Source organism: Gymnodraco acuticeps, unplaced genomic scaffold (genome assembly GCF_902827175.1).
Source record: "Gymnodraco acuticeps unplaced genomic scaffold, fGymAcu1.1, whole genome shotgun sequence".
In the NCBI taxonomy this organism is placed as follows: domain Eukaryota; kingdom Metazoa; phylum Chordata; class Actinopteri; order Perciformes; family Bathydraconidae; genus Gymnodraco; species Gymnodraco acuticeps.
The window spans coordinates 445814-517902 of record NW_022990682.1 but is presented as its reverse complement, the minus strand read 5'-3'; the positions used below and the strand labels follow the sequence as shown (position 1 = coordinate 517902).

At 41.2% G+C, this 72089-nt stretch overlaps 2 protein-coding genes across 2 annotated transcripts in view; both read right to left on the bottom strand.

Moving 5' to 3' along the window:
• Nucleotides 1-26159: 26159 nt before the first annotated feature.
• Nucleotides 26160-60437, bottom strand: LOC117555306 (noelin-2-like). Its single transcript, XM_034230156.1, has 8 exons — nucleotides 59934-60437; nucleotides 53998-54147; nucleotides 50788-50943; nucleotides 41298-41517; nucleotides 38222-38328; nucleotides 30903-31079; nucleotides 29454-29627; nucleotides 26160-26956 (listed from the first exon to the last, which is right to left on the bottom strand). The coding sequence occupies exons 1-8, from the start codon at nucleotides 60075-60077 to the stop codon at nucleotides 26636-26638; spliced, it is 1449 nt and encodes a 482-aa protein (XP_034086047.1). The 5' UTR covers nucleotides 60078-60437; the 3' UTR covers nucleotides 26160-26635.
• Nucleotides 60438-70738: 10301 nt separating this feature from the next.
• Nucleotides 70739-72089, bottom strand: part of LOC117555332 — a 2105-nt gene continuing 754 nt past the window's right edge. Inside the window, exons 3-4 of the mRNA XM_034230194.1 lie at nucleotides 71809-71920; nucleotides 70739-70766 (exon numbers count right to left, since the gene is read on the bottom strand). Coding sequence (XP_034086085.1) covers nucleotides 70739-70766; nucleotides 71809-71920 — 140 coding nt within the window. The remainder of the gene's footprint in view (nucleotides 70767-71808; nucleotides 71921-72089) is intronic.

Here is a 72089-nt window from a genome sequence, read left to right as displayed (position 1 = left end):
TGTAGTATAAAACATTTTAAAAACAGCAACAAATCCATTCAAATAAATAAAGTCTTGGCGAGTTTCACTCAGGGTGTGACCTACAGTATAGAGATCATATATTTTCCAGTTATTGTATTAACTGAGTTTATATTTGAAAAATGTGTAACACTGGACAATAAACGTAGCCTAATTTCAACCAACACACTACCGACATCTTCAAAAGGAGCAAAAAAAGATGATCCGTCATCCATAAACTGGAAGAACTGTACGTGTTCCCCCCTCTTCTCCCTCTGTACCAAAGCATTATCAATATGCTCACTGTCACCAACCGGACCAAACTCACATGCATCACCAACACTGCTGCCTAAAAGTAGCATGATAGGAGATCTCTAAATAACGGGCCTCACTGAGTTTAACTGCCATCTGTGTCGCTATCTCTTGTTGTCCGTGTTATTGTTGTTGTTTATATATTGTATAGATATTACATGTACAGTGCTCTGAGAATGAATTTCCCCCTTTGGACAATCAATCTAATCGAAAATCGAAAGCAAAACAAGGACAAATATCCACAAGCATCCGTCCAAATATACCGTCTTTAAACAATCATATTAACAAACAGCAGGAATAGTTTACAACTATCAAGTGCAAAACTGGCAAATGTACTTTAAATCTCCAGTGTCCTGCGGAAATCCCGTAATGACACGATTCAAACACGCATATCAATACTGGAATCATCGTTGTTTTATTTCTTTGGCGAACATTGATGTTTGCACATTGTCCTTGGCCTTAAAGGTGGGCTAGGTCATTCACTTCAGCGCACTCGAGCTGGTTTCTCCATTCTTACCTACCCTACCTTTAATGAACCAAAATGATTCTGAATCTTATAAAAATCATTTAGGAAATAAAGAGGTCATCCCTTTTATGCTGCAGATAACAAAAGTGGAGCTCATTTTAACTATTTTTGTATTTGATAATTATATGTTACCTGTAGTGATTACTGGGCTAATAGTTTTTGTAGGCCCCCTATTTAAACAACATATCAAAGTCATTTATAGCCTCGGCAGGCTCTGGGATCGCACTTCTCCACTCTGCTCTATACGCGCGCCTGGTCCTCTCCTCCAGATGAGTGACGTATCGGGCCTCCCTCATGTATCTGTCCGGTTATCGTTAGCTCCCCTCCACGTAGCAAGTCCTCGTCATCCTCCCATCTCCTCCAACTGATAATGTCCCTCCTGTCTGTTTTTCCTCTCCCGCTACTCCATCGCTATCAGAAACAGACGGCCTACTTGGCTCTGAGGCCCCGCGGCCGGCACCGCTGCCACTCGGTACAGAACTCATCTGTCCTTCCTCCTCATCCTGGCCTACAGGTTTAAAATAACCTGTAAGCTTCGGCATTTTTTGTAATAGCTGCTTGTCTCGAAACTCCTTTTCCCTCAATAGTTTCCTTTTCTGAGCGCCACTCTCAAACTTTTTCTTCTCCGACATTTTCTCCTAAACAACTTTCATCTGTCACTCAATCACTCGCAATTTGAATAAGTCACATGTGAAACATATTCTCATTCTGATTGGCTGTTAAGTGGTGCCCTGACTGTTACTGAGTCATCATTTTTGAGAAAAATCTCTGGAATCCATCGATCTGATTGATTAGCGGAGCAAATGATCAAAATAGTATGGAGGGAAGATATTTTCGTTTGGATTACTGGTCTGGGGGAAGCTCACGAGTGTGTGTGTGTGTGTGTGTGTGTGTGTGTGTGTGTATACGTGTGTGTTTGTGTAATTTTGCGTTTGTGTGTATTGTGTTTGTCTCACGAGAAACACCGGCTGTTGTTGTGCCTGCTGTGACGTCAAGTTACTCCGTTCTCCGCTTGTAATTATGCCGTTACAAGCTTCAAAGTTGTATTTATCATCTGAATTTGCCGAAACAAGTTTAATATTCTGAAAGCCAAGACTTTGTTTATTATTTTTTATTATTTGTTTATTATTATTTGTTTATTATCAGATGAAAACAAACTGTAACGGACCCTGCCGTGTTATCTATGATTACTATACACCTTACATTCATAATTTCAGCCGGAGGGAGGGGGGGCGGCGCTGTGGAAGTGCAGGGTGGTGAGAGCTGTCATCTTCCCTTTACAAGCTTCAAAAATGTATTTATCGCGTGATTTTGGAAATAAAAGGTTCATATTCTGAAAGCCAAGACTTTGTTTATTTAAAAAAAAATTAAAACACCCGGAAAAAAAAAAATATTTGAATTTTTTTTATTGGCTCATGATAGGCCCCCGATCTCCGTAGTCCCCTGGGCTGAATTCAGCCCATGGATGTATAATAAGAACTGGATACAGCGTGGGAGGCAGGGCCTCATTCATTCCTATGAGAGTTGCTCAATGGCGCATGATGACAAAATGGCCCAACTTTTGAGAGAGCGAAACGTCACAGATTACCCGGCATGCCTGAGAAGTACCCGTATGTGCACTCATAGAGCATGCGCAACTTTAACCACGCCGCCCAAAAGGCTCGTTCACATTAAGCACGTAAATTTGCGTACACGTAACAGCACCGCACGTTCATGACAGCATGGTACTGGATTTATATTAACGAGGCGGCAGTTAGCAGCTAGCGGCTAGCTAGTAAATTATGCTAAATTACACATCAATCGTTATGTACTTTTATATTACGCTGACATCAGGATCTAGTGATATCCAAGCAACAGAGCTTCATTTAGCATGATACTTGTGTGGGTTGTACATGAAACCACTTGGTAATATATACAAATGTATATGTTGAAGCCTGTTATGATCAATTGTGAGTTAAAACTTTATCTAAAAAGTAAAGCTGATGATGGATTACTGTGGTGGAGTTAAAATAACAATAGCCTATTTCTTTTTGAAATGTGATGGAGTAAAAGGATAGTAACTGTGATTATTCATGTTAAGTAGCCCACAAGTAACTAAAACAATTGCAAGTGCAATAAGAAGCTACAGGAACGTTAATCTACGTCGGTAATATTAACTTTATTTAATACAACATTTACGGTACAAGATTTACATCATACAGCCCATGTAGTATAATATTTTACAAATGATGAATTACAGCAAACATGTGCAATATATGCAGGGGCGGTGGGTGCTGTAGGCTAGGGAAGGCTAAGCCTTCCCAAATATTTGTGTAACTGCATCCTGGTAAAATAAAAATATAATGTATAATGTGTGTGTCTTTGACATTAGCGCTGCTCTGCAGCCACCTGTGCCCTGTACTACGAAGCCAGTTCAACAGATCCTGGATATGTTTGAGTTATCTTAACTAACCCTAACAAACGAGATCTCGCTAAGCGGTCCTACGACGCTGGTTATCAACTCGGTAAATCAAGCCAGGGTTTCTCTCACCAGCTAACGCGATCACATGAAAGGGGCGGGGTTAGCTACATTTGACCAATCACAAACAGGGACAAGTGTACTGACAGTGCAACATCATACTTCATTAATGAAAAGTAAACTAATATTAGACAAATATGAACTTTAAACATCCATGATGACTATATTATAACATATAATCCAGGATTACCTGCAAGCAGAATACAGAACAACTCGTTAAAAAATAAACTACCGAGTGTTTGAAAGCGTACAACAGTTTTATGATACTGCCCCATCTAAGACACGAGGGGATCTGACTTTATTACATTTGAGTTGAGTGTTTCGTCAACTTAATGTGTTGCTTAAAATAATACGTCTGCATACAGTATATGACAATGTAACTAAGTGTTGCACGGCCAGATACGGCTCGAGAAGCTAACTCAGATAAGGAAATATTGTGATATCGATGATCTGATTGATGATGTGATGTCAGTGTGATATGAATGATAAGTGCGACACGTCGGCGTCTTCTCTGCATACGGCAGTTCAAACTGCATTTCCTTTTTCCTGTAATATGACTAGATTTAAACTCCGCACACTGAGCTCTGATCGGTCAGCAGGCGGTGCTTTCACTGAGTTGATCTCTTTTCTATAGATGCCGGAGGCGGGCAGCGTAAGATTAAAAAAAAGTTATTTAGCCATCCCAAACCTGAGCCTCAAGCGCCGCCTATGAATATATCCATTATTACAGCTCCGTGGGATGGCAGTAAGGCGATATGGTCCGTTGTTATTGTGCATCCATGGGTAAAGAGAAACTCATGTAGTACTGAACATGTAACATGAACGTGCCGGGCAGCGCGGTCCCGTGGGTTAGATGCGCGTTCATAATGCCGAGGGAAATAACTCTCAGAATAACGTTATTAGCACATTTTTACAACTTGAGGAATGAATGTTTTTAATAAGGGCTATACAAGTGTTCATACTGGGTTGTTTATTTAGTTTAAAAAAAATTATCCAAAGAGTTACAGACCACTCTTTCCCCATGTAAGTCAATGGGAAAAAGTGTTTCCGGGCCCAGCAACCTAAAGGAAGTGTAGTACCGCCGTTTGACCAGCACAAATATTCTCATCAGACTCCGGCGCACTTCCTGGGGGCTTGCTTCAGCCCAGGTCAGCCCGTGCATTAAGGCGGCCCTGCATGTGTCCCCCGCGCGCGTGTGCCTGCGAAGATTTTCAGGTTTCTGGCGGATTTAGTTACTTTATTTCGGTTTTAGGGTTAGGTTAGGGTTATGTTATGTCATTCTTTTGGGGGAGCCAGCCCCTAGGGTTCGAAAATGTTTTTGGGGGTCAAACCCCCCAAAACCCTCAAAATGCATAGAAAACAATGCATACCTATAACACAATACAAACACAATGGTCTTACACCTGCGTTAGGCTACTACATCACATTGTACATCAGCATGTTCAAATCGGATAGGTGGGCACTAGAGACATCTGGGCACCTCGATGTACAATTGGCTATTTTGTCCAAAATGTTAAAATATAAAATATTTGAAAAATGGTATTAAGTAATGCAAAGTATACATGATGTGAACATGCACGGTACATCATTATTAGACTTAATGTTATCCTTCAACCAACCATTTTCCCAGCATTTTCCCATCAATCAGCTGACAGCTTGAGGCATCAGGTTGTTGAGCAACTGGCAGAGCAGCACACCATCTCTCAGAGCCAGGTCACACAACACACACAACACACACACACACACACACACACACACACACACACACACACACACACACACACACACACACACACACACACACACACACACACACACACACACACACACACACACACACACACACACACACACACACACACACACACACACACACACACACACACACACACACACACACAGTGGTTGTAGTGGGGATTTTTTTTACTGGGGGTACGCTATTTTAATTAGGTCATCCCAAACAATGCCACACAAGTGCGCAACGCACTCACAAAACGGGCAGACAGATCCACAGAAACTACCGGTATGCTTAGTCCTACTTTAGTTACTGTACTGCAAAAAGCAGACGGCGCTGCGCTCAACACACACAGACTCAAAACCATGGACACACACTGGCACATAAGTTACATAAACAATTTATAGGCCTAAATTGCATAAGCTACAGTATTGCAACTAAGCAGACAGTGCTGCTTCTCTCTCTATCTATCTCTCTCTCCACTTTCAAAATCTATTTAAAACTCATAACAAACAAACAAAATGTCCAAAGTTGTCCTGAAATTAACTTATTAAATAAACAAAATGAAAAATATAGCCATACTTATGCAAACAACATTGAATCTGGACTTGACATTATTCTGATTAGGCCTAGCCTACATTGCAAATAAGCAGACAGTGCTGCTTCACACACACACACACACACACACACACACACACACACACACACACACACACACACACACACACACACACACACCACACACACACACACACACACACACACACACACACACACACACACACACACACACACACACACACACACACACACACACACACACACACACACACACACACACACACACACACACACACACACACACACACACACACACACACACACACACACACACACACACACACACACACACACACACACACACACACACACACACACACACACACACACACACACAGGGTTTTGAAGACTGATAAATCCGACATGGATGAACAAACTTTGCAGCCCAGTTTCCCAGCTTTGCAGTCTGTCCACGGGTATTCCTCTTGTTTCCTCCGCCACATCTCCTCCGTCCATACCTCTGGGAAAGGTGAGCTTGAGCTAGCCAGGGGAACGTTGCTAGCGCAGCTAACGTGCACGTTAGCTAGCATTATCCACGTCTTTAGGCGGCTCTTCTGATGATGTATTACTACTAGCAGCTTCACTTGTAGCTTCGGTGCTGCTAGCCTCTTTCTTCTGGTGAATTATATTCTTTTTATAAAATAAGTCAAGTAAAGCATGTTAGCCTGCCATTATAGAGCTTTTTCGTTAGTGTTCTTGAGGGAAAGAGCTGCCGCAAAATCGGAGGGCGCGGCGAGCTGGCTCGCCGTGGGTGTGTCAGTGACCGCGGGGTCACGAGCGTGATGATGAATCATACTTTTGTAAGGAAATCGTTTTTATTTTTTATTATAATTACTGTGAAATGCATTATGTTTTCGTCATTATTACAACAAATACACACTTGCAACTGATAACACTGGCAATGATTTTATATTTATTAGACTTGAAAAAAAGATCATGCTCCAAATAAGTGGGGGTACGGCGTACCCCCGCGTCCAACGCCCACTACACCACTGCACACACACACACACATCACACAAACAATGATGCAGCGCCTGCGGCCCACCGGAGAAAATCTCACACACACACACGTGCGAGCATTGTGCCTGCCCTGTCAACTGAGCGGTCCTAGCGCCCTTCTCATACAGCACACAAACACACAGGCATGCAGCCAGACACACTGCATTGCGCGCAAACAGAAACATATATATTTTTTTCCTTTACACCGGAGTCCGGGACAAACAAAGTCCCGTATGGGACACGCCCCTTTTGGCTCAAATACGGGGCGTCCCGGCTAATACGGGGCGTACCGGCTAATACGGGGCGTCCCGGCTAATACGGGACGGTTGGCAACCCTAGACAGTAGACACACATGTTGACTGTACCTCCTGTGTCCCCTCCTTTCCTTTCTCTTCCCGGACTGCAACCGGACAACATGTGCTTTTCTGCTGCTCAATAAAGCCAACTTTGCACCTTCGATGCACCGCCTACCCTGACATAAGTCTCGCAGAAGTTTCCGAGACTGGACCGAACATGGCTAGAAATGCAGTTTTTCTCAAACTGCCGGAGATTTTTGGAGACGTCCGTGGCTGCCTCGTGCACACGGACTGAGGCTCGGTGCGCCCTCCGCGGAATGGCCGAGGACGTCGCTCGTCATTCCCACATCGTTTCGGCACTGGGAGACGGCGAGCCTGCCGACCACATGGAGACGATACACGACGTGCTAGGTACGGAAGAACCCGACTTCTTGCACATGGAACTGTTTCACCGGGTCATGCGGCCGCATGTCCAGCCAGCGCTCGCTAACACGGCTAGTGTTGAGCCGCGCGCTTTAGCCGAATAAGCTGACCGGTTCCACCTGGCCGCCCTGCGATTTACCCCTGAGGTGCTGGCCCCGACACGCAACGGCACCTTCCCTGCCTGCTGCTTCCCCTCCTCTCTACTCGGTTCCCCTCCTCAGTCCTCCGCTCGCATCTCCTGTGGGCGGGACTAAGTCTCGAGGATAGGAGTCGAGGAGGGGAAATTTAAGAATTGAGAAGCCTCTAATGACTTCCGTTACAGCAAGAGTCCCCCTCTCACACACATCTACACATGCACATTCCCTACTAAGAACCTTTCAGTAAAATGTTTTCAGTTGTGTGTGTGTGAGGTTAATTTTCAGTAGTGTGTGTGTGTGAGGTGTTCAGTAGTGAATGAGAGAGTATTTCAGTAGTGTGTGTGTGAGGCCAGATGTTTTCAGTAGTGTGTGTGTGTGTGAGGTGTTCAGTAGTGAATGTGAGAGTATTTCAGTAGTGTGTGTGTGAGGTGTTCAGTAGTGAATAAGAGAGTATTTCAGCAGTGTGTGTGTGTGAGGCCAGATGTTTTCAGTAGTGAATGTGAGAAGATTTTAATAGTGTGTGTGTGAGGCTTAATTTTCAGTAGTGAATGAGAGTATTTCAGTAGTGTGTGTGTGAGGCCAGATGTTTTCAGTAGTGTGGGTGAGGTGTTCAGTAGTGAATGTGAGAGTATTTCAGTAGTGTGTGTGCAAGGCCAGATGTTTTCAGTAGTGTGTGAGGTGTTCAGTAGTGAATGTGAGAGTATTTCAGTAGTGTGTGTGCAAGGCCAGATGTTTTCAGTAGTGTGTGTGTGAGGTGTTCAGTAGTGAATGTGAGAGTATTTCAGTAGTGTGTGTGCAAGGCCAGATGTTTTCAGTAGTGTGTGTGTGAAGTGAGTTTGAATTTTGGCCTACACGGCCTCTCATACATCTGAAATGTTGACATCCTTAGATCATGAATGCTCGCCTCATAGATGTGATGAATGCAGTATTGCTACAGATATGTGTGTTTGAATGGTGTCATTACAGGGTTTCCACACAGGAGAGGCTCTGCTGCATAGATAATTAAATTACATTTTTAGTTTCCCCAATTTTGCACTATCGATTGGTCAACTATTTCTGCGGTTTTAAAGAGGCCATATTGTGCTTTTTGGGGGTTTTCCCTTTCCCATAGTATGCTTGTTACGGCTGCTGTTTCTGCCTGCTCGGTAACCTGTCTGGGATTGTCTGCAGCTGTGTGTGTGATTATGTAAATGAGCTGTGTGGTTGCCCCAACGTCATTGGCTGTCATCTCCTGGTCCACTTCCGAGGACACTGATTGGAGCACGCCGGGCCCGACGTTCTCCAATCCCTGTGCAAGCCCAGCCAACCCAGTCTCATAAAAAAACGTGTAATAACTACGTTGGTCCACAACGTAGGACGTAGTATTTCTACAAAAACGCCTCTGAAATTGTAAGATCCCTACGTTTTTTTTCACCATTCATTCTCTGCAAAATCTCGGCAGAATCTGCACCTGGCTCGCCGATAATAAATTATCATTACACCTGGGTAAAACAGAGTCCATTCTCTTCGGTTCGAAACATAATCTCAGCAAATCCGACGACTTCTCAGTTGCAGTGGGCGACATTATTGTCACAAGTAAGAAGGAAATTACATACCTAGGATCTATTCTTGAGGCAAACCTCTCCTGTGACAAAATGGCATCCAATGTAATAAAAAAAGTCAATCAAAGAACTAGATTCCTATACCGGATCTCCTCTGGTAAACAAAAACACCCTGAAAACTCTGGCAGGAGCACTCATTCAAGGGTACTATGACTATGCTTGCACGTCATGGTACCATAGCACCTCCAAGGCGCTAAAAATAAAACTTCAAACATCGCAAAATAAACTGGTCAGACTACTGCTTGACCTTTCATCTAGAACCCACCTCACCTCTGCCCACTTTGACAACCTAGGATGGCTTAGAGTAGACGAGAGTACAGCTACTTGCAATGGGCCTGGTCTACAAGATCCACTACACCTCTATGGTACCCATGTACATGTCAAAATGCTTCCCAAAGGTCAAGGAATACCATGATCATAACACCAGAGGGAGCTCCACAAATCATGTGAAACCCAGATTTGGCACAAAAAAGGGGGAATACACGTTTCGCAATTATGCCACATCAAGGTGGAACGCTCTTCCCACAACTGTAAAGGAAAGTAAAACTATACTTACCTTCAAAACCTCTCTTAAAGAGCACCTTCGGGGGAAAGCATTGCAAAACTGGCCCCGGTAATGGTACAAATCTCAACCTGTCGTTCAATGGACAGCTTCCCCCCCCCCCCCCATCTATGTATTTACTCGCATTTTAGACTCTGTTACTAACTGTATATCTGTAGACTTGGTATGTCTTAAATGTCCGGTTAGGATGTATTAGAACGAAATCTAAAATGAAAATTGTAAACAAGCAATCTGTATGTAAAAAAATCACCTGTATGTAAATTGTAAATAAGCCATCTGTATGTCAAATATGTCTTATATGTCTTAAATGACATGATGAATTGGAAATGGGGGACCCTGATGTAAACAAGACGAAAGTCTTTCTCTGGTCTGCATCCCCTTAACAATTGTATGTTTTGAGCTGTACTGTACTGTACCCAATATACAAGCTGTTAATAAACTTTTCAATCAATCAATCAATTCCCTGTCAATGTATAGTGTTGGTCCACAGCTCAAACGTATTAGTTTAACAAAATCCGCATCTAAAATTGTGGCATATACGTTATTTTCCCGTGCAATTCTCCATTTACTCAACAATAACACATAATTATCCTTGTGTTTATTTATTTGTTTGATTAATAAACACAAGTTGGAGTCCGTCAGGACCGAGGGTCGGAGCAGCTCATTTGCTTTACAGAATATTACACCCGGAAGTAAGTATTCTCTCCGCTTCGCTTGACAAACCCCGTGATAGTCCTCAAGCTCTGTGATTGGAGACTGTGCCGAGCGTCGAACAGCACTTGAAATGGGATGGAACCACGGCAGACTGTCCAAAACTGGATTTGAACGGGTCCGCCCCGTCCCCCCCTCCGTCCCCAGAACTACACATGCTGGCTATTGTGTTTCGCAACATGTTCTATGGCACGTCTCTACTGGGAGTTGTAGTTTTAAAAGACGTTTTCGTACTTCCCATAATAAGAAGTGGCCAGTATTAAACTGTGTACATCCCTGGAGGTTTAGGGGATAGAAAACACTCAAATGTAAAACATATAATTAATAAATGGGTGAAAATTGCTTGTGCCCATAATGGGCAGCATTAATATATACCCACACAACAGCTAAGGTCAGAAGAGCTTTATTTAACAGCTGGTCTTATGTCTGTGACCCCTCCTGTTGTTAATTGATAAGCCTGAAACATGCACTTGTCAAGGTTCAGAGGCACATTTTGCATTTTGGAGGCCTCCTCCAAACAGCATAATAACCAGACTGTATCATTAAAACTAAGTACCAGTTCTAGATCCTTGACTTTAGACAAACAATTCAAAAGACAACATGTATTTAAAGACCAATCTTTATTTGAAGGTGCCTCTTAACCTGAGATATTAGTTATACAGTAATAGTATTGACAATCTAAAAAAACTGAGCAACTCAACAGTCAACTTTATATTTCTTATTGTCTAAAGCATTTATTATTTTCATTTTCCCCCTCTCATATTCAGTGTGGACGGATTGAGACAGCGTGGTGTCCAGAGAGCTGCTGAGACTTGATAGACGTCCTGTCTGTTGGTTTGGAGAGGACTGAGGGTCTTTCCTCAGTGAGGAGGACCAGGCCTGATGGAGGAGCCCATGCTGGGCAAAGCTGATACCAACTGCACAGGCCTAGTCTGTCACTTTATTTGACTAAATGTGTTTACTTATACATTTAATAGGTTTACACTTTCTGTCCATATGTGCTTTTTATTTAAAACATTTGATTAACTTTTGGTTCACATTTTAATAAATTGTATTTGTATTTGCACTCCTTTTGTCCATTATTCTTACTGAAAATGTTAGATTACACATTCACATCTGACTGAAGATTGGCCCCATTTATTTGTGATGTTGCAAAAATATTCGGTGTGCAGATCTTTTTTTTCACAATAAAAGTAGTTTCTTAGTGAATACTGGTCTTAAAATCTCATAACATCAGCTTTTAATGTTCCTCTTGGATGTTCTTCTTGACCCTCAGAGAAGGAGAAGATGTCGTGTCTTTCAGGCATGTCCTTCCCTAACAAAAATTACAGGAAACATAAAACATTATTGCAGAACAAGTGTGTTATTTATGAAAGAGGTGTGTTTGTGTTTAGGGGCTGTTGATATAATTATTTTTTAATTGTAATCAGATTATGAATGAACAGTATGAAATTCATCAACATTGAAATATATGTTATCAAAATAATATTGAACTGTTATCAAAACGTAGTGCAACTGTAGAAGCTTGCTCTGTTGTCTCACTGAAAGAATAACTTTTACCACGTTTTTTACAGACAATATTGAGAGATAAATAGTAGCAGTTCTCACTATGTGTTAAACATCTTTGCCTTCAATAAATTAAATTAGAAAGCTGACAAAATCATATTGCTTGTTAACATCTAAATGTAACCTTTTGCATGGAAAAAAACCTCAACTTCACTGATGTGTAGGTGATCTAGTATTTAGTATTGTTTAATGGAATGTATATCAGTGTATTCAAGTCAATACTTCATTCATTTAAACCAGGGGTGCCCAACCAGTCGATCGCGGGGAGATTCCCAGTCGATCGCGAGATGTGTCTAAAAATAGAACAACAATATTCTGTTTTATCGTTAACGTCCTATAATCTTCCTGTGCCAGAATAATGCACTTGAACGCATCAAAGCTTTGTGATAGGCCGGCGTGACCCCATGTGTCGGGGCGTGGCTGGTGGGCAGTGGGCATAGTTTGTTGACATTATCCGTGTTCTCAAAACAGCAGTTCTCAGCAGTTCTCAAAACATCAGCATCCAACAGTCTCTAATCCTTGTATATTACATGTCACTGCATGCATGCACAGAGCAGCTGTAGCGCGGAGATCATCATCATCATCATCATCATTCTGTCTTGTATTACTTAACAAAAAATGGCTCGTTCGCGGGTGCGAGCCGGCTCCCGTCTTCGAGCCGGCTCGTTCGCGACCGACACATCACTAGTCAACAGGAGTGACAGTCCGCACACACACAAGACCGCACTTATGGCAGAAGCAAAAAAGCCCAAAATATATAATTTTCACTCCGAGTGGGAGGATGATTATTTTGTATCTATTCCAAAATGTCCATCTGTCTCATCTGCAATGCGAGCGTGGCTTTATCGAAGAAGGGTAATTTAGGAGCGGCATTTCAAAACAGTGCACAAACGCTACGAGACGGAATTCCCTCCTAATTCTGCCCTACGCTCCAAAAGGGGAGGGGCCTGAAAGCACAGCTAAATGCACAGCAGTCCATTTCCACCAGGCCCAACAACAAGAGCAAGGCTGCTACCATAGCATCTTATCGTGTCAGTCACGTTCTTGCGAAACACATGAAGTCTTTCAAAGACGGCAAAGTTGTGAAAGAAGCTTTCCTGGAGGCTGCCGACGCGCTTTTTGAGGACAGTAAAAATAACAGTAGCATTTCAACAGGTTTTTGATATAATAAAAACTCAAGTTAGATACCGTTATTAATCAGCTGTAAGTTTTAGTTTGTTTGAACTTATTCATTATAATTATTGTACAAAATGGTATAAGAATGCAAACTTAAATTGATTATAGTCTATTACAGCGACGTGCAGTCAGGGTAGGCAGGGGAGGCAGAGCCTCACCTGTCATACTCCAATGTAACGGAAAACAACTAAAGAAAAACTAAATAGTAATAATAATAAAATGTCTCCACTGATCTGTGTTGTAAGTGTGATTTATGTATGATTCCAATCGCTTTTTATAGTCAAAATCAGCAAATTTGCCAAGCTCCGCTACAACTACGGGTAGCGATGAGAAGTGAGGCAGGGACGAGCTCTGCCTCTCGTAAGCCCACAGTAAATGGCTGGAGTGCGGGCACTAATTTAGCGCGGGCACTTATTTTGTGAGCGCGCTCAAGCCAGTTACTGTGTGGTGAGGTGAGGCACAGATGAGATCTGCCTCACCTCAGAATGCGTCACCCCACAGAAACTGGCTGGAAAGCGGGCCCTAAGCGCATGCCTGCACCATCTCACTGTATGTCACCAATGTAATGTTTGTAGATCCCTCTATTATATTTATCCTCGCCATCCATAGTCTCTAAATAACTTATTTCACGTATATATGATATTTAGGCTCGCTGGTCTCATCCTATGGTCTCATCATACAACGGCAATGAAAAAAGCACCAGGAGACGCAGCCATAACCTCTGCCGCACTGAAGGGGGCGCAAGTGAGCCCACAGGTTCTTGTTGCTACTGTTATTCTACGTAGAGACGGTATACGCGAACAACAAACTAGACTTTTGAAACTAGAGGAAGATAAGGAGGACTTTTACAAAAAAGTAATAGAGATTGTTGTCCAGAAGGATAGCATGGACTTAATCTTCAAGTCAAGGTAAGACCACAATTGTAATGCAAATGGGGCTTTCTAAGAAAGAACAATCCAATATTTAGATTGTGAGTATCCTTTTGTTGAATGGTCTGTTTAAAATGAATTTAAGCATCAGACTAAAAAAGCTTTTGAAAATAACATTTCGATTAAGGTCAAAATATAATATTTGTAAATCTGACTCTGAAAGAGTCAGTGCCTCACCAGCCATGAACCTCACCGCACGTCACTGGTCTATTATCAATTCAGGTTAAGAAACTAGTGTTGCTTGCATCCTATTTTAAAGGCATTTATTTTTATACTCTACTAAAATGCAACAAAAAAGGGTTTGATTCTATTAATTTCGTCTTTTGTATTGCACTTTGGCAGCAGATTCCTGTGTAGCTTCAGATCTGAGTTGTCTTATTAGTAAGCCTAATTTATACTTTTGTAGCAACACTATTTTTATATAATGGCAAAGAAAGGGTTCAGTGTCATATGTGGCAGCACTGTTTAATGTTTCTTGAAAACATTACCCACTGTAGTATGTGACGTGTGAATAAACTCCAACTCTGTATCAACAACACTGTTGTGTAACTTCAGTTAAATACTTGTATGTGTGTAGATTAGAAAGAGGTAAGATAAAGCATCTGCAGTATTTTATGAAGTATTAATCGTACGAAGGTCAGTTTTATACAAGTAGAAGTGTGTATTTACCTGGTAGTAGGCTGTCAGTAATGGCTACGCCTCTCTATTTGGACTGGTAGATCTCGACAGACTGGCAACTTTAAAAGTAGCTCTCGGTTCAAAAAAGGTTGGGCACCCCTGATTTAAACCAATATCTTTCTTGATTCTTTGTACAGTATGAAAAAAGAGTCTTTGTACCTGAGCTGAAGTTCACTGCTGTGAGGAGTCCAGTTCTGTCTCTCACTCTCTGGTCCAGCCTGTCTGCATCACCTGGACACTTTAAACATATATATATATATATATATATATGTATATATATATATATATGTATGTATATATATATATATATGTGTATATATATATATATATGTGTATATATATATGTATATATATATGTATATATATATATGTATGTATATATATGTATATGTATATATATATATGTATATATATGTATATATATATATATGTATGTAAAGAACCATGTGTACAAACAATATAACTGATTATCTTCTGTTGAACATGTTGGATTGTGTATTGTCAGGGTCCTTTTTATTTTACTGTAACTTTGGAAATTGTGTTACCAATGCTTACTGTTTATTTGATATTAATTTGGTAATGCAATTAATAAAAACAACAAGGTTTGGGTTCGTTCTTCAGATGACTGTGACGTTAACGTGTAAGCTCAATAATGAACTCCAGCTCAACCAACCATATTGTAATATCTAAGTAATCATCTTGAAATATGATATTAATAATTGTAATATACACACATCTTATTGTGAGGCTGATTTCACATACACTACTTCGACGTTAGCTCAATAGAAAATAGCATGGATAATTTACAAAGGCTTTAAAAACACAAGACAATTATAAAACTTGTCATTATTTCAGTACAGTTCAATTGGTTTTATTTTCATAAACGGTTATCAACCGTTAGTGCCAAAGCAGTAGGCTATAATATATTAATTACTGCTGTAGATTACAACCACTACTTGTTTAGCTAGCATAAACTCAACAAAGCTAGCGTTAGCTGGCTGACTGACGTTATTTTGCCGCTAAACTGCACGATATAAAACGGTGGTCTTCAAAGCGGATTTAATCCTCAATCACAATAATAATATTCAAAGTAATACTGGGCAAGTAATGGGCAAAATGTACCGTTGATTGATGCGCCATGTCAGCGGACTGGTAGCGACACGAACCGTTAGTCCCGTTAGCCCCGCAGTCTCCAGTCACCCGAGCCTCGTCCTTCTGATAGCTCCGCCCCTTCGCTCCAACCCCCCTCCCTCCCCCCATATCTACAGGTGAAAATTACTTTTGCGACACATTTATCGCAAGAAGTGTAGCAAAAGTCAAGACCGCAGATTCGTCGATTTATACTGCCGCAGAGCAGATTCGTCAAGTTGTAATGACTGATTTGAGAGGTTGTAATAAATAAAGTTGCAGTTGTAATGGAAAATATTTTTTAAAAATATGTATCTTTCTGCAAGTGAACATTTCATCACTAAGTTCATTTTTTTTCTACAAGCTACAAAACTTTTTTTTTTCTTCTGTGACTTCAAATTTGGTTCACAGTTACGTGGATGTTTTTTATAAGTGTAAATTTGGTTCACAGTTACGTGGATATTTTATACAAGTGTACATTTGGTTCACAGTTACGTGGATATTTTATTCAAGTGTAAATGTATGCACACAAACTCAGATTTCTTTCTGCAAGTGCTCACATCAGGTTTTCACGCTCTCGCATTTTGCACCATATCTACCTTCATAAAGCTTGCCTTCTTTTGTTTCACGACTAATAGTTATAATAAAACCACTTATAACTTTTACCAATTCCACTCTGGCTTGTGTTGCTTCCCTTTGGTTCCCCTAGCCCAGTAGGGAACGTAATAATGCTATAAAGTTTTAGTGCATGTAAAACATTGTAAATGGTCTGCAAAGGCTAAAATCCCTGTGTTTTTTCACCCCCCCCCCCCCTGAAACACCTCGATTGGACTCCTTTGTTTACTTCCAGACCATATTGACATCACTACATAACACTCGCGCTTCTATTGGCTAGAGCTCCAACACATTGTACGTTATAGGCTAAGGGGCGGGACATCTCTAATCGGTTGACCAATCACAACAGAGCTGGCCAGACCAATCAGAGCAGACTGGGCTCTGGTTTCAGACAGAGGGTGAAAAGAGGTGCTGCAGCACAGGCAGTATGAGAAAAATAAAGACCTTTTTGAACATTAAAGTATGGAGACATGTCACAGTAGAGACACAAAATACAATTATGAACCGGAAAATTAGCATAACATGTCTCAAAATAGCAAACTCAAGGTCAGAGTGTGTCACAGGGAGCATATGTTCACTGTTTTCAGCTCTGAATCTTCTGCCAAAAAGCCTTAACAGGGCTGAAAGGAGCTGATGGTTGTGCGTTTGGCTCGTGTTTACCAATGAACATTTTGTTAACAAAACCAAAGATGAGCACACGTGAGAACAGATGTTTATCAATGAAACATTCAGAGTGCTGCAGCATTTCTCTACACCACAGGATGGCACTGCTCCTCCTCTCCCGCCTCTCACTCCAACACTCCCTCCCCTTTTTTCTCTTTTTCGCCCTTTTTCCCTGCGTCTCCTCATCTCATGTAGGAGGAAGATTAAAATCGCAAGAGAGCACATTGAGGATTACCAGATCAATATCGGAGACAATCTCTTTCTCCCATCTCTTTTACATGGTGTATCCTTCCATTTGCCTCTCCTCTCTGCCACTCTCTCTCTCTCTCTCTGGTTAATTTCTTTTCACCCTCATGCCCTTCAAGTCATTCATTGCTTCTGGGTATATGAGGGGAAAGCACAGATAGAGAAAAGGGTGGATGGTGGAGTGAACAGATAAGCACATGCTGAAATATTGGTGAGAAAAAGACAGATTCAGCTATGACTCGGAGGCGGAGGTTACAGATTTGGTTTCCTTTCACTCCACAGATACTATTGATTCAGCATGACCTGCTTGCACACAGTCATAATAGGCAATGCTGTTAATTCATTACACAACGGCAAACAGGCTGAGCCGAGGGGGAGAGACGGCGTGACACATTTCATACACGGACACGGATTTATAGCTGAGTGGCTGATGATAAAAACACCTAGAGGTATTTTCAGTCCTCTCAGACAGACTGAGGCCTGAAGGGGAGGAGAGGAGACGAGAAGATGGGAAGGGAGGTCAGGTGAAGAGGTGAAAAGAGAAGATGGGGGGAAAGAGTGGAGGAGAGGAGGGGACATGAAATGAAAGGAGAGGGAGGAAGGGGAAAGGAGGAGAACAAATGTGAGAGGAGAAAGAAAATAAAAAGGAGAGTAAATGAGAACAATTAAAGTAAAAGAGAGGAGAGGAAATGTGTGGGAACAAGAAGAGATGAAAAAGGAAAATGCAAGGGAAAATGAGAGAAGAGGAAAGGAAATGAGGAGGGGAGGAGAGGTGATAAAAGGAGAGGAAATGAAGGGAAATGAGAGGAATTAAAGAAGAACAAGGAGGAGGGAGAGGAGAGGAAATTAAGGAGAGGGAACAAGAGAGGAAGGAAAAGGAGAGGGGAGAAAATGAAATGAAAGTAGAGAAGAGCAGAGATAAGGAAAGGAAACAAGAGGGGAGGGGGAAAAGACAGAAATAAACAAGTGCCCAGATCCATTCAAGCTTAAAATAAGTGGAACCTTGTTTATCCAGCTGGTTGCAGGTACACAGAGAGGTGGTAAAATAAATCCTTCAAAAATAAGATTAGTCAATAAACTCAGATGAACACTTATAGATATAATGGTGTGTGTGTGTGTGTGTGTGTGTGTGTGTGTGTGTGTGTGTGTGTGTGTGTGTGTGTGTGTGTGTGGAGGAACTCATCTTTAATGTATGAGTGTTTGTTTAGCTGCACTTGCAGCTGTGCCCGGGTTACTTCCCATCTCAGTCACACACAGCGGCCAAATAAACCCTCTCACCACATTTGAACACACCTCTACACGCACACCCCCCAGTCGGTCTGAACGCCACTTTGTTCACAATATGTCCATACGATTCAGAATTGTAAAGAAAAACATGAAATAGGTCCGTTGTGCTGAGCTATTCATATGAATTGCAATTTGTCTGTTTGTGTGTGTGTGTGTGTGTGTGTGTGTGTGTGTGTGTGTGTACCGGCCACCTCCTGTTGCAGAGTTCTGCCTGGGACAGCGTTCCTCACAATCATCTGTTCCCGACCAATCATCCCCTTTCCTGTGTCCAACTGAGATCCAAGCTGGCGACACACACACACACACACACACACACACACACACACACACACACACACACACACACACACACACACACACACACACACACACACACACACACACACACACACACTCTTGCATAATCACCCAAAGTAAAGTCTGCCAAAACTCGTGGTTGTAACAGCAAATGCAAATATCAAAAAGACTAATGTGAGGAGCCCAGAATGCAGACACATGCTCAGAATGAAACATGGAATTTCAGATGTATGTGTGTGAAACTCATTGATATGCATGAGCGAAGGCGTGTTATTGGTTCCTACGGGCTCGTTCGGGGCTAATTAGAGAGAGTAATGAGATAAGAGGAGTGGGAGAGGGAGGCGAAGCTCTGATGGATGTTGGGTAAGGGGACGGCATCTGAATGAAGAGAGGGAGATCACATTAAGAGGATGAAAGGGAACAAGGTACTGAAGGTAGCGAGGATGGAGTAATGCAGAGCATCAATAAAGTTTGTTTAAAGGGAACCTCTGCGTCCACGGGTAAATGTTTCCAACAAAGTGGATCATCTGGACTCAGACATGTTCCTGCTCACTTAAACTTCAGTTGCGTGCATAATCACAATCAATTATTCATTTTCATGTCTGTCCCCGGTACTTAACACCAGGATCCATAAAGTGGGCTTTTCTCAGTCTGTCTGTGTTAGGGTTTACTTTAGCAGGTCAATAACAGTAACATTTATGTGAGGACAACATAAAAAGAGTCACTTCAGGAGGAGCAGACGGACATTTTCTGGCATCTTAAAAACCACAGACGAAAATGTAAGGAATGGGATGTTTGAGAAATAACTTCTACTAGTTTTGTTTTCTACCAGAGAGTTGGATGAGATATAATGTCTGACCACTAGGGTTGCAAAGGGGCGGAAAGTCAGGAATGTTGAGTTAAATATTACTCATCTGTGCATGTGATTGAGGAATGCACAGTGCCACAGTGGGGTGTGGTCTCAATAGCCATCAACCCCCCCAAATGACTCCTGTTGGAAGTTGTGCCCCCCCCCCCCCCACAAACTAGATGAATGTGAAGTATGTTGTTAAAGGAGGATGAAAGCGTAATTAAGGAGCACTATTGGAGTGACTTTGATGGTTATTGGACTCAGGATTCATTCATTTGGATTCCCGCTGTATGAAGAAATTAAAAGACGGCGGAAGTGGAAACAATTCACAAAGGGATTAAACTGTTTAAAACACATGCTCTAAGTAAGCCGGATTTTGCCGATGTGTTTATGTGGATTCAAAAGTCGTAAATAATCTACAAAATGGAGGAGACCGATCTGATCGGAGCAACTGTGACAAATAATCCAACTGAAACCGGCATGGACAATGACTATGTTTTTTAAAATGTGCTTATCCAGAAAAGCCCAGTTTGGAAACTTTACGGGCAGAAGAAACATTTCTATTAAAGAAAGAATTATACATTTCTGTCTTTTTATGCCTTTAATATATTAACTTGAATTGTTATTCAAATTAATTAATCAATTATTTTTTATATTTTATTGTAATGTAGAGACAAGGCTTTTAGTGACAATCATGTATTGCTTTACAATTATACGTAAAAATAAATAAAATAAAAAGTCTAAATATGATATTTGGCCTCAAATCATCTGAGGCCTGGCGCCCCCCCTGCGATCTTTGGCGCCCCCCAGGTTGGGAACCACTGTATTATGGCATGGATATTCAAGTGTACTTGAATGGCATCTGTTTGTTTTAGTCAAGATTATGATAAAATATACTTTCCTCAACTATATTTAAGTTCCCTATGAAGAGCCAACCTTCAATTTAGAAAATTCCCAGTTTATTCCCATGGAAAGTTTCCATCTTTGAAAATTCCTGGAATTTTGCAACCCTGCTGACCACTAAACACAAAGCTACATTTAGCAGCTTAGCTTAGCATTAAGACTAAAATGGTGCCAAACTAAGAGACAGTCTTCTTCATGACTTCGCTCCTGTGTTGAGAACAAGGCAACTTTATGTTAAATGTATGCGAATCAAATGGCTTGGAGTCAGCTTCAGAGAAAAGAGGGGAAAAGGAAATTGATAGGAGGCAAATAACAGAGTAGAAGTAGATCATTTTCAATAACACAGGCACTCTGACTCATAACTGGGTGACTGTCGATGTCTGTACAGGTGGTCCACTTATTGTCAAGGACAAATACTTTACATTTACAGCACATATGGTGCAACCGTCAAAAATGTGCATGAATGAAGCCGAGCAGAACTAAGTGTTGGTCTTGACACATATTAAATAAGTACGATACAACATGTTAAATGCAAAATGAATTATGTCGCTTTATGCCGCTGGGATTTCTCAACCATTGCAATAAAATGAGTTTGGTGGCGCGGTGAAGTATCAGGATCATGGTAGTGGTTTTCTTCACCACCGTCGCATTAAAGGGGCCCTATTATGCTTTAATGTGTGGGGTCTGCAGGCTGTTTGTATGTGAGACACAATTACAACACGTCGTCATTGTCATCAGTCATCTGAGCGGAGAACAACGCTGTCCACTTTAAGTTATATGTTCCCCAATCTGCAGTGCCATCTGGGAGTAGGTTTTATTTGTGTATTCAAGCATTTAGATCGTCATTTAGGTTTTACTGCTTCTGAATTTCCAACTTTGCTGAAGCTGTTAGCTTTCATCCCAGGAAAACCACTTATTAAAGACGGTTTTTATTTTTCCTTTTCTGTAATTGGGTTGATTATTGCAACAAAAGAAAGACACAAATTACATAAACTGGAGAAAACCATGCCAAACTAAAATAACGTTTTTTTCTTTTTATGTATTGTGATATTTTATGTAGCCCAGGCAGCTTTTAACTTCACTTAGGCTCCATTTTGTTCACGTCTAGTACCGTCTCTATGGAGAGAATATAAACAAAAAATTGAAAAATAAAAACTTCAACCTCTTTGTAAATGTCAATAAAAAGGTTCCATGGGCAGATGTCGGATTTTAGCAGGAGGTCCAGATATCGAATCAATTCCGTTTATCTTGAGGCATGAAGTATGTCTGGACCTATTGGCAGAAAAAAGCGAAATTCTGCAACTTTTATCCAATGCCAAGTTTTTGCTTGCTGATTAAAGAACCCTGTCCCTTCTCTGCAACAGCGGTAACCCACAAAACCCTTTTGTTACTTAACTGCTGCAACACTGCTGATTCACATCAGAGCTACCACACAAACTTCCCCAAATGCATCACAGCCCGTCAGGCCCTGATGAGAGAGTTTCCACCTCTGCACACAACATGGCCGACCGAACAAACAAACATCGGCGAGGGTCTCCATTATCAGTCTGGGTGATTTAACAACACCCATCCCGACCCTGATGCAGGTAAGTGACAACAGCAAGTCTGACAGGTTTCTGAGTGCATGTGTGACTGAGTGAGGCTTTACTGTCACAGCTTTATTCTAATTGGGTTTCCATTCCCCAATGTGCGCTGAAGTCTATTTATAGAAACAGCAGCCCAGTTGGAACCTGATGCCTCTTTTCTCTCTCTTGCCCCCACATCCTTTCTGTTTCTCCTTTACAAACCTCTTTATTTCCCCTACTTTCGACACACTGTGCTCTTCTCTGACCTCCTGGCTGTCGTCCATGTTTCCCTCCTCGTCTTTCAGCCGGTGTCCTTGTTTAATAGACCGATCCCGCCGTCATTAATTAAACATGATCACAGGCCGTGTGTCTCTCACTGAGCTCGGCTCTGCGTTTAGGCTACGCTCCGTTCCCTCTCTCCCATATCCGGATTTTATTTCTCCACTAAAGGTCCTCCTCTCCCTCCTCTGCCCCCTCAGGTGGTCTCTTTTAACAGCAGTCAATTATTTATCAGGCTGATATCTGCCTGGGAGACCTATGCCAAAAGGATAGATGGACAGATAGAGATTAATAATGAAAAGGTAAGAAATGATATATCAGGCTGGGTTTTGTTTCGAGGATGTGTGTGTATTTGTGTGTGTGTGTGTGTGTGTGTGTGTGTGTGTGTGTGTGTGTGTGTGTGTGTGTGTGTGTGGTGTGTGTGTCTGCATATCCCTGTGTGGAATTCCGGTGGGTCTTTCCGGAGCAGCCCTCTCACTATGCAGAAAATGGGAGCCAATGACGGTGATAGATGGTTGGGCGAAGGAAGCCTTGCAGCAGGGACTGTGCCAAAGTGACTGGGGCCTTTGCCAAAGACAGCAGGAAGGTGGGATAATAAAAAGAGAGAGGGATACATAAAGGTGGAGAAACACAAAAGGATGCAGGGACATCAAACCGTCAGTCTGTCGGAGTAAAGTGAATCCAATAATATGCTCAGAAAGCAGAGTTAAAATGTGTGTTATGTAACATGTCTGCAAGGAAGACATCACAAACTGGAAGTCTAGACAAGGACCTGTTGTGTAATTTATGCATTCGGCTCCAATGAGACAATTAGAGATGATAGATGGACTCTAATATCAAATTTGGGCTAATCTGGTTGCTGGCCTTTAAGATAATTTTGTAATGATTTCCTGTGAGGTTTCCTGGAAAGAGCAATTTGATTTTGCAATAATTACAGGAGACAGTGTTCAATGTGTGCACTTAGTTGCTCATCTACAGAGTATTTTAGGGAGCAGGTCTGCTGAAAACGCTAACATATCCCTAAAAGGTAAGCGTACAATGATAAATGATAATAATATTATCTTTTATATAAATGGAGCTATGCTTTAAAGGAAACTTGTATTGAACTAAACACAAAATGTCTCCATTAATTCGCATGGTAAGTACTAAATAACGTTTTTTCAATGAAACTTTCTATAAAATCACCGCTAAAGTTTGCTGTACGAACTTAAGTGGTGAAAATATATCAATGTTTTCTTTCAAAACGTTATGCTGCTCCAAAAAGCACTTAGAGGTTTATCAGAAACAACACACTTCTCTCCCATTCACATAAATTGCAGTCCTGACGAAGCCGAGCATGCATTTCCTGTCTGCGAGAAAAAAAATGGTTTAGCGGTGTTTCAAAATCTATTTCCTAACAAAGATAATATCACAACCATATAGTATAAACCTCAAGACACCCTGCAGCATTGCTATTATTTGTATGAATTATGAAAAACATTTTCTGTGACCTGAACTTGATGCAGAAGTTTGTTGAGTAACCTAGCTCTGTAAAATCCTTTCAAAATGACCTTGATGCACAAAACAAACCTTGTTAAGACGTTTATATAAGCGCTGTAATTAAATAAGCATCGCCTCGTTCTGGTTATAATCAACTAATTATTGTTGTTGGAAGGAAAGTGAACAGGTGCAGCAGGTTCACACCTGTTCTCTCTCAGGACTGTGCAGAAAACCACACTCTGAAGTCAACGAAGCAGGCTGAGGAAAGATGGACTCTTTAAAGGGGCCCTATTCTACTCAGTATGTTGTGTCTCTGTGACATGTCTCCATGCTTTAATGTCCAAACAGTTCCTTATTTTCACCCTCTGTCTGAAACCAGAGCCCAGTCTGCTCTGATTGGTTAGCTGGCCGGCTCTGTTGTGATTGGTAAACCGCTAAGAGATGTCCCACCCCTCAGCCTATCACACACTACAATGGGTTGGAGCGCTAGCAAATAGAAGCGCGAGTGTTATGTGATGTCAATACAATGTAAACATGTGATCATTGTATATATCAAAGGTCTCAAATTAAAAACCGAGTTAGAGGGAAAAGCCAATGAAGGATGTGGAGTGAAATCTAGTTTCTGAAGCAGTGACCCAAACTCGCGGCACACAACATCGTTACAGTCACTATGGCAACAAAATGGCCATTTGTGATGTTTCCACGGAAATATCCAAATATAGCCGACATCCTGTGTGATCCTCCATCTCTTCGTATCGATCCAGTGTGTGTGTGTGTGTGTGTGTGTGTCTGTGTGTTATTTCGAGGGATGTGGAATTCGATTTTCAGATCATAATAGCCACTTAGATAATAATGAGCAGGTTAACCTTTGTATCAGCACTCCAAGATTAAAAGTTCTCCTTAACAATCTATTCAAACACAATTACTTATTTCCTGCTTATAAAATGTGTCAGTAACCAAATCCAAGAACATACCTTGTTCACTTTCTGACATGAGAAAAGAATAATGTGGAAATTATTTTGTAAGTTAAGCAGAAAAGGGAGACTCACAGTACAGTGCAGGGCAAGCCCAGGACTACATGAATCAATATAAATAATATACTTACCTGTATAAATCAAATTGACCCAGTTGCAAATTTCCCGGTTTGTATTATTATTCGTGGAAATAAGAAGGTTCTCTCAGTGTCTGAGATCTCGTCTTTTCATTCTTGGTTGTGTCTCGGCAAGATAAATAATCTTCATAAATTGAAATATGAACACAACATCCTGTCTATTTTCACACATATGCGCACAAGAAGTGAGACAAACAGGTTCATATAAAGGCACGATGAGAAGGATCCCATTCAAAGCTGTTTTGCTGAACTATTTTTATGTTTTTCATGTTGCAATCTTTGTATTGGACGCTGTTGAGGAAATATTTTGCTATATGCCCATAACTTTAAGTGTATCTGTTTCACTGCCCTCGCTGAGCACAGGCCTGCGACATTGGGCTGCTGAGCTCTCAGTGTTTCGTCTCCTGCATGTTGGCATCAGCTGATAGAGGCGTTATAGTGCTTTGCCTATAGTTTAATCTTGTTATGCAGAATATTGATTATTCTCTCAGAACCAGCTGGGACATGGGGGAGAGATCTTCAGAATTGGTTCGGGTCACCTTGTGGCTGCAGCAAATGTCTTTCTCAATTCTCCGGCCGTAAATTCTAATACATCTTCAGTGTTTCCCATCAAGGTCCAGCTCCCCCGTGTCTCACTGTGTTTCGACTCCACTTCACCTCCAGACGTTTCCATTACAGACGCTTTTGATTTTTGATCCTCGCTCGTGATCACCGAGTCAGTGAGTTATTGCAAAGGTTGCACAGAAACTTTGCAAACACAGCAAAATAAGAGAATTCACTCAACAACATACACTTCTAGAGGGTCATTCGCAATGATTTTAATATTTGATGAGTCATGGTTTTGTTTTGTTGTGTTTTTTTTTACATTTTGTGTTTAAAAACATGGAAAAAACGAATGGTTCGTGTCACCCTTTAACTGTACCTGCTTTAAAACAGAGGAGACCACAGCTTGTAAAGTTTGACAGTAATGTTTATTGAATGAACAACCATGCTGACTGAACACGTCCACGACCACATCACAGACCCAGAATATCTCCCTCCGGGCCGTCGCCAGAGCTCAAGGTCCTTTTTTTCTTTTCTCTCTCGACGATTTGGCTTAACGTCACTTCTTGAGACACAAGTGGAATAAAACGCAACAGAATATGGATGAGCTTAAACTGTCTTCTTTTCTTCAGCGTCCCCTGTAGCAGAAGCAGTTCATTTTCTTCTCTCACCGTGATGAATACTCCTGTCCGTGACCTTTGGGCACGTGTCTGAAAACTGTTTAGTGTCTTGTTATTAGCTCAGTTAGCTCTCTCAGTCCAGAAGGCCTTCAAACTCAGACGGTACTCTATTTCCTGTTGACATGAGTGTGTGCATGTGTGTGTGTGTGTGTGTATGTGTGTGTGTGTCTTGAGTACCCTCTTTTTTCTTCACCATGTCGATCTATCCGTCGCTCCTGATGACGTGAAACAGCGTGACGTTGTACAGCACCTGGTGTCCGTTGTTCCAGGTGTACAGCGCTCTCTCTCGGGGGTTGTAGTCCATCATGCTGATGTGAGAGTACTGGTTGTGGAACGGGATGTCGGTGTACTCGTACGAGGAGGTGTTGGTGTGGTAGGCGAAGTGAACCTTGGCCCCGGCCAGGTGGGAGTTGGTGACGTACAGCGTGCCGCAGATCATGAAGGACTCCCCTGCGCTGCGCTTAGGAAACCCCGTGTCCCAGCTGCGGAGGACTTCCAGGGAGTTAGAGTCCAGACGACTCACCTGCACACAGAGAGAGGAGGGTCAGATGTAAGATCATAAAACGGTTTAGGTTATAAACGTCAACATCCCATTGCAGAGCTCTGAACAATGTTCTGTTTTCACAATGTTTGTTGAATTGTATGAGAAATGGCCTTTTGTGTGCCCAGCTGTGTTGCCTCCATTGATGGACTGTGAATAATTGTCATTAATCCAATAAGGTCCTTACCAGGCTGACATATTGGCCAATAATATCTTAGTGCATAAACTGTACTCTCTTTTAGCACACGTCTGTCCAGATTGTTGGTCGTTGTGTTAAAAAATGCCATGGATATGTTCAAAAAAAGTGGTGTCATTAGATATTTTGTCAACCAGAGAGTACAAACAAACATATTTTTCTCATGTGTCTTTGTAAAAAAACTCCTTATCAGTTGGCTACAAAGGCTTGTCAGTGATGATGTCAACTTATTGGGAATAAACCAGTTCACCAGTTCCCAACAACATTCAGTTAAAATCTTATCTTATTTGAGGAAACTTCAACTTCGCTGAGATTATTTACAATGAAAACAAGTTCTCTTGATACAAATAAAATACAAATTAAAAAAATATAGTAAGATTCCTCTTTACTTAAAAAACAAACGCCTCTCCTTCATAGTTATTAATTAATTTGTGTTTTGATAATTAATAAACCAAAAAAGAAATCCTGCAAGCATTAGGCTGCCGCTTGAAGCATACACTCGTGCACACATTTGACTGAAGTCTGTTTTGATGCAGGCAATTTAATTTGAGCAAGGTTACTGAAAGCTTAAAATCACCCTCATTGAGAAAAAAGTGAAGAAGCTAAGAAGTCTAAAAATTACCAGAGTTTCTGGCTGACAATATTTGCTGAAATGAAGTGCGCATTAAACCAAGGAAGCATCAGAACCTCCTGGGTGTGCACCCCTCCTCCTCTGCTAAGCTGTGAAGGGGCCTCGTCACTCTGATTGGCTGAGAGGGGAAATGCACCCAGCTGTTTTTAATGGCTAATTAGAAGCCATTCCCCACCTCTCGCACAACAGGTGATCTGAATAACCTCCAATTAACTTCAGATACATTGAATTAGAAAAAGGGATACGTCCACAACTTGCTGTTTTCATGCACATTATCATAAAAAACTAAATATGTGTTTATAAAAGTGACACACTAGGCTAGGACGGAAAAGTTGCCGCATTGATAAATGTCAAATGAAACAAATGGTAACAGACCCAGTGAAAACCACATCATGTGTCTGAAAGGTCCACTGAAAGGTCCACTGATGCCTCGTGTTTCCTTTTGCTGAATTCTGTCCAAATATATGAGAAATTCTGTCTGAAAGCTTATGACTGAACAATGGCTGTTTGAAGGAGGGCTTTAACAAGTGTGAGTCAGGTTATATAGTACCTGTTGTACTTGTAAATGTAATCTCTTTAGAGCGCTCTTAACATAACATTTACATGACACTTCTATTCAAAGCGACTTGCAATAAGTGAAACCAACCAAGAGGATACATATTCAAATCTGTAATAATCCTGCAGGTACACCAGCTTCAAATAAACCAAACCATTGTCAGTGCTGGTGCTTTAGCTCCAAAGGAGGGTAGGTTCAGGGGGTTTCATCCCTCATGTTCACCCTTCCGTTCGTTCTTTTTCTTTGGAGTGTAATTTGTTTATCATGTTGGTGAATGCAAGACGTTTCACTTCCTAGATGAATTGTTTACATTTTAGTTAAGCCTTTCCATCAATCTTTAGATTAAATACACACACACACACACACACACACACACACACACACACACACACACACACACACACACACACACACACACACACACACACACACACACACACACACACACACACACACACACACACACACACACACACACACACACACACACACACACACACACACACACACACCATGTATACATCACTTCAGGGGACATTACATTGACTTACATGCATTTCCTGGAGACTTATCCTAACCTTAACCATAACCAACACATGCCTAACCTTACCCTTACCCTAACCCTTAACCTAACCCTTACCCTAATCCTAAACCTAACCAAGTCTTCACCCTAAAATTAATGATTCCCCTTATGGGGACCTCCAATTTGTCCCCATAAGGGAGGCGAGTCCCCACACGTGACTGTAAACAGATTTAGGTCCCCACAAGTATAGGCCACACACACACACACACACACACACACACACACACACACACACACACCCTCCCTGACTTGTGTCCTTGTTATAAGCAGGGTTTGTAACAAGTGCACATTTATATAGAGGGAAATAGCTGTATCATGTATATCCGAACCATGTTAGGCTAAACTACACTCTTTATGATAGATTACATTCAGCGCAGCAGTCTATCACTTTTGAAGGGTAAAACAAACCTGACAACACGTCGTCATGAGGTTTAGATCTATTATCAATTATACCACACTAAATATACCTGAGTGAAAACACATCTTTATGTTCTTTGTGTGAGCGGACTGTACCATGATGTTCCCAGCGTTGGGGATGGAGGTGTAGACGGCCCACAGCCCCAACTCGTCGGCCATGAGGTCGATGTCGGAGGAGCCCCCCCAGCTGTAGGGGAAGGTGTTGTTGTATCCCGCTCCACTCAGGCTGCGCTGGAGCAACACACTGCGGGAGCGGAAATGGTACTGAACCTGGGAAGAGAGGCACGTTTATCACTCTGGTCTTTATCAAACTGTTGCTCCTCCTTTAAGATGAACCCATTGCACTTTTTCTTAGCCGATTCAGATTTCCCCTTCTTTTTAAAGGCTGACTTGATGACTTTTCTTTCTTTCAGAAAAGAAACCAAGAGGATCAAACATAAAGTGTCATTAGTTGGACAGTTTTTGGTACTGCAGCATCAGCGCTGCTTGCTCGAATTAGGATAACCTACAGCAGGACATGCAGACATTTCCCCGGGTTCATGAAAAAACTAAAACAAAAAGCGTATAATTAGTTGAGACTGCAAAGACTGTAACTGACAGCACACACATATTTTTCTTTAACGTTTCACAATGAATATTTGTACTGCATGTTTACAATAAAACACTAACTAACTTACATATTCTCCAACATTGCAACAAGTAACAGGACGTTCTCTCACAAACATATCTTAGAGATCTTAGGACAAATACAATCGGACTGAAAATGAAATCGTTATCTAACATATTTAACTTTGCCAGAAGCAATCAGGCGCAACATACGTGTAAAACAACACACGTGACATCACTGTCTGTGCTGCAGTGTGAGTATCAAATAACTTTGTTTGGGCTCATGTTTTTTAAATGTAACCGGTGCAAAGAAATCGGATTAAGAACAATGATCGACTGGTGGCCAACTGATGGGTGCCCCAATATTAAACCGAACCCTACACCACATCACTCTGTTGGTGCGTTCGCGGTAGGGTCTGCCACATTCCAAGTGTTCCAAACCAACAAGTGGGGAGTGGGTTATCAAACCCCCCAAGAGCGAGTCTGCATCAGTCCTGACTTCACCCTACCTGACCGTCATGAAACACGCTGTTTACAAACAGTTAACAAGTAAAATGCTCAAAACAAGATTTAATTTGTATTTAATATCATCATTCATATGTTAACAACTTCGTGGTTACCTCGTTTTTTTTTTTACTTAGGATCAGGAACCCGTGTCTAGAAAACGGTAAACGTGTGAATTTGATTGCTACGTTTTATATATTTACAGGGACTGCTGCAAAAAGCAAGCATCTTATAAACATCAGATTTTAACACAAAAAGAGGTATAGAGGAAATTAACTTGTATTAATTATTATTAATCTTTGACTTTTATTCGAGTTATTATATATTATCTTTTATCCAAGAGATGCTGATTTGAAACCGTTGTGACCAAAAGTTACGAGGAGAGGGGAGTTCTTCCCAAAGCTTGTTGTATTTTTATTCCAGCCACTCTCTTACCAGGATGTTGCTCTGGTGTTTGTTGTAGAAGAGGGACCCGTTGTACACCACGTGTCCGGTTCCTGCCCAGGGGTGAGGCAACAGATGCTGCACAAAGTTCTGCCCCTTTGTGAAATCCCCCATGGTTCTGTACTCCAACACACGCCTGCCCTTATAGTAGCCGTCCATCGACCACACCTGATGGAGGAAGGAGGAGAAGCTTTAACTCTGAGTCCAGGAGGCAAAACCAAGCTTTAAAGGTCACCTATTAAGCAAAATCCACTTGTTCATGTCTCTTCTACATCAACATGTGTCCCCTCTGTGGAAAGAGACTCTGAACGTTTCAGGAAAAAAGATTCTCTCTTTTTGTCCTGATCCATTTCTATAAAAACCTGTCTGAAAATGAGCTGAACAGAATTTGGCCACTTTGTGATGTCATAACGATTTTTTTGTCTTGTGTAACCATTAGCCAATCACCAATCAAGGTAACCCCCCCCCCCCCCCCTTATCACCTGAATCTCCTCCTAAAGCACCATTGTGTTCTTTGTAACCAAATCTCTCTCAGAGGGGCGTGGGGAGGGGCTCCTTGTTTTCATCTAAAGTAACAGACAGAGAATCAGCACTTTGGAAACAGGGCTGAAACAGAGGGGATTATGGGTAATGCTGCCATGATCTGTTTGGTGTTTGGAGCCAAACACTTCAGAGACATGTTTTGTATGTATCTGAGACCTTTAATGTATTACTAGGCTGCTACTTTAACCTCACACCTTAACAATGACGGCAAACAAGATATTTAAAAGGCGGTAAGCTAAACTACTCATCTGAACAGCGGTTGTCTAATCATAGATTAGCAACTGTTACTAGGCACAGCACGTATGTCAGGATTTTGATTTCTACACATGCTGTGTACATACAAGTGCATGGGACTTTAGTGAGGTGAGGTAGGTTTATTTATGTAGCGCATTTTAGACTTTGCATCTACACACACAAAAAATGACGATTCATAAAGAACATAAATATCAACATTGGAAATACAGTAGATTTTGTAAGACGTGCAAAAGAGAGCGCAGTGAGTGATGCTCAATTTCAGAAGAGGTCTCTGCTTTCTGAAATTGCTTTCTGCAAGCTAAAAATACAAAGAAATGTGTTTCAGCTAGCCAGCTTACGCATATTTAAGGAAGTCATTTCATCAGCAGCGTTATTCTAACACTAAGGAGCGCAGCATATTCATGTGAGAGTACAGATTCAATTAGAAATAGCCATGACACATCCACTGTCTAGTGTTTCTAAGCCTCGACCTGAATATTCAACTATTTCTTTGTTGGGTAGCTAACTTGTTGATATTGTGATAGGCGGACCTGCAGTATCATAATGTACAATGCCTTCAATTCTGTATATTTATATTGTGTATTCAGTATACTCTATAGATATATATTTCCTTCACTATGGCTTTGTTTATATTTATATATATTGAATCTAATCTTAATGATTTGGATATTCAGGGAGCTGTTGTTTTTGTGTGTGCAAAATGTAGCTCATCAAGAAAGGCTAACTGCTTGTCGGAGCCATATCAAAGGTGTTTTTTATTTATAATGTGGTATTTTCCCCTATTATTGGTGGAGGGCATGCACTGGAGCTTGTGACGGAGTTAGTGGGGGTTTAACCTGACTGCATTCACCGGCTAGCTTGTGGTTTTGTATGAACAGAGAGCGGGAGGTGACATTTTCAGTTGACAGATATTCTACTGCAACTTTAAACCGCATTTTCTGACGCAATTTCACCGTAATCACCATCACAAACGCCATCTCCCTTCAACTGCTGGTACTGTGTTTTTGCCCCGGGTGTAGTCATGGACTCTGACCTGAGTTTCAACAGTCACATTAAAACAGTTACTAAATCAGCCTACTATCACCTAAAGAATATATCTAGGATTAAAAGACTAATGTCACAGCAGGATTTGGAAAAACTTGTCCATGCTTTTATCTTCAGTAGACTCGACTACTGCAATGGTGTCTTCACAGGTCTCATATTAGGAAGCTGCAGCTGATTCAGAACGCCGCTGCTCGAGTCCTCACTAACACTAAGAAAGTGGATCACATCACTCCTGTTCTGAAGTCTTTACACTGGCTTCCTGTGTGTCAAAGAATAGATTTCTAAATACTGCTGCTGGTTTATAAAGCTTTGAATGGTTTAGGCCCAAAATACATTTCTGACCTCCTGCTAAATTATGAACCATCCAGATCTCTCAGGTCTTCAGGGACTGGTCAGCTTTCTGTCCCCAGAGACAGAACTAAACATGGAGAAGCAGCGTTCAGTTATTATGCTCCAAATATCTGGAACAAACTCCCAGAAACCTGCAGGTCCGCTGCAACTCTGACTACTTTTAAATCCAGGCTGAAGACTTTTCTTTTTGCCGCTGCTTTTAATTGAACTATTCACATCTTAAACTGCACTGTAACTTTTATCCATGTATTTTTTCTTTTAATGTTTAATTAATTAGCTTTTCTTTTTAATGACTGTTTTTAAATGCCATTTTCTTAATGTCTTTCATTTTTGTAAAGCACTTTGAATTGCCTTGTGTTGAAAGGTGCTATATAAATAAACTTGCCTTGCTTATGATAATTGTTCAAATTAACGGAAAGAGGTGCGCGGTTCGTTTTTTTGGACTTCCTACAGCAGCGACACTGCTTAAAAAATGTTGTTAGCACATGTTTGTGTACTAGATTTATATTTTCAATGTTTTTAAATGTAGATATAATGTCTATACAATCGTATCTTGGGCTCCTGACTCACTCAGAACAGTGAACATCCTATGTTAGCTTGGCCGTAACAAAGAAAGATCCGGGGTATGATCTTTTAGCATATGTTAGTAGGCATCAAGTCAATATGTACTTCAAATTAGACAGTTATCAAGCCATATGGAGTCAACATTAATTAGCTAACACTTGTTTGCTGGAGCTTATAAAATCTGCAATATGGAACTCTCTTTCCCCCGTCAAGGATCTCCGGAGAAACAAACTGAGAACTGGAAGACTGGAGGGGGGAGAAACAAGATGGGAGGGAAATTGTGTGTCGACAGCACGGTGGATTAATTACTCAAGAGGTGAAATAGATGAAAGAAAAGATCAGAGAGCTGGTAAGAGAGCATTGTCGGTAATAAAAGACGCTCGTTATTTCCTCTGCAAACAGAGAAAAGTACATAGGTAGAAAACAGGGAGCCGATGAAGAGGATCTTTCCTTTTTCTTGTGTGTGTCAAAGAAGATCAAATCTCTCCTGCAGTGGCAGCACCATGTTTTGAATTTCACTTAATTTGGAGTCGCAATATTTAAAATGCACATTGAATTGGAGACTTTCCGACAAAGGCAACTGATTGCAGTGATTCTGAGAGCCTTCATGGACACAGTGTTTAAATGAGCCTTGGCTGGAGGTTTGACAATGAGGCAGACTGATTGCTCTCTCCCTTCTCTAAATATGTTTTGTTCAAACCAATTTCTTCCCCCGTGCTTCACCAGCTCATCTGATGAAGCTGCTTTTATTTCCCTTTAAAATAATGTTTCAAAAGAACTGGAGCCCCTTTGTTTTGTCTGGCAGCTGTAATCGTCTCGCATTTGAACACACCATTTGCTTTGTATAAACAATTCCCAGATGATGATTGTACAACGAACGGTGCGTGCTAGAAAGTGAAAAGGATTTCTTTCCCGTTTCTTGAAGTCGCAGCAACCCCTTTCCTTCCTTCCCCCTCATGTTCTCAAGTGCATACATGTGACAATAGCTAACAATTGTTGCATGAATATAGAAAAATGCTTATACCTTCTTAGCAGTTTAAGAACATCATACGGCCTTAAAATGGTGTGTTCCAAGACCTGACATTTAATAAAGTTTGTGACAATCTGTGGCTGGCATGGAATCACTGCTACATTTGATAAATGCACACAAATGTTTGAACGCTTCCTGTTTCTAAGATGATTCACAGCTCTTACTCTATTACCTATCAACACAGGTATTGGCAAAGCTACTGGCAGGCAGGGAGAGTTTCTAATAGTCGTAGTAGTGACCGGTGTTATCATGTCTCAAGTGACTGTTTTTAAATGACATTTTCTTAATGTCTTTTATTTTTGTAAAACACTTTGAATTACCCTGTGTTGAAAGGTGCTATATAAATAAACTTGCCTTGCGACATTACATTACATGTTACTTGTTTAGACGCTTTTATCCAAAGCGAACTACATACATTCAGTACTGTGGACAATCCTCACAGGAGCCATTTTGGGGTGAAGTGCTGACTGCAGTGGGACTCGAACTTGCTATCCCCTGATTCAAAGTTCAGCGCACTATTCCACTGAGCCACAGCCTCCATAAACTGGCAGCACACTTTGTTGGATTTTCAAATGAAAACGTCCAATCCTGCTAGATTACTTTGTTACACTGAAGTTATGAGGAGCCAACGCACACTCCTGCCAAATCTCAACAATTCGCTGTGCCGATCTGTGCGTCAAGCAGCGTGATTGGTTAGTAGGTACGGTGGCTGACAGGTGCAAACCATGGTGCAAAGGCATTATAGCGGCCCAAAACACTTACATCGAGAGCTACGCGCTGCCGTTTCATAAACCATGTAAACATAAAAAGGTGCCAAAACACATTCAAATGAATAAACACTTCATCCAACTTGAGCTTCTTCTTGCAGCGTTTTGTTTTGTTTTATTAAATGCGACACGTGTTTTCTCAAGGCGGTGAATCTTTCTCTATTTGCTTGTGTGTTTTGGCACTTTTGTCTTTTTATATTTGCATCACTTTTGAAACTGCAGCAGGTTTCTCCTAATGGAAGTGTTCTGGGCCGTTGCAATGCTACCGTACCTGCTAACCAAACACGTAGCGCGTTAGCAAGTTAAACATGGAAATGGAAAAGTATGCACACGTTTAAACATAATATCCATGTAATGTACGTTTTAATCCTTGCATTATACATCGTCGTGCTTAATTTAAACAGAGGAAGAACTTTGAATTGCCTTTATCTGTTACGGTAAAGTTAATATAGGAAGGGATTGATTCACGATCAGTCTAGAGAAGAACAAGAACCATAACAGCAACCAATGACCATAAGAAAACAAACCGATCTTTAATGCCTACTATAACCTGTTCTTCCTCTCCCTCCAATGCGTCTTTCATAACATCTTGTCTGTCCCGACTATTGCTCTTTTGATCAACCTTCCCCCATCTTCCCCCTCTCTCTTTGTTTATTCTTCTTTCTGTCCACCCCCTCTTTCATTTTCCTGTCTGCCGCCCCGGCTTCTCACCTCCAAAAGTTCCTGATCTCTCCTGCGTCTCTCTCTCTCTCTCTTCATCTTCCTCCCTCCCCAGCAGAGACATCTTGACAGATCAGTGCATATCCACACCTCAGCAGCTGTTCTCAAATACAGCGACAGGTGTGTGCATGCGTGTGTGTGTGAGTGTGAAGTACAATGCGTGCACACACACTCACACACTGATGAGCTAATGAAGAATTCATAAATGCCAAACTGGGACTCAGTGCAGACACTGTAGTCATGGATACCAAAGGATGTACATGTATGAGAATGACTTTACTTATAGTGTGTGTGTGTGTGTGTGTGTGTGTGTGTGTGTGTGTGTGTGTGTGTATTCCTAGTTTTACACAGCTTTAAAAGATAAGATAGAGGTTGTCACACCATATCAATGTAATGTTTAATGACTTTATCAATTATCCTAATCTTAAAATATATTTATTTAAAACTGTATTTCTTTGCCCGATTCTTTTTTTTTTGCCAGAATACCTCACAATCATGACCTTATGAAATATCAAAGATCACCTGCTGGTATAAGAAGTGTAAGAAGCTAGAAGTGCTCACAGTCATCACTGTTTGGATTATATCTGTATTTGTCGAGGGAGAAAATCTGTTATCGGAAATTAAAACGTTTCGCTCATTGCAGAGACCTTTTCTGTTTATGTGTGCATTGAGCAACTTTCATAGGAATGAACTCATTCCAAAGATATATCCATTTCTCCTTAAAACCATTCTAGCTTTTTGAGATGAATATACCTTTTGGATCATATTGACTTAAAATATTTGAAACGCTTACAATACTTATTTTCTGCAGTATGGATACACTTTGTTGCGCTCTCTGTGGTATCGATAGTCAATATATTTCAAGTTGTCGTAACAAAGGTAGACATTCTAGGATCAACGCAAAAATACATAAATGTTTTAAACAATGCAGATTTTAAATTTAATTAAAAAAAACTGCTCTTCAAAAGTTTTAGGAGGAAGTATCAAACACATTTGCTTGGCCTTAAGGAAATACGTTTTGGCAAGGAACAGCAGATTTAAAATAACATGTTTGTCTATCGACATCTATCGACGGCCGACCTTTTAAGCTCGAAGAAAAGCAAGATGAAAGTGATTTCAGCTGATTAAAGCTTTTTTATAGTTTCCCTGACTCATTTGCAATACAAATCCAGAAAGAACATTTACTAGATGTGTCTTTAAAGGCCCTGTTATGCTCATTTTCAGGTTCATTTTTGTGCCTCTGTGACATGTTTACATACTTTAATGTTCAAAAAGAGCTTTACTTTTCTCATTCAGTTTCCTATTCTAGGGACAAATATGCAAAGAGACACTGGGAGCAGGAAGGAGCCCCAACCCATTACAGTAAAAGTGTCACGAGTAACTGGGAAGGCAGTAACTGGGAAGCTGCCGCTGGGGACAGCTCCATTGCATCACAAGGGAGAAGCTCTAATAGGGAACAGGCAAGGGTCAGCATGGCGATATAAATCACACCTGGCAACTGGGAGACAGTCGCCTTGACAACTAGCTTAATACGCACCGGCTGCACAGAGTGTGTGTGTGTGTGTGTGTGTGTGTGTGTGTGTGTGTGTGTGTGTGTGTGTGTGTGTGTAAGTGTGGAGAAAATGGGTGAACCTTGTAGCGAGTGAAGACAAAGTGCACACAGGAGTCACGTTGGAAGTAAGGCAGTAAGACAGAAAATACATAAAGAAAGACAGCTTAATAACCACATACATTACACCTGGTTTTCTTGTAGTGAATCAACCACACACACACACACACACACACACACACACACACACACACACACACACACACACACACACACACACACACACACACACACACACAGCACACACACACACACACACACACACACACACACACACAGCACACACACCACACACACACACACACACACACCACACACACACACACACACACACACCCACACACACACACACACACACACACACACACACACACACACACACACACACACACACACACACACACACACACAGACACTGAGGACCTACCCTGCTGTCAGAGCTGGGAATCATGGCGTCAGTCATCCAGGAGCCGAAGCGGGACCCCGAGGCTCTCACGGTGATTGGGATACTAACTGCAGTCAGACGACCACAACCTGTTAATAAAGGATCCACATAACAGACAATAAGATCCAAAAACATCGGGTTTTATATATTCAGTTAACAAATGCTGAATATACGTTAAAGCGGCCCTTTGATTCTTTTTGCATGTTAATGGTCTGCAAAGGCTAAAATCCCAAAGTTCAGAGGGAGTTTCTCTCACAACCCCCCCCCCCTCTCTCGCTGCCTGAAAAGCCTCCGTTGGTCTCTTTTGTTTACTTCCCGAACATGATGACATCACTTTGTAACACTTGTGCGTCTATCTGCTATCCCTCCAACACATTGTACACGATAGGTAAGGTGCGGGACATCTCTAAGCGGTTGACCAATCACAACAGAGCCAGTCAGCTAACCAATCAGAGCAGACTGGGCTCTGGTTTCAGACAGTGGGTGAAAAGAGGTGCTGCAGCACAGGCAGTATGAGAAAAATAAAGAGCTTTTTGGACATTAAAGCATGGAGACATGTCACAGGAGAGACACTAAATCCAATAATAATAATACCTGAAAATGAGCATAATATGGCCTCTTTAAAATAAACATTATTTAATTTAAAGTGGACCTATCATGCTATATTTGAAACATATATTGTAGGGCCATACCTATATAAAACGTGTCTCGCTCTATTTACTCTTTTCCAGCCCTGTTTTTGCAAGGGCTGATTCTGCTTTTGTGGCAGACTACAGCGCCACTTACAGGCCTGGCATAGGTACTACACAGGGTTGCCAACTTTGGGTACCTGGCTGGAGTGAGATTTTGATATCATGGGTTTAATTACACATATGCGCACTAAATGACTGCTATCGTGTCAGCAGCGGGACCTTAGCATATATATATAGGATATATATACAATATATACAAATACACAATATTGGACACAGACTAAAAAGGGCACAACGTTTCATTCACTAATGAAAGTCAAACACATGTTTGTTTCCACTGTTTTATTGTGTGCCTGTCGCGATAAGCAATTAATTGATTTATTGTACGATAAATAAAAATGAACTCGATACATTTCCATTTACATGAGGATGTGATTAGCAGTTTGAAAGGATGTACTTGAATTATTATTATATATTGTCATTATGTCAGTGGTCTAAAATGGTCATACAACGGTGCCGACAATATTATCGTTTATCGCAATAATTTCCGGGAAAATGTATCCAACAAAATTAATTATCGTGAGGCCTATACATGAAACACACACACACAAACAAATCTACAGACTTACTCCAAACTGCCAAATATATTAATTAACGCACTCTCACTCTCATATACTCTTTGACTCTATTTTGGTCTAGTAGAACAATAAGCAGCAGACTTTTACTTTTTTATCATTTCTACTGGATCTTAGATCTGCGCTTGCGCAATACGGGTCGGATTGACCAACCGGCTCGCACTGCTCTGCTGTCTGTTAACATTGTTAAGAGTGGTGGGGGCGGGGAGGGAGCGGATTGACAGCTCGAGCAGCTGTCAACTCAACATTGTAAATAACCAACCAAAAACGATCGCCAGTTCATCTTGTTTTTGGCGTGAGAATAGTTTGGGCAGCGTGAGAGCGTGAGATTGAAAGTGAAAGCGTGTGTCACACGCCAGATGCGTGAGAGTTGGCAACCCTGGTACTACAGCGTCTCCAGCGCTTTCGAGCGGCCTCTCATTCCCCTGATCGGTGGAGATTTGCCCATATAGGCAGAGCACCCCTTTTCTGACGTCAGAAAACAATTCAAATCTGTATCAGTTCCGTTGCAGCCCCGTTTTTAGAGATTTGGGTATGGAGGAAAAGAGAGAGGGTTGTGTTTTCTGACACTTGGTGAGTTCCCTGACACACCGGGGACACATATTCATGTATAAAAGACGTACAAAAGTGCATTTTGCATGATAGGTCCCCTTTAAATATGAATGTATAAAATGTACTATATATATGCATAAGCGTATAAATAGGATTACAAATATATATGCAGAGTAAACAGTTGTTGAACGGTAAGAAAATGGAATGCTCAGATTATTAAAGTGCAGAACATTCGTGTGTTCATATTTTCTACTCTGGAGTGAGTGATTTTCCCTTTGAAAGCCTCCTTGCCAGCTTGTTTAGAAGGCAGCCATCACCTGCCACCATTCTCAACTCAATTTACTTATAAAAGTAAAGTCTATTCAAATCAAATATGTATGTGCCGTGCCCCAACTATAAACTGTGGAAGAAATGTTTCCTTACCCAAAAATCCTAAGAGAGAACAAATATGACTGGAGAAAGAGGTAAAAGTTTGATGAAGAATGCGGATGTTCAGAAGAAAAAAAAGGAACGGTAATAAGCATGGCCCGAGTTCTCCTTCCTGTTAACACATTTCAAACTTCCCTGCCCTATATCAGAACGCTGTTTTCTGCCCTTTTTTATTTTTAAAAAGCTCCCTCCAGAGCCCCGAAATGGATTATATTACTATTTCAAAAGGCTGATGTGTTGCTTGGGAAAATAAACTCATCGTCCAGCATATAATCTATGGCGTGCCCCACTCAAATACCAGACATTTCACCTACTTGAATTACCAATACAACCATAATTTTTAAGGCAGAATAAGTGATACTTTTCTGTGCATTATGGAGTATTTCTGACTCTTTTTACTAGGGGTGCACGATTCAGGAAATCTCACGATTCGATTCGATTTCTTGGGGTCACGATTCGATTCGCGATTCCAAACGATTCACGATTCAAATGCCATGTTAGCGGGACATTAAGGAGCTCATGCCGTAGAAAAAAATTGAAAACAGCGTTCCGGCAAGACTGAAAAATGTGAATGCAGCCATCACCTGCCACCATTCTCAACTCAATGTACTTATAAAAGTAAAGTCTATTCAAATAAAATATGTATGTGCCCCAACTATAAACTGTGGAAGAATGCGAATTGGAATTTCTGAATCGCGATTCTTATGTTAATCCTTTTTTTTGTGCACCCCTACTTTTTACTGCACGTACCGAGTTTGTTCATGCAGCTGTGGAGCCTGGTCTCCAGCAGTAAAACCCTCTGCTGAAGCTCCTCATAGTCGTACGCTCCGATCTCCTCCTGGATGGATGTCATGATGATTGACAGGTTGTAGAGCTCCATCCGCAGGGTGGTCAGCGTCTGCAGGTCCAATCTGTACTGCTCCACCACAGAGAGGAGGGGTCGGAGCTGGGACATCTGGCCCTTTAACTCCTGTGGATAAAGACAGCAAGAAAAATAAGTAAGGGGGAAGATTAAGTCCATCCTAATGTGGGCAAATCTGATATTTTCTTCACAAGATGGAAATCTATTAAATCAATGGATAGCTTCCTTTAAAGAGGACATATTATGGGGGGGGGGGGGGGGGGGGGGGGGCGTGTGGGAGAGAAACTCCTTCATTGGCAACTCAGACAAAAATGTTATGTTAAAATGTGTGTGCATAGACGAACTAATGTGAACAAACAGTATCTACAATATCAGAATCAGAAACAGTGTATTACCAGGTAGGTTGATACGTACTAGGAATTTGACTTGGTGTCGTGGTGCATACATAAGTAAAACAAAAAAAACAGAGATAGAAAACTATTTTAAGAACACTATAATAACATTATAAAATATAAAAATTGGATATTTGTCAAATGAAGCTCAATGAAGTTCAACCAGGAAGACCGTCTTTACTCTTAATTTACTATTTCTATGTTACTACTTTCTCTCCTCTCAATAAGTGATCAGGGACGTCAATCCCCAGCTAAACCAATCACTTCGCTCTATTCCCACAAGCCTATCATAGCACTCTGCTAAACCTTTTAAATCTGCTCTCCCCTCTGACAGCTGTCATTTCAGGTGACTGGACACAACCCTCCTCCACCCCTTTGCACCTCCTGTCCCTCTGAATCCAGGGTCAAGCTAAGCCACTCCTCTTCAGACCGACCTAACTATCTATTCACCACCACCAGTGTCTAGACCCCAGAGGGTTTCATCTGATAGGTTCTCCCCTCCCGAATGATACTCCTGCACAACGGGGTCTAATCGCCAAAACACCATTACATTCATTTCTGTATTCCTGGCAATAAATATGTATTCTTACATCAAAACCGTCTCTCCTGATTGAACGGCAAGAGGTGTGGGATGGGGGATGGTGAAGGGGCATCTTGCCCTTATTTATTTTTCTGTATTTACAGTTGAATAATATGTATGTTTGTGTCCTCTTGGGAAGAAAGCTTGGAAAATGAGTAGAAAGTTGGTCAGAAAACAGCCTCTCTTTCTGTGAAGTGGCTCAGGGTGAAGCCACTGGTCCTTCACAGATAACGTGTTTATAGTGAGGACGCCCTCCGAGTGCCACTACCTCTCTGTGGATCAAAACACTAATTATACTTTTACTGTCTGCACTCCTGCAGCGTGTCACCTGGAAATTATCAGCGAGGAGAGAGGAGGCATTCACAGGAACCACAGGTGTATTATATATGAACACTTATTTATTGGTAGCAAAACTTCTTCAATGTGAATCTGTTTAAGTCGGCTGGCCCGCCACAGGAGACGTCGGAGGGACATTTGGACTCTTGTTGAATCCGCATTACTCTAAAATGAATGTTGCTGCATGATATAAATATTGTAGATTGGACATGGAAACGGGACTAGAAAGCACCAAATGCAGCTCTTCTGTTATACATCATTCATTACAATAAAGATGATTAGTTGTGTGTTCAATCTGAATAATGGATGAATCATAATAATAAATATTGCATCAATAACTATTTTTAATTATATATTTTATTTGTGCTTCTTGTAAATGTAACTTTGCTTTTAATTATTTGTACTGTTATGCTTGTATTGTAGTGTGCGGTTTTGTATCTCCCCTCCCAGGGACCACAGCTATAGCAGTTATATTTCTCAAATCTGGCTCAATGGATGTTTTGTGCCCTGTTAAATAAACTAATCAACTAAACTAAAAAATCTCTTGCAACATGTTCTCCCTTTGCTTCATCGGCCTATTTTTTTTCTTTTTCGTATTTTTATTTCGAATTTGGAGTTCAAAGTGCATTTTTGGATTATTCAGGTCTGCCTTACAGTATATACTGTACATCGAATATATCTGCACTTTTCTTGATGTTCTCAGTTTGAATCTTTAGGGTTTACGGCACTTATTGTAAGTCGTTTTGGATAAAAGCGTCACCTTAATTAAATGGAATGAACACATTTAATTCAGGAAAAAAATACAGTCATAAAAACATATCAATCTGCACTGTGACAGTTATTATTTCCGTATCAGACTTACTGTAGCTGTGATCTTTTACAGTCTATTTCTAAGGCTGATACTCCATTGCACATTGAGATTGCAACAGAATATAATCATGATTGAAGCAGCAGACAAAGGCTTTTTCTCTCAAGATGTTCATGTAATGCCATCTTCATGTGCTTCAGTGAAAAAGGCCACATGTACCACGGGTTTGTAATATGTTAATTTAACACTTACTGTTATAAAAATACACGAAACAGAAGAACTATGGCACAAAGAAGATGTGATTTCTTTCATGTGTTTAACATTTGTAAAACTGAAAGGACCTTTCTAATGATTTGAATGTGAAAACCCGTTTAGTACCTTTTAACTTTATTATTTCTTAACATTTATAGTCTCGCCTTCCTCCCAGCAAAGCTTGTTATTCAAACAAAAAGGCAGGAGCTTTTCCGATCCACACGTTTTACATTGCCTTTAGACTTGATGTTGTGCTTTAATCTTGAAAATATGTGGTACTCCGAGTCCATACGTGTTACCTGAGGGGCGGCAGAAAATGTTAATACTTTTAGATACGCTTTAATTTGGCTTTTAATTGAATTGCATTTATTCTTGTTTGTTTTCTTAATTGATTTCTGTTGGTATTAAGTATTTTTGTATAAAAGGTTATTTGTTGCTCTGCTCAGGAGCTGGGTAGGGTTATCATTGTTTTTACTTTGGATAATAGTTGTTATGTTTGAGAAGCAATGTGTTTGAGAAATGCTATATAAACAAAGTTTAATTGATTGATAAGGTTCGGGCTACCAAGCAGAATAGCCGAATAGGTGTGTTTCCACCTCTCTTGCTCTTTTAACTTTCCTTCCCTTAATACATGTTATTATTTCTGTATGCAGCTCATTTTATGAAAATAGTTAGGGTGTTGTTTTGTTGTTTTTGTAAAAAAGAAATCCAATAAAATACATCTGAAAGAAATATGATGCTGTCTTTGTTGAGTAATTGCCGTTGTCCTTGTGCCTCTTCCTCACACTTCTCTCTCCAATATCCGCTGGAAGGAGCTAGCGTGAGGAAGAGATGTGAGAGCGGGAAGCGAGGAGGCATGTCAACTAAATGGAAAGCACCCCCAGAAAATGCTGGAGGGGTGACATATGCCATCTGGCATGGGAAAGCCTGGCATTCCCACAGGAGGAGATGGAAGATGTGGCTGGAGGAGAAGTACATGTGGGCTAAGAGGATAAGCAGCAATAAGTGGAAAGAGAAAGTGGAGAGATGACTATTTTTCTGCATCTAATTTAAACAGCTTTTTTTCCGATTACTGACAATGTAGTCTTTTTAATTTCTCCTGCTAAATTAGGGCGAGTGTGGATGGAGAGAGGAGAACTGCAATCAGCCTGAAGGAAGATCAATATTAGGCGTATGCAGAGTATGAATGACTCATGACTCTGTGGCAGCAAACTGCTTTTTATTATCTCTGTCTCAACACTTTTCATTTACAAATCCACCCCCAAAAAACACAGTCTGCTGTGTATCAAGAGAAGTTGGATTTGATATGAGGAAGAGAAGGATTAAAAGAAGTGTCAGAAGCGAAGAAAAACAGGTCACACCCCCGCACAAAAACACAACACCACACTGTAAAATATTACCATGATTTCACAATATAACACTGTAATTTAGAATTTCACAGTGAAATCAATACAGGCACAGTTAATTACTGTGAATGTACAGGATCAATGATTACCAGGATTTCACAACATGTTACTGTATTATTTCATAGTAAAATGCTGTATTCAGACCATCCTCTGTGATAACACAACAAATTAAGTGATTTTCTTGCTTTTATCGCTCTTGCTTGGCTTTAAATACTAATTTCTTTCTTTGGTGCAGGTTTTACTTAAATTGAAAGGGGCACCGCTGCATCTGCCTTCAAATAAACGATGCAACATATAAATCTTTGTAAAACTTAAATTGTTGTCTTGGCTTATTGTTTTCAGGTGCTTCCTGGGCATTAATCCTGAGACGGGCTCGAAAGCCAAAAAGAGGCATGGCAATTTAAACCCCCATGTCAGCACGACAAAAATGGTTGACTTCGAGTGGATGTCTGCGTAGACATGTGCTCCCCTCCTTGTTTTATTTTCTGTATCCAGGTGCACCTGGTCTGCCCCTGGCTCCGCCTCTGCCCAGGTGCACCTGGTCTGCCCCTGGCTCCGCCTCTGCCCAGGTGCACCTGGTCTGCCCCTGGCACCGCCTCTGCCCAGGTGTTCCAAATTCCACTCAGCCGTATATATATATAAAGACTGAGAAGCTGGAAGAGAAGGATGTCTCACCTATCCTAACGCCGGGGCTGCGTTTCACTTCTCTTATTTTTCATTTCCTCGCTTCTCGGTCTCACAGGAAGTTGATTTGTCTGCGCCATCTTGAGTAGCGTCCCAATGGCCTTATTTTTGCCGGAGGAGCGAGGAGCGATAATGGAGGAGCTATATTCGAGGAACCACCAGACCATTCTCCGATGAAATCCTCAGACACTCGCGCCGCCCCCTTACCGTGTATCGCTCACTGATTGGACGATGCAGTGCATGCACTGATCTGATGCTTCTTGACATGAGAGCAGTTTCCCAGCGGAGTGAAGAAAATACATGAACCTCACGGGAGTCACTCCTCAGTCTATACCATGTTTTGTTTCAATTCATGTATCATTTAGTTACAAATATGTGATATATCTGAACAACAAAGTGGTCAAAAATCATTTTATTCATTTATTGGAAACATTTTCATGATCGCTTTTTTCGTTTTACATTTTCATTTATTGTCATTTCCATTCAGTCAGTCATTAAGTGCTATTAAAATGTTAATGTGCTACATATCCACACAAACAAACAAAGTGTGCAATCCAATTAATGTTAATCTAACTGGGTTTTGATAGATAACATATCTCTTTTTCTTCTCTCAATTATTTTATTTCTTTTGTGCACTCTAATCAATATTAATCAAACTATTGTTCGTTTATACATTTTAAGAATGGCGTTTATCTTTTTTGAGAATTAGTTCTTATTTGATTTAATGTATTTGGGTCTACAACAGATGATACAAATGTTTGTGTCAGTAAATGTGTGCTAACAGAGGAGGGGGTGTGTGTGGAAATAACGGGGACAGAGCTGCTGTCAGGCGATCAGCTGTGCAGTGTCATCACAAACGGATGTCGCTTCACGTGACGCTCCGGAGGAAAGGACGTCCCATTGCTCTTAAAACTAATTTCCCTGCTTCTCGTGGTTTCCTTGCGTCTCTCCATTCTTCCCTGGTGGGAGGGACTAGTCGCAGGGAAACGACGCAAGTGAGGGAAGCAAGGATTCCATTTAACCGAAGTGAGAAGGGCCCCGGGAGACACTCTCCTTAGAATACCTCTTTGCCATTTTGAGCTGTATGCCATATTTTTGCAGATGTGTTTATGTTCAGCCTGGAGGACCTGGTAGTCCAGTTTTCGCGGCTTTATTTTGTTTTCCCATAGGGTTTATATTTGATTTCTGGTTAGTGGGGGGGGGGGAGCTCTGGGTCCTATGGCCCGTAGTGTGGCTGGCTCGGGTTCCCTCCTGTTTGTTCCTTTTGGCCAGTCCTCCAGACCTCTTTTTGTTTCCCGTTTCGCTTGTGTGAGCAAACTGCTGATTATCAATAAATGCTCGTTACCAAGTACCGGTTATTGCGTGTATTCTGTCATATTGCGGATCTCAGCACGAGCCACTACCGCGGAGTAGAGGTTGGGGCCGTAACAACATTCAAGACACTGTGAAATGTACTTTGCACTTCAATAGAGTAATACAAAGTTAAAATGGGCATTTTCTTTGTTTTTCTTTGTTGATTGAGCTGATTGAATTGTGTAGTTATGGTAAAATCCCAGTTAACTAGTCAAATGTACAATATATTATCCTATTATTTACATTTGTATATTTACAGTAAATTACTGGCTACTGTGTTGCACTACTTCTACAGTAATAGTGTGAAAATACAGGTAATTACTGTAATTTATGTACAGCAAGGTACCATAATACCACAGCTCTGTACTGCTATATCACAGTATTTCCATGGGCATGGCAACTGTAAAGTCACAGTATTTAGTTGTACTTTTATTCTAATTTACTGTGAAATATCTACAGTAAATTACTGTGAAATATTTACAGTCAATTACTGTGAAATATTTAAAGTAAATTACTGTGAAATCCATGCAACTAGTAGCCAGTAATTTACTGTAATTTTACAGCCAAACATTTTACAGTGCAGGAAACAAGCCTGGCAGTCAGTCAAACACTTTATTCCCTGCTATCTTCAAATCAGGACCTAAATGCATTTCAGACATCACTTAAAAAAACATTTTGCGCAGCATTCTTACATGCCATAAGAGAAAAGTGTGTGGATTCTGTGGTTAACCTTACATGTGGCCACTTAATCCTCACTGACTGGTATTGGCTTCATTATATGCATATAATTGAGAGTTCATTAATATGTATTACAATCAATCTTGACAAAATGCAGAGAATGTCAAGGCCTGTTAGATAGTTACCGCTTTAGCTGGCTAATGCCACCCCTGCCATGTGTCCTCCTTCATCTTAATCTCTCTAATCTCTCCTCTCCTGTTCCACTCTTTTATCTCCCCTCTCTCTCTGCGTAACCTTTACATCGCCTCTTACTTTACTTCCTCTCATCCCTCCCTCCCACAGGGGGGACATGGTAATGTGGAATAAGCTATCTCTTACCATCCACTTCCTCCCCTTTTCTCCTCCATTTTCCAGACGCTCTCCATCTATCAATCCGTCCTAATCTCTCTGTTTGACCTCCACTTCTCGTATTTTTATCCCTCGTTCCGTTCCTCCCGAGGGATAAAAATACTCTTAAGTTATTGATAAACTTACTGTAGCTAGCTGCACATTGCATACATATTCACCAGTTCTTCCTCTCAGTGCAAAGGCAAAAGCTTATGATTGTGAGAACTCCCAAGGAGCAACACACACACACACACACACACACACACACACACACACACACACACACACACACACACACACACACACACACACACACACACACACACACACACACACACACACACACACACACACACACACACACACACACACACACACATAAAACACGAACACACACACACACATAAAACACGAACACACACACACACACACACATAAAACACGAACACACACATAAGATAACTGCATGAAAACTTTAAAAACAGACCCCAGAGCCCCGTGATGTTGTTAAGAAGATGCCCGGAAAAAGATGAAAGGCAGAATGGATTATGGGGAAGACGGAAATGCTCTCCATTTGTGGAAGTAAGGCGAAAGGCATGAGAGTGTGTGTGTATGTGTGTGTGTGTGTGTGTGTGTGTGTGTGTGCGTGCGTGCGTGTGTGTGTGTGTGTGTGTGTGTGTGTGTGTGTGCGTGTGTGTGTGTGTGTGTGTGTGTGTGTGTGTGTGTGTGTGTGTGTGTGTGTGTGTGTGTGTGTGTGTGTGTGTGTGTGTGTGTGTGTGTGTGTCAGTGAGTGTGTATCCTGACCTCCTATGGAGCCTCTGCTAGTTTTGTATAGCTCCTCATGTTTTTTTAAATATTAGATATATTATTCTACAATGTTGGACTAATGAGCTTCTAATGACTTCATAAATAATTGATGTTATGTGTGCTGTTTGGCATTTAAAAAACAATAGTTTGACATTTCATGAAATAGGCGCATGCATGATAAATAATTAGCTGATTTCAGCAAAACATTTTAAGAGTTTCTATGCAAAAAACAGAGATTTCAGGACGTCAGTGCTCCTGGCCATCTAACGCATGACCCTCCATGATAAAGTAAATTGTAGTTTATACACTAATCAAAGAGCTTTTGATCCCTTTCTTTGGTAATTTGCACATCAAAAGACATATCTAGGTTGAATTCAGTCTGAATTTGGTTAAAAATGACTACTTCTATGCAGTGGCTGTTCTAGTCCCATTTCACTGGGGGGGCCAGGCTGGGGCCAGTTATTTCATGAGAGGGGCACAATAAAAGCAGGTTAAAAATACAAAGACAGTATAAAGTAATTGTGTAAAATACAGTAATTGGTTTAGTTACAGTCCTTTGTTTCAGTCGGTTTTTTTTTTTCATTTAGAGTATTTGTTTCAGTAACTTTAATTGACAATTTAATTAAAAAACATAAACAGTATTTGCTTTTATATAAGGTAATGAACAGTTTAATCTCCACTGTACATCCGGGTTTCTGATTTGATTTAGTTCCAATAAATCGTAATATTGTAACCTTTTTGTGGAGGGGGGCCACAGGGGTGTCCCTGGTCAGTGTTACGGGGGCACTGGCCCATGTTGCCCCCCCCCCCTAGAACCGCCCCTGCTTCTATGTATAGAATGTCCTTACTACGACTGAAATGTAGCCCACTTTGTACATTCAAATGTGACAAGATGCCAAATCAATCCTTAGTGCCAAACTTACCCACAGAAGTAGACAGTTTACAGGGTTTTACCACCTTTTAGTTGAGTGTCATTATGAGTAGTTTACTGCCAAACTGCGAAGATTGAAGCAGCAATGTCACAGCTGATTTAACTGTGTGGATCACTTGCTGCTTAGATCCACCAGCCTTTTCATTCTCTATAACTCTTGAGATAATCTTCCACTTGCCTGCTGGTTTGTTGTTGGCACAGATGCCTGCCAGCGGCATCATGGGAGAAAACACACTGATGAGATAAGAACTCTTAATGTAGGAGGTGCACAAAATATCCCTTGTTTAAAGGCAACACTTATCTAGCCAGGTAATCTTATCTTCTCTCCTGAAAATTAAAAAATGACATCGAGCTGAATGTTGTACAAGAACTCTCTCTGCTTTTGGTTGTGTAAATATTATGTAAATGTCATCATCAATATTTAAATGTGAGATTCATTCCAGACAGATTCTCTTTTTTTTCTCTTTTCTTAATGTGTGCAGTGACGCTGCAGTTTCGCTGGCACCTTCTGCACAAAGCTGTGTGACACTTTTACTCAGCGCACATTTTGTGCCCTTCATGGAAGACGCTCGCGTGTCTGAGTGCGGGCAAAAAACTTCAGCTTGGCATGCGTGAAATCAATGTTTTCACACCAAAGGTTATGTGTTCCCCACGGCGACCGTCTTACACTGTGTGTGTCTGGGTGTCTTTATGTGTGTGTGTGTGTGTGTGTGTGTGTGTGTGTGTGTGTGTGTGTGTGTGTGTGTGTGTGTGTGTGTGTCTACCTGCAGGCCCTTAGTCGTCAGAGTGCGTGGGTTGGAGACATATGTGTGTAAACGTCCGTCCACTCCTCTCAGCAGCGGCTCAGAGTCTCGGACATACTGCAGGTCTCTGGATGTCCGCAGGTCTACCACCTCCATGGACTGACTCACATTCTGAACCTAAAACACACACAGGGTTGACAAAATGATTAATGATTGTTAGTACACTGCATATTGCCAAAAAGGATTATGATTGCTTTTGGCAGTTGCTGGATTCCTGCCACCTGCTTGTTGTTCCCAAACACCTGTTGTTAAATATGGCTGTGAGATGGAATATTTAAAGGGTTGTTCCACTTTCCTATAGTGTGTTTTATAGGTTTTTGTGTGTGTGTAAATGGTCTGCAAAGGTCTAAATCCCAAAGTTCCCTCCAGAGGGAGCTTCTGTGAGTGCATCTCAGAAAAGCTGTAAGACATATTTTAAGTGAGAAAATTGCTATGAGACTTGTTTACTACAGGGTGACAGTATTTCCGTAATTAATTAATCAACAAGATTAAGAGTCTTCGACTATCTAGCACATGTGACGCTGTTTTTAATACAAAAAAGGACAGCTGAGGAGGATGGGAATGTTATCAGTTTAGCAAGATTTTTAGTTATAAAACAAAGTGTTGTACATATCAAAATGTTAACTTGACGTTAGAGCTAAATATACTTGAAAAGATAATTGAGGTTTTAACATTTTACCACCAGGAAACGTAAATACTTTTCGCAAATATGCGGCACAGCCATAGTCTGTCAATATAATTCACTTTGAACGTAAAATGTCAACCTTAAGAGGAAAGCAGAAAGGCACACATGTCTGTTCAACATTTCATGGTAATCTGATTCTAGAGACACGCTGCTTCTGAATTTTTATGAAATATTGTGGAGCTGCGAGCACCACAGGCAATTCCTTCCATCTCAATTTCAACGTGAAGGCAGCAGATGACTAAAGAATGAACAAATCAAGCCAAGCTGACCTCTTAATATTCAGACCATCTTCACTCCAAAACATGATGCAAAGTCACACAGATCCTGTTTCTCTCTGAAGAACCTGGATCCATTTAAACATGAGGTTCTCACCTAGACTCTGTCCTGCTCCAGAGACAACAAACACACTCCCACGTAGGCCTGTCGCGATAATCAATAAATTGACTTATCGTACGCTAAATAAAAATGGACTCGATAACTTGTCTGAGCTCGATAAATTGCCGTTTACATGCGTGTTTGTTTACATAAGGATGTGACCAGAATTGTAGCCCGGCGCGCTGTGAGGGGCGGGGCTCACACACAGCCAAGTCAGGAAACTCCGGGTGCAACAGTGTAGCAGCCAAATTAATAATATAGAGACAAGCAGGAGACAACGTGTGACTTACTCGAGGGGAATTTGGAGTTAAATGCAGTTGGTTGCAAAACCTAATACCACATCTCCGGTGTGGGAATATTTTTGATTTAAGCCAAATCAACGAGGCGAACCTACGGACTTGATTGAGCCGGGCGGTGTGTCGCATTTGTTTTAAAAAGGTAGCAACAAAAGCTAGCAATACGACCAACCTTAAACTGCACCTGAAACACAACCACCCCATTCCGTTTTCCCAGCTGGGAGCAAACACGGCAGCTGGAGATGGAGATCCCCCACCTTCCCGACAGTTTACAATCAAAGATGTATTTGCCCGACAATGCAAACATGTTGGTGTTCCTTGCTCTTTGAAATACAGATTTGAATATGGCCTGTTGAGGCATCTGGGTCTTTGTATGGACAGTGGTGCTATTTTAAGGAGGTTTTTGTGAGACAATGTGTGCTCATATTTATTTATTTATATATATATATATATATATATATATATATATATAAGAGAGAGAGCTCTGTTTTCCAGCCTGAGTCTATTTAATTGATTGTGTTGGTTGTGTGTGATTTAATACATTTTTTATAATTTAATTTGTTTTATTTATTATATATAATTTATATATTTGAATATTATTTCACATTTCATTTGCAATGTTGGATGTTCAATAAAAAGTTATGTTTGACAGGATGTACTTGAATTATTATTATATATTATCATTATGTCAGTGGTCTAAGATGGTCTTACAACGGTGCCGACAATATTATCGTTTATCGCAATAATTTCGGGGAAAATGTATCAAAATGAATTAGCGGGACAAGCCAACTCCCACGCCTCTTCTCATTAAGCACCCTGAAAAGCTACCAGATACTTCAAATCTCTTTTGTTACTGGATGTAAAAAAACAAGCGTGAACAAAAAACCCTGAAAAATCCATTATCAAGATGACCCAGATATCCTGAAGTGATATGAAAACAAACAACAAACAAACACTAAGGGAAAAAACCCACCCACACATGTCCCACTGTTACACATGCTACGGAGGCCGGAGACACGTAAACACACACATGCATTCATACACACACATTAACACCCTCAGCAGGATCTAGGTGTCACTTCCAGACACACTGAGCTAATTAAGATTCATAAATACAGAAGCCTCCCAACAGGAACAGAGCGAGGAGAAGTTATTCCTGATAGTGCTGATATTTTCTCATGCTGAAAAGAGCCCTGAATGCAGCACCAGCCGTGAATGAAAATGATCCTCTTTAAGTTATTGTTAGTGTGCCTTGGAACACTTTGGCAAGAAAACAGGATGCATATATATCCTGATGTGCAAAGTAAGTGCATGCTTTAGAAATGCTGGCCTGACGGTGTTCAATAATTCATCAATTCTGTCACAAATCATTTTGATTTCTCTCTCAGGAAGCACATATACATTTAGAGGAATGTGCTAACGCAGCTGAATGCATTTCCTCACATAAACATGCTCTATGAACATATTAACATTCATGCAAACAAATACAGAGCTGCAGCCTGCAATGTAGAACAAATTGTTTCTTTCCCACCCATCTGTCAGTATTTCCTTTGAGCTTAAACTCTTTTGGCGTGTTGAATGACTGGGAGTCTTTAGAGGATACAGCTACTGATGTATCAAGGAGTATACATCTGTCAGTGAAACTCGTGTGTGTGGGTGTGTGTGTGTGTTCATGTGTGTTACTGCAAGTGTCAAAACAAAGAGACAGGCCAGTGAATATTTGATTCCAGTATGCTGACTTTCCCCTGTGCATTTCACAATGCTGACCAGTGAAACATGCAGGGAAGCACTCAAAGAGGAGAGACAAACACAAACCTGTTCAGTCAGCAGGCGTAGCTGTCGACTCCGAGGGTCTCGTTTGCAGAGGTTTCGAGCCGGAGCGACCACCGTGCAAACACATCTGCCGTCCGGATCAGACGCCGTGCTGTACACCTGCCAGCCCTCCTCTGAGCCCGGGTACAGACCCTGCACACAAACAAGCTCTGTTAACTGAGTCCCTGCAGGAAGAACAGAGGGAGTCCTACAGAGGAGAAGGTCTCAGAGAAACTTTAATACTGGATTTAATGGTTTATTTACAATCAATAGGATTTTATTTCTAAAAAGCAACTTTCTACCTGACTTCAGTTTTCACATTTTATAAACATTTCATGTACAATTCCTTCAGTAACCAGCCTTTTCCTGTCGGATTGTAAACGGTCTTATAGTGTGAAAACAATAAGTGCATTGGGCATATCTGTAACAATTGTTAAATATGCTGATTATGTTTAACTTTTGTGTCAAAGTGAGAGTCGTAAAAAAGTCCCGGTCTCCAGCAGCTCCTTAAATGTGACAAATGGCTACTTCTGCTTATTTAAAATCAATACATTCAAATGACATTTCTAATGTGCTTCTTCTACAGTGTGCATACAGATCAAGCTCCATCAACATTGCCAAGGATGCTAGGGAATATTTAGATTTAAATCACATCCCTTAGGGTTTTCTTCCCTACAGACTGCACTCATATACATGTGTGTTCATTCAGACAGTGTATAGTAGGGTTACAGTAGGATCCATTTAATAAATTAGATTCATAGAAAAGGGAAAATGAAAAGACAAAAATCGAAAGAAAATAGGGCAGTGCTCCTTTAAAGCAAAAATAAAAAGCATTGCTTAAACTATATTTCACAGACTTGAAATGTTGTCATGTTTGTGTTTGCTATGTTTTTGTTATTTTGTGTGAATCTGTTTTTGTGTAAAAGTGTTTTTCAAAAGGACGGTATGAGTCATACAACCGAAGCAGTTTCCGTTGTGCCTTTTCTAACACCCATTTGCTCAACATGTTACTCATATCTGGTTGTTGTTAGAAAGTGGACAAATATGTGTTTTAAAATGTCCCTGTCCTATTCTATCTTGAAGGTAAATCTCAGCAGGATTTCAGGAGTCCATTATTGTTAAAAAGGAATGTGCACTTTATTCTACACAACTGTGTCTAAATGAGATATCTCTTGTTTGCAGCTAAAATCAGCCGTGACATCTCCCACATGCTCGTGTCCAGGAGAGCTGGCAGCAGAACTGGAGAGTGTCCACGCTCTGATTCCACAGACCGAGCTGCTGTTCTCTTTGGCAGAAACTCACCGGCTCCCCTGAGCTCCCACAAATCTGAATTTAAAAAAAAGATTTCTACCCGACTCACAGTCCAGACCAATTCTACTCTAGCTGGTACATGTTCATTCTCATAGTAGAAACACATTTCTTCAACACACTGTTTGCTTGCGACTGCCCCATTTCTCTTTAACCACACAACTAAAGCATGTCATTTTGTCCCTGGAAAATACTTTCAGATGTTGTATTACCAGATATGAAAGACAATTATGAAGATAAAAGGCCAGCAACTAAATACCTCATTGATTATTATTATTATATATTGTTGAAATTGTTTTATTTACCATTTATCTGAATGTATGTGGTTGGTCATTTGAAGTGGTGCACTTTATAACACTTGAGATTTAGTTGTATTCTTGGGGTTCAGGTATTAATCTAAAAAACATTGACACTTTATTATGGATTTATGAACCAAAAAAAACCCCAGTTAAAGCTGGTTTAATTATTATTTTCAATATAAGTAAGATCATGTGACTACTTGTGTGTGAAAGTAGTGACACAATCATCAGAAATGTATCCCTGACTCTGCTAACATAGCTTTGTTTTGTGCCTCAGGAGGCTCTAAAAGGACAGGAAACACATTACATTACATTTAGGGTTGGAAAGTTTCCGGAAAGTTTCCATGGGAAGTTAAGCTGGGGAATTTTGGAAATATTCGATGCAAAATTAAACAAAAAACATGACATTTCAACAGATTTATTTAAAAACAATTGTTGTTTTTTTAAGTAGAACAGAACAAGTTTTAATTATTTTATTAAACAATTATTTGTTTCATTGAAGAACGAATGAATGGGACAGGAATGTTGAGTTAAATATTACTCATCCCCCTCAACCCCACTCATTAAAAAATGAACAAAATGCACCCCCCATCCAAAAATCCCCACAATGTCCCATTCTAAATGTTAAATGAAAAGAGATCTTCTCCCTCCAAACAGTCCCATTACACATTAAAATCTTCCTTCAAGCAATCCTCTGCATTTTGGCTAAACCCTTTCAGTCAATGGGCTCTTCCTGGGCCTCATCAACATCCACCTCTGAGTCTTCCTCTGCAGTGTCACTGTCCAGCCTTGTTGAGGATGGCTCTGTGTCAGGCTCAGAGAGCCTTAGGTTTGCCCGAATGCCAACCAGTTTTTCCACTCTCACATTTGTGAGCCTGTTGCGAACCTTTGTGTGGTCTCAATAGCCATGCAGTAAGCAGTGTGCTATGGCATGGATATTCAAGTGTACTTGAATGGCATCTGTTTGTTTTAGTCAAGATTATGATAAAATATACTTTCCCCAACTATATTTAAGTTCCCTATGAAGAGCCAACCTTCAATTTAGAAAATGCCCAGTTTATTCCCATGGAAAGTTTCAATCTTTGAAAATTCCCGGAATTTTGCAACCCTAATTACATGACATTTCACTTGTTAGACGCTTTTATCCAAAGCGACTTACATACATTCAATACTGTGGACAATCCCCACAGGAACAATTTGGCCAGGGACACAACGACATGCTGACTGCAGTGGGACTCGAACTTGCTACCCCCTGATTCCAAGTTCAGCGCACTATTCACTGAGCCACAGCCTCATTAAGAGACTAGCTGGTGGACACAGTGGAGCATTTAGCAGCTGAAAAGCCAAATAACCACAAAGTAATTACAACATTGTTTATTTAAATTCAGATTTGTTTGTCAATGTTGCTCTGTATCATCTGGGTGTTTAAGATCGCTGGAAGTTCTGTATTATCTTAGCTCACTTCAGTTTTTACAGCTTTTAATTTGCTCCCAATAAGCCAAATGCACTAGTGCAGATTGTATAATCACATTTTGAAAGTGCACCACTTGATGCACCAGTGATTTGCTAAAAAAACAAACATGAATGCAATCCATTTCATATTAGATAGATTGAATGAAATATTTTAATGCATTAAAAACAGTATTTTAATTGCAGCATAAGGTATTCAGTAGTGCTCCGATTTCCCCATTAGGTTTCTTTAATGAGAACAACGTAGATTTTGTTCATGTGATGCTCAAAGCTGCACTCTTTATCAACAGTTCAAAAACACCATCTCAGTGGTTATATAATGAGGCATGCTTTATAGAATAAATGAGAGTTATTTTGGGACATCATTAGGTAGTGCTGAGGTGACAGCAAAAATTCCCCTGCGGTCTAAAACGTTGGACTCATTTCACAACAAACGAATGATAAGCTTATTTAGGCGAGCTTTAACTGGGTCTTCAGTCTGACCTACTTACAGTAGAAGTGCCAATATTTAGGAACAATGTAAAAGCATGACACACACCCGCCTGTCACAGTGTTCAGGCTGAGAGGCTGCCCTACAAACCATGAAAAAGAATAATGACAGAGGAGGCTGGGTGCATGGAGACATGGGGGTGGGGGGGGGGCCTGGAGGGAAACATCTGATAAGTCAATCAGCTGGGTTTGCTGTGCTAACCTTGAAGTCCTATTTACAATACAGCGGACGGGGTAGGGGTGTTTTAAAGGAGGACGTGGATGGGATGAGAATATAAGCACCGTTTGTGCCTACTGCTGGATGTCATTAAACAGAGGACGACATAAGGCACCTAAGGGTTAATTTCACACGAGGGAAACATGATAAAAATCTACTCAGGCAGCAAAGCTGATTGTGATCAGTGCAAATAGAGAGAGAGTGTTGAGAGCTAACAGAGCTTAATTCCTGGGATAATTAAAAAGATAAAGAGAGGAGGTGGAGATACTGTAGTGTTATTCACACACAACAAATCTAAACATCTACACGTTGACATCAACCTTTATTTGAACCCTATGGCTTTTTTTCTGAAGGTAATAGGGTTTTAATTGGAAAAAGTAATAGATAAATGTTTATAGTAGGTAAATGGAACAGATAAATGGTGAAAATAGCTAAAGATAATCTGTGAATGGTTCAAATAGGTCGCTAAAAATAATAAATAAATGGTTAAATTGGCAATGGTAATGTATTATTACCATTATATTCCCCAGTTAGCCAATATAAATGGATGAACTATTGAAATAACTCAAATGAATGGATACACTTGACCAAACCAGCCTGAACCAATGGATGAAAAAAAAAACGGTGTCATTTCACTTTTATAATAATCACATTTTGATGGATGTCAATGAAGTGTTTGATTTATTTTGACAGAACTGTTAGGTTAGGAACAACGGAAAACATCGTCAAAGTGATTTACAGTCACACAAAAGCTGAAAATCTCAGAGATTCCTGTTTGTCATCTGCTGACATGGCATGAAGAGCAGCACTGAACATCTCCATCTGTTCTCAGCCACTGCTTGTGTGTGTGAGTGTGTTTGTGTGAGTTTTTTTGTGAGTGTGTGTGTGTGTGTGCGTGTGTGTGTGAGTGTGTGTGTGTGAGTGTGTGTGTGAGTGTGGGCGTATAGTTGCATGAGACTGCATGCACTTTGCTGAACTTGCAAAGTACCACCACACAGCAGCTGTGAGGCGCCTCTCCAGCCAGAAAGCTAAATCATGCAAAGCCCAGGATTGCACATAAACACACACAGTTTATATACCGAGTTAAAAGACCTGTATGTGCAGCGGTCCAGCATATACATGGGTTGCCAGGTTGTTGCTAGGGCAACAAATTGCTTGCTGTCCCATGGGTGAGTCAGCCTTCCCCAGGAGAAATATCACCCCAGTAAGTCAGAGAGAGAGAGCAATCCTATTACGCCTCTGTGTGTGTGTGTGTGTGTGTGTGTGTGTGTGTGTGTGTGTGTGTGTGTGTGTGTGTGTGTGTGTGTGTGTGTGTGTGTGTGTATACTGTACACATGTACTTTAAGAGTCATATAAACAGAAAATATTATTTATTGAGTGCACTTTATTTTTCTAAAGGCAGCACACTGCCCTTTTTTCTTCCCCCACATGTAGCTCTGAATCTGTTCTTCTTTTTGTGTTTCTTGTGCTCCTTTGTTCTATGTTCTGCACCAGTGGACAGATCAGATATCTGCTGCATGAGGGCTAAATATGACGGCATGTGTTGATCCCTTAACCTGACTCATTATCCCTGTCATTTGGAACATTCTCTGGGTGTGTTGCTGCAATTAAAAGGAGCAGTCGCTCTAATCAAATTGAGAGAACGTCCTATTAGAGAGCTAATGCAATACTATGCACTGAGTGGGTGCTGATGTGTTCACAACAGCTGATTGAAGTATGTGTTTGAACACTGGATGAACACAAGATAAACTTCAGCAGCAATAAACACATCTTTTATCTCGTCTGACTCCTATTGAACAGAATGTTAGAGAAAGCTGGACTTCTGGTGACCAAAACAAGCAATTATGTTTCTTCATACAGTGTGTGTGTGTGTGTGTGTGTGTGTGTATGTGTGTGTGTATGTGTGTGTGTGTATGTGTGTATGTGTGTGGTGTGTGTGTGTGTGTGTATGTGTGTGTGTGTGTGTGTGTGTGTGTGTGTGTGTGTGTGTGTGTGTGTGTGTGTGTGTGTGTGTATGTGTGTGTGTATGTGTGTGTGTGTGTGTGTGTGTGTGTGTGTGTGTGTGTGTGTGTGTGTGTGTGTGTGTGTGTGTGTGTGTGTGTGTGTGTGTGTGTGTGTGTGTGTGTGTACAAAGTGTGTTTTTACAGAATACATACACTGATGATCCGCTCATGTGTGCCCTCAGGGGAAATGATGGTTCCATTGAGTCCCACCAGCGACGGCAGGGTCTGGGACATCCAGTTAGTTACCATCGCCATGGTGCTGAGCACAGCGCCAATCTTCAACATGGGAACACTCATCCTCACACACACACATTCACACACAAACAAACAGAAACTCTGGCCGGCTCTCACACACAGTCCAAACTGTTGACAGGATTCATGCTAAAAACAGCAGCCGCACAACATGATGCGACAGGTAACACGAGCAATAAGCCCAAGAAGAAAACCCAGCCAGGATGGTCCCGCTGCTAAAGTCTCCTACACTGCCACAGGTTAGAGGACCAATCCTGGAGCACAAGCCTCTCCAGATGCCTCCATGTGAAGATGAATCAAGAGGGAAAATCCAACGCTCTTCTGAGGCTGCAGGAGAAGCTCCTGGAAACAGCTGCTTAGGTCCGACTGATCTCTGTGTGTGTTTCCTGGACTCCTTCCTCCGCCTGGCAGTAAGAAGCTGTGGCTGAGCCAGCGCTGCTCTCTCATTTATCCACTAACGCTCTCCTCTCCCTCCCTCCCTCACAGACACACTCCTCCATCTCTCCCTCTCACTCATGCTCTCATCTATTCTCTGAGCTTCTTCAACACATTTCTCCTTAATGAACAAGCAGATAATATAAAATATGAAATGACAAGAAACAGCTGTACATGTATCCTCCTTTCTCTTGTTATCTCCTTTCCTATGCATGCATCCTTTCCTCCTTGTTTTATTGTCCTCTAATTTCCTCTTTTTCGTCTTTCCTGCAGCCTTTTTGTTCCCTCTTTGCACGTTTCGCCCCATTTTCCTTTGTATTGATTGAACGCAAACGGCTACATGAAAGCACAATGCTATAGATTGACATGTATGTATGTGTGTGTGTGTCTGTATATGTGCAATATGTGGACTGCATACTGATGCAACACTGTCCCCTTGTGGCAAGCAGTCCCCTGTCCCCAGCTCAGTATGCAAGCTGTTTCTCATTTTGAGCAAGACTTGAGTGGAGGAACAAGATGTTCAAAGGATGTTTTTATTTGATCTGTCTGCAGCGTTTCCATGGAGGCAACAACATCCCCAATAACATCCAGTCACTGTGCCACACTACATTGTTGTGTTTGTGTCAAGCTGCAGAGAGTCTGCAGATAAAGAAAAGGAGCTATAGAGCGGAAGTATGTCTCAATTCCACAAGACATATACTGTGCATGTATGGAGTGCCCAGTATGCTGCCTTTTGCACATATAGTCAACAGTTATGGAGAGTCAGGAAATAACACAATGCATGGATTATGTGCCATAGTTTTCCACTATAGTGAGTCTGTTTTTATTATATCTTACCTATTTGAAACCAATATTTAGACTGATTGAATACATATTTTAGACCATTAATAAATAGTTAGGATGAGAGTAGCTTAGATTTGAGCTTGTAATGTTTCTGTATAATACTCAATTATGGATGTAATGATCAAATGTAATGTAATACGTTATGTTTAATGTCTGGGTCCCTGTTCTATAGCTTATTGCAGTGTCTCATTTCACTTGTCTCCATTATGTCATATGATCTTAATATTATAAGTAATGCCATTGGTAGCCATTGGTTTGTGGACTATGGCTCTGAAGCCTCAAGCTTTTTTGAAGTGACTACAATGTTTCATTAACTGAAAAAGCAATGTAAACGAGTTCAAGATCTAAATCAACATGATTTTTAAAGCAGATTCAGTTCATAACATCATGCAAAACAACGTGCTAGAAAATCTATTATATACAAGGGACAACATATTCAAGACACAGTCACACACACAAGTTCTTAAAAAAACACACACACACTCTCACCGACAAATACAAGCATGGTGTTCCATCTACTTGGGGAATAAATACAGATAGCAGCCTCTCCTGTTTCAGAGTTAGCTAGTTCCAGTAGATGGTCTTGTTGGTTTCTTTCATAAGCATGTTTTTTTGTACTGAGGTGCAAAGCCGTGTGAGCTTTGTTTACAAGTAACAGAAATAAATTCAAGTTTGAATGAGGAACCAATGCACAGATCTTATAATCTTGTAAAGTGTTCATTCATGTTATTTTGGAAAGAAATCAGCTGTAGTCGCTGCACTGCTGATTTGAAATGGGTGCCGGTGAATAATCCATAACAGCAGTCTAGCTTGTTATTAATGCATGAATTCATATCTCAGAGTCAGGTTTTGATAGAAAGCCCATAAGTTTGAAAATGTTTTTGAAATGGTACAAGGCTGTGATGATTAGTATGGCTCTTAAAAGTTAGTTTGCTGTCTATGATTACACTCATATATTTCTAGCTTCAGTTTCTGCTCTCCAGAATGACATTTGCAGTTTTCTGTCAAAAAGCTTCTGAACCAAAGATGAGTTTTGTCTTTGTTAAATTAAACACAGTTATCTGACATTCGTAGATAAACATCATTCATACTGTACAATCATGGTCATTTATTTGTTGGTTCATTCAAATACTTTTCTTAGACGAAAACACAGAGAGCACCAAGACCAAACAACGCCACTGTAGGGACCTGTCAATCATAAGGTAACCACGCCATCTGGCACACCATGCTTTTTATATATTTTATTCTAAATAACCATCATTTACAAACAGAATAGCGAGCTGTATTGAAACTGAAGAGATATAAAACTAGCCACTAAGACCATACACTCTTTAGAAACCAATGCTAAGTGAGGTAATACATCCAGTGATAAATCAGGTAATTTTCTCATAGACTTCTATACAATCTGACTCTTTTTTTGTGACCCTGCTGGTTAATACTGAGAACGCAAGTTTAAAGGTCCCATGTCATGGCCATTTCTACTGATCATAATTCCATTGTTGAGGTCTACAAGAATAGATTTATATTGTGCAATTTTCCAAACTCACATTGGTTTCTCATACAGCATCTCTGTATAGTATGTAGTATAGTCACTCTCTGTCCTAAACGGCTTGTTGGAGCTCCTGCCCCCCCCCCTCCCTATGAGCCCACTGTGCTCTGATTGGTCAGCTCGCCCACTCTGTTCTGATTAGTCTACCACCGTTACAGCTTAACATCAGTGATTATGTGTTACAATGGCGTTTGTTAGCAACCAGAAAATGACACCAGTAATGACAAACAGATGAGAATGCTGCGTGGGGTCTGGGTGCCGTGTCGGCGGGACGTTGCGGGGCTCGCTGCCCCGCCCTTTGAGACTCGAGGAGCCGACAGTGTGAGCTGGATTACTGGTGTTGTTTCCTGGTTTCTGTGTGGGGTCTGCGAGACAGCGAGACACTGCGGAGCTCAGCCTGAACACACACACACACACACACACACACTCACAGCCTGTTAGTGTGTGTGTGTGTGTGTGTGTGTGCTCAGGCTGAGCTCCGCAGTGTACGGAGCTTTTGTCCATTTGGACTTAGTTACGTCAGAAGGCCCCGGAAGGAAAAAATGGAAAAAGAAAAATCTCCAACGAGGCGTTCTGGGGCAGCATAGACACTTATTTTCTGTGTTAGAGTTTTACTCGCTACAGGGGGTGTTTCTCAATGTCGAGGACGCTTCCTTGGTAGGGCATGTCTTCCGAGTCACTTCCTTCAGAAGCTAGGCAAGAATCCTTCCTGGCAAGAGTGGAAAAGGCGAGCAAGTTTGCAGGTTAGGGATGCTCCGATCGATCGGTCACCGATCGAGATCGGCCGATACTCACTCTCTACCGATCGATCGGTGCTCTCTAAACATGCCGATCACGAGAGCCGATCACATGACGTAAAATACATGACACTTTTCTCTGTGTGCGGCAAAACAAGCTCGCCAAAATGGCTTCACCGGTCTGGCATTATTTTAAGGTGTCCGAAAAAGACAGTAAAATAGCGGTATGCAACGTGTGTGAAGCAGAAATCCTGCAGCTCCGCCCGCCGGACCGGTAAGCGGAACGAAACACACAAGAGTTAGACCTAACACACTTAGCTATTTTATCTACCTCTGGAACAAGCTAAACTAGTCATTATAAATATATGTATTCTTCACTGTCGAGTCACTCATTACTGGATCAGTGAGCTCCATGAGATACTGACAGGCTGTCAGCAGAGGGAGAGAGGGGGGAGAGAGAGAGAGGGAGAGAGGAAAAGAGAGCGCTTCCGCTCATTTATCCCGTGTTATTATCCAAAGTGAATGTAAACTTGAATAATGTACATCATTTGAATGTAATAATTAAGTTGATTGTTGTTTGTGGAAGCTCCAGTGAATGAGCCCCATTAACTGAGTTTAAACATCACTTTAAATGGAAGATTTAAAGTGATGTTTAAATCTTCTATTTAGGCCCCGCCCACTCGATCGGATCGGCGATCGGCCCCGAAATTGGCGATCGGAGCATCCCTAGTGGAGGTGTGCGTCATATGAGAGGCCCCGCCTTAAATTTTCCGCCACAGATTATGGGAAATTGGTTCGTGCGCAAAGCTTTGAGGGTTTGTGACTTTGCAGACCGTTTATATGCAGAAAAAGCTACACAACACACAAGGGGACGGGTAATAACCAGAAAAGCATATGATGGGACCTTTAAGACAATTCCACATTGGCTTCATTTTTTCAGACCCAGAGGTTTGCTTGGTGATGCATAATTTCCCTTGCAGTATCAAGCTGATGAAACAGTGTTTAGTATGTTTTCTGAGCTGTGAAAGATTGCCTGAGGTCACCAAGACCCGCTACAGTACATTAGTGTTAATAGCTGTGTGTGAGAGTGTTTCTCATGGTACTACAAGACGAGCATCTCCTAAATGCAACTCAACTACAGAAGAACATCGCTGATCTGTGGTTACCGCCTGGAGCTATTATATGTCGACAATTTAACTAACCTATGCTAAATGTTTTATTATGCCTTTGTTCTCATCAGCAGCTACATGCTCTAGCTTTCTTGTCTCAGTAAATAAGCCTCAGGATACACATGGATTATACATAAGGAGCCCTTCAGCGAATAGACAAAACTAACATGAATATTTCAATCAGCAGCACTTAGGAGTAACATGGTCGTCAGGAGATGGAGGGCCACAATAGAGTAGAAACGACAACTGAGCAGTTTGAAACACCTTCAGGGTATTTATGGTCACCAAGGCAGCTCTCCCTTTGCATTTCTAGGAAATACATCATATCAATATGTTTTTATGGTGCAAAAGACCAAAGCAAAGTTATAAAATGTGACTGAAAGCCAAAACTAATTGGCCGCAACATTAAATTCACTATTTCAATGCTTTAAAGTTAAGAAAAATGAGTTAGAAAGAATTATCGGACAAAAAAACATTGAAAGTTATCTCTCCATGGGACACGATTATACATCTTCACCAACCCCGAACATCTGATGTAATATTGAAAAAGACATGTTTGGTTTGTGATGTTTTAACACAGAGAAGAGGGGTATGAGGTCGTGGCATCTACTTACCTCACATGAGTTGATAGTAAACAGCAGCTGCAGCACCAAAAAGGCTGCAGGTGGACCCATCTCCATCATCTTCACTCCTTCAGGTCTCTCAAGTCTTGACCAAAGTTTGTCTCACCGCAGGCATCAGAACCACAACTTATCTCTCTCAGGAAAGACTCCACACCTACGTCAGGTACCACTGTACACTTTCCTTGGTTAGCCTCAGGATTATGGACTATTTGACTGAATCCCAGCTGGCTGTGGAAGAAGAACACTGGTGTTGGCTGCATGCTGGGGAGAGCCACTCAGAGAACAACTGTCTTCGAGAAGGTGAAAGAGGGGGTGTGAGGAAGGAGGAGTTGGAGAAAAGGATGATTATCTGGTATGTTGACACAGGGGGTGGATTTACAGTTTTTCAATGGTTGTGTGGGTGCACAATGTGAGACAGCACTGTTGGTGTTGTATATGTTTTAGAGTCCACTGTTTTACCATAAAGATATGCCGGGTGTCATTGAAAAATGTTTTAAAGGTTGATAAGTGACATGATTATTCGAATGACAGAACATTTATTGATTAAAAGATTAAATAGAATAATCGTTTGTCATTTTGGTCTGTCCATTAATCATTAGGATTAACTGCTTTTTTAATGGTATGTGATAGCAATTACATTATTTTTTGGGACTCTAGCTATTTTAAGACATGAACAGGCATGAGGGAATTGTAACAAGCCTATTTCTGACAATTTACTCATAAACTGAATGAAGGATTAAGAGAATAATTGACAGGTAACTTGTCAGATGCAACATTTTAGAATTTGCCTAAAAAATATATATTTTTCCAACTTGCTAAACGATCCGGAACTGTCTGCTAAATGAGCAACAGAGTAATTATATTACAATATTTGTAAAACACCATAGGCTATCCTGAAATCGAAAAAACGGAAGAAAAGTATTTCATAATACTAATAATAATACCAGACGCTTCAATTATTGCAGTTGTGTGCGTTAAGGCAATTGTTTATGTATTCAGTTTCTTTTTGAAGTAAGGCTAGCTAACATTAGCTAACGATAGCTAGTTTAGATCGATGCTAATCGTTGTTAACATGAACGTTTCTCTAGCTGTTGGTGCCAGAGAATCATCCAATAGCTTGGTTTCAGTCACGTGACTTCTATGACGCGCGAAATTCAAGTGGAGGTCAGGAAGTGAAAACGCAATCATTCATCAACGCAGGAATCATGGAGGACACCGACTATGTCAAACAATTAAATGAACCTGCACGGCGCAGATATCGTGAAAAAATCACAGCACACATCGGATACGATCCGTATCAGCTGAAAAAAAACTTTTCTCGTGATTTATCCGATTTGCCCGCTGTCCAGGCGATGGATATCACCAGCTACCTCGTCCTTCATACCTCCTACTACACGGCTAGCCAGATGAAAGCGTATAAAAGCCTGGAAGCTTTCAACTACTTCGTGTGTGGATGGGTGAATGACCTCGGCACCAAAGAGGCATTAAACAAATGTCGCCTTGTTTTTGCCCGGGTGAGTGTTAACTACCTATACCTTCTTACCTCTAAGTAGCATTATTAGGAGACATCTAGCTAGCTAACTTTAGCTACATGGACTCATGTAAGGCAGTGTTACGGCTGTCGCCTTGCCTTCAGCATTAACTGGCCTGTGAGTGTGTTGTGTGTGTATATATGTGTATGTTTGTTATGTGTTTAGCTTAGGATATATTGTGTTTTGTGTGTATAGACAGCTCAGAGCCTTTGAACAGCCTGCACGTTGTTTATATCACTCTATGTTGAGGTTAATATTAAAAACAACCTCTTTACCAAGACCATCTGGTTATGTGTTGCTTGTGATGTTGTTAAATGTATGTTACCAACTCGCAAGTTGTGAACTGGAGCTTCAATTGTGTAGGTCAACCATTCCCAGAGGTCTGGAGAAACACCATTTTAAAAACGTGGATTGTAGCTAAAGAAGATGGAGAGGTTGTTACAGCACACTGTAACTGTATGGCTGGGTAAGTCATAAAATAAATATCCCAACCCAAAGCATATTTGACACAACACTTAAGCTCAGACAAAATAATGCCTGCTATAATATTCATGTTATACCATTACTAGCTTTTACGATCAATCTAGTTATTCTAGTATGTCTCTGTCTATACAGTTTGTCAGAATCCTGATCACATGTTGGAGCAGTTCTGTTTGCAATCGAAGCAGGTGTGAAGATGAGAGAGACTGCATCCTGCACCACTGAGAAGTGCAAGTGGCTAATGCCATCACATGTCAAAAAGGTATTCAGACCCCAGTGGTCAGTCAGCTGTTCATGCCGTCCTTGCCTGTCTCATTGTTACACTGCACCTACATGTATGTTCACATACATGTTGGTCTGTCTCTCACATGTGCAGATTCCTGCTGCTCCAGTTGCGATGATAGACTTTTCATCCGCAAAAAGCAAAAACTGGATGATGCCATTGCTGGAAGGACAGGTGAGAAGCACACATTTCAGCGTCCCACAGTCCAGGGTTCAAAATTGGAGCGAGGATCAGAGAGGTATATGCAGTTTTTCAAGACTTTGAGCAGAAATTCCCCAATAAGTGCTGCACTGATGTCCAGGGAACCATATTACAGAGAATTTGTCCCTAAATCTGTGAGCAAGCTACCTAAACCACTACCTCAGTATAGGACACCAGAGATGCTACAGCTATCCCCAACAGAGTTGCAGAATGCATGCCAGGACTTCAGACAGGAAGAGCTGACACAGCCACAGGTCCAGGCAGTAGAGGAGGAGACCAGAAACCAGAGCTTATCAGCAATATGGTTTAGCCAAAGAGCAGGAATGATCACAGCCTCAAGACTGAAGCAGGTTCTACAGACTAGTCTTGCACAGCCATCAAAGTCCTTGATCAAGTCCATATGCTACCCAGAGGCATACAAGTTCTCTACAGCTGCAACAAGGTATTTATTAGGGATTAGGGAGCCAATCAGAAAAGCAAACTGTATACAGTTTTTCTCAGACGCGGAGGGATACCGACTTGTTGTGAAAAGTAACTTACAATTCTACCCGTGGTATACGCTGATTATATCACGTATATCAGTAAGTTACAGTACAAGTAACTTATAACTAAATTCATTATCATTACAAAACATGATTCACAAAATATTCAATGCATAAAAATAGTGTGTGTGTGTGTGTGTGTGTGTGTGTGTGTGTGTGTGGGGGGGGGCGGGCGGGCCATGGGGCCATACATGGGAGCGTCGCCAGACGGAGGTGTCACGTGCACCTGCCATGGAACTGGTATCTGTGAGATAAAGGTAAGTTATTTGTTCAGTATTGTGCTACAGTAAAGCGGGTAAGTATAGGATTGTGACGTGATCCTGAGTCTGGGGATCCTCTCCCAATACATTTTGAGCTGCAGACACTTATTTACAGTACAATATATTACTTTTCTTTTCATTGAACTTTTAGTGCCCACACAGCAAACAAGAGGAGGCCAATCTTCGCCTGTGTGCTGGAGAACAGGGCTTCTGTCTCGTCAACGATGGGGGCACTGTGAAGCTGAACAGGAGACATGCCTACTACCATCAAATACAGGCTCGGCTCCACCTCGTTGATGTTGACTACTGCGACTTTGTTGTCTGGACTAAAAATGACATCTTTGTAGAGAGAATTGTGCGTGATGTGGACCTGTGGGACAACATCATTCCCAGAGTTGAGCGTTTCTTCAGACTATGTGTTCTCTCTGAAGTGTTGGGACAGCAACTTACAAGGGGAAAGGTAAAAGTCATAAAGAGTTGGTGTGCTCATTTTTTTCCACAAGAACATGTTAGTGCATAACTATCAGGTGACTAAAAGCCTCCTCTCCCTGTCTGCTGTTCCATTTTTCAGTTTCAGTTGCAAGATGATCAGGAGGGAGAGAAGGCGTGATTACCAGCACCTGTGGTCTGTCCTGGTCCCGGAAGTTGTGGTTCTCTCCTTGTTGCATTATTATTACGTGCCGTAGTGGGTGCTGGTGTTTGGGTGTGTGTGGGTGTCTTTTTCTCTCTCCCTCTGATCTCCCCAGGTGCTCCCAATCTCCAATCAGCGCCTCCATATAGGACATGAGGAAGGTTGCAGTCGCTCTCCCCTTATCTTAAGCTTTGTTTGACAAGTTGGCTGGTGAGCCCTTTGTCGTTGTGTTAATTAAAAGACCACTTTATGGCGTCAGAGATCAGTTTCCTCTCCTTTTTCTCTCGGCCGGTTATGTTGTGTGTCGCTACTTCCCTTTGTACCCCTATATTTACAAGGGAACGTAACATTTGCACAGTGGCAGCTCTTTAACCTGCATTACAGCACCTTCATATTCACTGACCACACTCACTAGAGGAAGTAGGGCTGTGTGATATATTGCTATTGTAAAAAAGATGTTTACTGAAAAGATTAAATGATACTAAGACTGAATAATACATGGTTTCTTATTTACATTTACAATAACCCTCAATGGCCATACATGGGAGCGTCACCAGACCAATGGTCATCTCTAGAATATTGTTGAATGAATTAAGCCTGAATGTAGATGAAAGTTGTATATTGAGTAGGGCTACACAATTTTCAACACAAAAAGATGTTTACTGAAAAGACTTGAACACAAGATGTTTGAACACAAAAAGATGTTTACTGAAAAGATTAAATGATACTGAATAATACATGGTTTCTTATTTACAAGACTACAGCTCCATGACTTTACTCCAATGGGACGACAGACACTGACAGATTAGACAAGGCACAGCAAATAACCCAATCTTGTCAATTAATGCTAGTGCCTCACCTGGTTTTGTTAGCATGTGCTCTATGGGCACAGCCCTGCTTTGCAGAATCTGACTAATCCTATGACTCTTTCAACATGAATACGCACATTAGCTATTTTTCTTGTCTCTTCCACCTCGTATGCTGACAGCTGACTTTTCCCCCTGGTGAATGCAGGCATCTTTAGTGAAGCAGTACTATCGGCAATATCGAACCCACGGTCTGCTAGGACAATATCTCCAGGTAACAGGTTTTTTAGGAGCCCACTCTGTATTGTGATCTGTTTATCACTAACTCTTCCTCCCCAGGCACAAGATATGTAGGTAACATAGCCTTGGGGAGCAACACCAATCAGAAATGTAACAGTATGGTGATGCTTGTAGTTGGACCATGTTTGTGCTCTAGCTAGTAAATTAGAGGGCCTCTCAATAAAAACTTCAAAACAGTCAACAATCACAGCAACTCTACATCCAAATGCCTGTCTGAATCCCATTGGCATTGTAGCTTGAAGTACATGTCGCTCTGGCCACTCAATTATAAATTCTGTACTCTCGTGAAGTATGTCAATTAACTTATGCCAAATTCTAGAAGCAGTGGAGAGAGATGTTGAACCTGAAAGCCAAATCTTTCAGAGGGAGATTTAGTCTCAGCCTCAGCAAAACTAAAATGAACTGTTCAAATTTGGAGAGCACAGACATAGGGCCACAGGTGATATAGGGCTCGCACAGTTGAAAAACCTGAAGTAAAACTAAGAAGTTGGGGAGCCCGGTGTAAAACTTTGTTTTCTCTTCGTTGTTCTCAAAGGACTCCTGGTTGAAGGAATCTGGGTGTGACCCTAGATAACAACCTGTCCTTCACTGCAAACATCGCTGCTACAACCCGTTGCTGCAGATACACGCTTTACAACATCAGGAAGATACGTCCCCAGCTGACTCAGAAAGCGACTCAGGTTCTGGTCCAGGCTCTCGTCATCTCACGCCTAGACTACTGCAACTCCCTCCTGGCTGGTCTACCTGCATGTGCCATCCGACCTCTGCAGCTCATCCAGAATGCAGCGGCTCGTCTGGTCTTCAACCTTCCTAAATTCTCCCACACCACTCCGCTCCTTCGCTCCCTTCACTGGCTTCCGGTAACTGCTAGAATCCACTTCAAGACACTGGTACTTGCGTACCATGCTGCGAATGGATCTGGCCCTTCCTACATCCAGGACATGGTTAAACCGTACACCCCAGCGCGTGCACTACGCTCTGCATCAGCCAAACGACTCGTTGCGCCCTCGCTGCGAGGGGGACCCAAGTTCCCATCGGCGAAAACACGTGGGTTTGCTATCCTGGCTCCAAGATGGTGGAATGAGCTCCCCGTTGACATCAGGACGGCAGATAGCTTGCACATCTTCCGGCGCAAACTGAAAACTCATCTCTTTCGACTCCACTTCGAGCGTTAGAACGATTAACGAAGCACTTTTATACTAATAAAGGACTGGATTACCTAAAGCCAGTTGAGTAGCACTTGAAATGTTTGGCTCTATGAAACCTGATATACTTATATGATTCTGTTTTCTTCAAGGTTGTGTCTTCCTGGTCGAATGTACTTATTGTAAGTCGCTTTGGACAAAAGCGTCAGCTAAATGCAATGTAATGTAATGTAATGTAACTTTGTGTCCAGTGCCTTTGTCCGAAGATCTCCCAGCTCTGTTGTGTTCTGTCTCAGAACATCCTCCATCCTCTCGATGTCCTCCATCGTTAAATCAGTCTGGCATCCTGCATCTGCATACAATATAGCAGTAGCAAGCATAATTAGTTATTTAAAATAGTCAAATATGAATGTGAATTTTTGTGAAGTTATCTTTTTGACAACCTTTTTACAGACATGCAAGTTCTCTGTTCCAATTATTGCAGATTCTCAAATTAGTGCTCTATTTTCTAAACCTAATTC

Excerpts from the sequence above, each read along its gene's own strand:
- LOC117555306 (XM_034230156.1), bottom strand. The coding sequence starts at position 60,077 with ATGAGTGTTCCCATGTTGAAGATTGGCGCTGTGCTCAGCACCATGGCG. Across the intron at positions 50,944-53,997 it reads TACGCCTGCTGACTGAACAG|GTTCAGAATGTGAGTCAGTC; the intron begins GTTTGTGTTTGT and ends TGTGTGTTTTAG. Across the intron at positions 38,329-41,297 it reads CAGCTGCATGAACAAACTCG|GTTGTGGTCGTCTGACTGCA; the intron begins GTACGTGCAGTA and ends CTTTATTAACAG.